The sequence below is a fragment of the Hevea brasiliensis genome, chromosome 11 (genome assembly GCF_030052815.1).
Source record: "Hevea brasiliensis isolate MT/VB/25A 57/8 chromosome 11, ASM3005281v1, whole genome shotgun sequence".
In the NCBI taxonomy this organism is placed as follows: domain Eukaryota; kingdom Viridiplantae; phylum Streptophyta; class Magnoliopsida; order Malpighiales; family Euphorbiaceae; genus Hevea; species Hevea brasiliensis.
In genome coordinates this window covers 15,130,276-15,202,364 of record NC_079503.1, presented here as the reverse complement: position 1 = coordinate 15,202,364, position 72,089 = coordinate 15,130,276, and the positions used below count along the sequence as shown (strand labels likewise).

Here is a 72,089-nt window from a genome sequence, read left to right as displayed (position 1 = left end):
TTTAAATATTAATTATAAATAAGCTGAATTTTCAATTTGAATTTTGACGTGATAAAAATTAGACCTCTTAAATACGCAAATAATTATTTTATTTTTATTTATTTTTACTGAATAATATATTTTAAATTAATATTTTATTTTTCGATTAATATATGATAATATTTATATGAAAAAATTTTAACAAAAATATTATAAAAACTAAAAAAATATTAAAATAAGTAAAAATCACTTAAACTAAACCTAATCCGCTTATTGTAAAACCGAACATATGTTACTTTGTAATTTAATTTATTGATTTCAGTTGAATACTTTTCAAATTAACTTTTTCGATTTGATTTAGTAAAATACAATGAATCCATCCAAACCGACTCATGTATACTCCTAACGTAGAGTACTAGATGCTGCTGCGTCTTTTTTTTTTTTTTTTGAAGGGCTTCAGTTGGGGGGGGCGGGGGGAGGGGGGGGCGGGCTTGTGGAGGAAGTGTTGCATGCTTCTTGATTTCAAGCAATGGAGAGGAAAGAAATTTTAACTTCAAAAATTAATAAGCATAGTCTAAAATCACATGAGAAGCTTGGCCATGTCTACATCAGATCAAGAATCTGATACCTCAAATAAGTCCTCTATAAACAAGACAACCCCAAAACCCTCTTCCCCTTTGCCTTAAACCTCCTTTTTATCTTCAGTGCTTGGTTCTCCTTGGTTTCTCGTCTCTTCGCCTATTGCAATGCTGCCACGATGACCTGCTACAATTCAACAGTCATTTCCTAACTCAAATTTCAAGGAAATTCAGGGCAACAAATTTGAATCATTACCTGTAGGTGTAGGGATTCGATCACTGAAGCCAACTCCATGAGTGGTATTAGCAGTGCCTGATAGCCTCCCTCGGAATTCACGTTGGAATGCTGTGTTAGTGGCCATTCCTGCTTCATTTTCTCCACTGGTCATGTAACTTTCACCACCTGGCCTCACAGTTGGTTTTGGCAAGTATGCCGTCGACCACGATCCTCCATTCGATCCCGCTAAGGCCATTATTACATCCGCCTGAAATAGATTAGGCAGCACATGGTTGTCAAAGGAATGACATGCTTGACTAACCTATTCAGCTATGAATCAAATTAAGTAAATACCTTTTTAGTGAATAAAAAGGAAAAAGTCCTACGTAAGAGTTAAGCCACTGAGTTCTCTTCACCAGAAATTAAAAATACAAACATAAATAGAACACTAAAAAGAATAAGAGAACAAGACAACACAGAAAAGGTGGATGTATCTCAGTAAATAGCTCAGGAGAAAGAGATGTATATCTTGTGTCTATGGATAAGCTTGTGCATGGCAGCTTCATCACGACATTAAAGCTCAAATTTATGCAGGATTTAAATTACAGGAAATAAATCCACACAATGCAAACATTGGTGTCCACAAACATGTCGAAGTATCAGAAACAGGCAGAAATGGGTAGTATAATACAGGAGGATTAGATTCAGGAAAAGTCAATAACAGCGTTTAGGGATGTCTGAAAGTAGTTAGAATTGTAGCAGCTTCTTAGGTTGTTACAGATGGTTACAATAAGCTGTATAAATACAACTAGAAGGCTAGATGTAAGGCATTCAAGAAATATCAAGAAAAATATCTTACTTCGAAAATTACTGTGGAAAGAATAATGGTAAATTTCAACTGCTGGCAAGCAAACTATCGATGACAGGAAAGGAAGCATTAAGAGAGAGAGAAAAACATAGCATTATTTCCTTGCATAACATTTGTTGCAGATAATCATTCAAATAGAGAATACATAAACAAATTAAGATGAACAAGATTCAAAAGAAATACTTGAAGCAATAAAGTTCAGTTTACAACTAAGGAGAGAAACTGCACCTGAAACAGAGATGGTTATGTGAGTGCCACTAGACAATACTAAAGGGAAAATAACGCAAAGTTGAGTTATCAATAATCAACACCCCAAACAGGAAACCATCGGCAGACACTTAAAAGTACCATAAAACTCCAGGTTAAATGACATGGCAAAAAAAAAAATGAAGATACAAAGAATTTATTCACATAAAATATCAAATAACCACAAAATCTAGGTATCACAGTGTAGTTCTTTGTCAATGACCCTTTTTTTATAGATAATCTTCACCATAAGAAACCGAAACTGTCAGTAGTAAGTTGTCTAAATTAACACTCTTACCTCCAGTAAGTAAATAAAGAAATTCTAGTAAAGGTCTATATTGCCCATAGTAAATAAAGAAATTCTAATGAGAAAATTCACCACATTTTCATATGTCCAGCTGTGAAGTCATTCGCAATTGGTTTACTTAACAGACAGGGTAAGTATTGCCTACACCAAGAGCATTACATCAAACCAATGGGTGGGTGCCAAATACCTGGAGTGCTTTATACTTGGCCAATGAATTATTGCCTTGTACTCCAATTGTTAGTTATTCACCCAAACTTGGCACTCATCTATTGGCTTGGTGTAATGCTATTGGTGTAAGCAAGAATTTTCCGGACACAAAACATATAGCTCAAATACAAGAGAATTGATCTAATGAACAGAAAATACTAATGATTAGCACATCTACCATTAATGCATATCGAAAACTACATTAGAAGTAGTGAAAACAACCATATCAAATAGTAGAAACCAACCACAAAGTAGAACAAGCCATTTTCTAGTTTTCAATCCATTTCATTAGTGTTGCTCCATTCAAATCAGTAACATGACTCAAACTGTCTCTTAACTTATTTAGAGCTAAGATAAGGAGTGAGGATCTTTTATTTCTCCTTCAGATTTTAAGGACCTCTGAGAAAGTGAACAAAAGAGTTCACCAAGAGGGCTGAGCAGTGCATGTTTTGCACCTGGGAAAAAACCTGGATCATGATAACTGCTTAAGCAGGTAGAATAAATGTTGAGGCAGTGGGTGTAGAATAGGCTTTGAGGCGTGATGAATCACTATCTTTAAGGTATTAATTGCCCCCACTAGATTGCTGCAAGGTTATGGCAATATACCTCCAGGATACAACAAAGCCTGAAATCTGCAGACAGCAACTCCTGAAGATTTCCCTTAAGAACTCTTTATATGAACTGAATTTAGAGAGACTAGAAGAAAAGAAGAAGAAGTAGAAGTAGTATATATCTGGATTGAAAAAACTCATCCATATTTATAATGAATGAAAAGTCATGGCACCTTTACTAGATAGACACATCTGTCTATCTCCAATAGATACAACTGTTTATGTAATAGACATGTCTGTTTATTAAAAGATACCTATACAAATAGTTGTGACTATTTGTATAGAATAGACATGTCTGTTTATTAACAGATACCTATACAAACAGTTGTGACTGTTTGTATAGAATTGATATGTCTGTCTATTAACAGACACATCTATTTGTTAAGTGCCATAATAGAATAATATATATTGAATTATATATATATATATATATATATATATATATATATATATAATTCTATACATATTTCACTCTTGCCATTCCTTCACTTTCTTATATTTTAACAATATAGAAATTCTTTCTCTCTATACTATCTAACATACAAGCTATTTATAACAATCCCCCACTTAGCTTGTATTGTTAGATCCCATTGTTTCATGCATAATGAAAAGTATCTTTCGATTTAAACTTTTCCTTAGTGTAAGTATTTCAAAGTTCTAAAGAAATCATGGTGGCCTTAGCTTAAACCTAGATTCCTATTAAATAGAACCGGAAATACTACACACACGAATCAATTAGTTCAACTTAAAAAGTTCACCAAAATTTTAGCACGAATATGGCCTTGTGCTACCTCCTGTTTTCATGAACATTTACAAAAGTTATTCTCACTTTTGTTGAAGCGGCACCACTTCCTATGTTCATATAGGTGAAGTTTCCTTTGTAATAATTTTAAACTTCATTAAGAGTATAAACACTCATCCTCATTCCATTAACTTAGTACATTAAGTACTTTAATTACACTATTTACTAATGACTTGTTGTTACCCTTTAAACTTTATTTAGTAATAATACTATAAAGTAGGGTTCCCATCATTAGTAAATTTAATGGAATATTCTAAATCCTAATCAGCACATGTGCTTATGATCATAACTCTCGAGAGCCCTTTTATTAAAGGATTTGCTAGATTATTATAGGATTTAACATAACCATGGTAATAACACCATTAGAGACTAATTGTCTTACATTTTCATGTCTTAAGCTTATATATATATACTTTCAATTGTATATTTTACTATAAGCTTTAACCATCATGATTTGACTATCACAATATAAAGAAATAGATAGCACAGGTTGTGGCCACAACTTAATATCCGATAACAAGTTTCTCAGCCATTCTACTTCTTTACCTACATTCGCCAAAGTTATAAATTCGGATTCTACCGTAGAATAAGTTATACAAGTTTGTTTCTTTGATGCCCAAGAAACAAAACCTCCACCTAAAGTGGACACCCAACCAAAAGTTGACTTATTATCCTTAGTAATACATATCCAATTGGTATTTATAACACTTTAGGATCTCCAACCATATTTGTTTCACTAGTCAACTATATAATCACATGTTTATAACATGAACCCATAAATAATTCACAGTCTAGGTTTGTACCTTATTTGCAAAAATAAATTGCTCCATAACTTGTTTAAAATGAGAGTATCCAACAATAAAGAACCAAGCTAAACTTGCACACACACACAAATGCATACTCATTTGTTCTTTTGTCACTTCTTACAAATGACTTGTAAGGCTCTTATTTTTACTACTCAAAATGTACCAACCTTTTGGCCAATTAGTTCATCTCTTCATGCATGTAACTATTTAGAAGAATTGCATCTTTTTATTTAGTTACATCTTTTGGCCAAGGGACATAACTCTTTGCATAGATACAATTCTTTATATGGTTTTTATACAATTGAAAACTTATCACAGAATAATCTATAGTTTATAATTCTTTTTTTAAATATCCAAAAACCCTTGAAATTTCTTTTCAATATTCCACACTAGGATTATTAGTATATCTTGACAATTTCTACATTGCAAAAGCAATATCAGGAGTAGTGCAATGCATAACATACATTAAGCTACCAATAGCACTAGCACACTCAATTTGAATAATTATTCTACCAAAATTTCCAGTCAATTTGTAATAAACATCATATGGAGTATTTACTTCCCTCAATATAATGAAATTGAAAAAGAGTAAAACCCCCACTATGTTATAGCTGGGTAGTTTTAGGTAGATCCCTCAAGGATAATAACCAAAATATAAATCTAGACAGCAATTTTAAAATTCTCCCAAGAATAAATTAAAGAATAATAATGTTAATTGTTGGTAAAAATGAAGAGAAGAGACAAAAAAGAAAAGTTAATAGATTTTTTGTTCCAAAACTACTATTTATAAAGCATTTGCATCTCTTCAAACATATACAATAGTTCACTTTGTATCTATTAGAATAATTGCATCTGTTCACTTACACCTTTTAGAATAAAATATAATCGTTTGCTTTGTATCTCTTAGAACAATTACATCTGTTCACTTATACCTTTTACAACAGATACAACCGTTTACTTTGTATCTCTTATAACAATTACATCTGTTCACTTATGCCTTTTTGAACATATACAACCGTTCATTTATACCTCTTAGAACAGATACAACCATTTATTTATACCTCTTAGAACAGATACAACCATTCACTTTGTATCTCTTAGCATAATTATATTTATTCACTTATACCTCTTAGAACATATACAATTGTTCACTTATACCTCTTAGAACAGATACAACTGTTCACTTATACATCTTAGAATAGATACAACTATTCACCTATACCTCTTAGAACAGATACAACCATTCATTTATACCTCTTAGAATAGATACAACCATTCACTTTGTATCTCTTAGCATAATTATATTTATTCACTTATACCTCTTATAACATATACAACTGTTCACTTATACCTCTTAGAACAATTACAACTGTTCACTTATACATCTTAAAATAGATACAACTATTCACTTATATCTCTTAGAACAGATACACCTATTCACTTTGTATCTTTTAGAACAATTATATTTGTTCATTTACACCTTTTAAAATAGATATAGCTATCGGTAATGAATAGTTCATTTTGATGCCTTTTAATGAACATACATAACTCTTTCAAAACGAGATAAATTTTATTATCACTAATATTTTTAACAATATCCCCACCTAGTTAGTGATAAACACAATTAATATGAATTAGGATTTATGCATATAAAAGTGTTTTTCGACTTATGCACATAAATCTTATTACCTTCTTTATCACATTCACCATGAGCTTTAGCATCATAATATAACCTTATATTTCTTCAGACATATTATCAAGTATTTAGAATTCAAAATATTTCATAATGAGAAATTTATCCATACCTTTTTTTTTCTGTATTATATTCGAATTCTAACGAATTCCAAATTTCTTTTGGAGACTTGACAGAGGTAAACAAATCTTATAGCCTATCTGATGAGTTGTTGAGAATATGACCTCTGCATGGCAATTCATCTTCTTTTCCTGATCTGCTTTTACCTTCTCAGTGAACATAATTTGTTCCTTAAAATGATCAAGTTTCATGAACTCTTGATTCATCACGGAAACAGCCTTAGACTCTATTGCGATTAATACCTTAAAATTGTTGAGGCAGTGGGTGTAGAATAGGCTTTGAGGCGTGATGAATCACTATCTTTAAGGTATTAATTGCCCCCACTAGATTGCTGCAAGGTTATGGCAATATACCTCCAGGATACAACAAAGCCTGAAATCTGCAGACAGCAACTCCTGAAGATTTCCCTTAAGAACTCTTTATATGAACTGAATTTAGAGAGACTAGAAGAAAAGAAGAAGAAGTAGAAGTAGTATATATCTGGATTGAAAAAACTCATCCATATTTATAATGAATGAAAAGTTATGGCACCTTTACTAGATAGACACATCTGTCTATCTCCAATAGATACAACTGTTTATGTAATAGACGTGTCTGTTTATTAAAAGATACCTATACAAATAGTTGTGACTATTTGTATAGAATAGACATGTCTGTTTATTAACAGATACCTATACAAACAGTTGTGACTGTTTGTATAGAATTGATATGTCTGTCTATTAATGACACATCTATTTGTTAAGTGCCATAATAGAATAATATATATTGAATTATATATATATATATATATATATATATATATATATATATATATATATATAATTCTATACATATTTCACTCTTGCCATTCCTTCACTTTCTTATATTTTAACAATATAGAAATTCTTTCTCTCTATACTATCTAACATACAAGCTATTTATAACAATAAATGCTCCTAGAGCACACATAAGGGTCATCCTGATGGCCTCAAGAAAGTAACTACACAGCCATATGGCAGCACCAAAGGCAAATTTCTAAAAGACTGGAAATTATTAAGGTCAAGCAAAGGAAACATTTGTCACTCAATTTGATTCCAGGCAATGACTCAAGTATGGCTGAAGGCCTACAGCAATAAATGGATGGATGGCATGAAGAACTAGGTAGTGCATCTTCGTAAGAAACTGTTGCCTGCTTAGCAATGGAACCACACCCACCCATCCCCTTGCCCGCCGCCCACAACCCACCACCAACCCCCCCCCCCCCCCCCAACCAAAACCCCCAAACAATATGTTTGGCACATATCAAGCAATCTCTTGAACATGAACACATAAATCTTTTTTTAGAAATACTACATTTCATCTATTCTCTTATGAGATGTAACCATCAAGACCTGAAAGCCAGAACCCACTCTTAATCTTTGCATGCTGTGGCAATGCCTACTGATTTGCAAATAATTACACCTTCAATAAACACAAGCTCTGAATCATTTAAGCATGCTAGAGGAAGCTTTAACAAAGAAGCACAGCTAGGAGAGTTGTTATTGTTCATTAAAAATAAATAACCCCATGATTACTGTAATCCTAAAATAAAATTTAACAGCAACTCAAGGGTGGGAGAAACTTGCACTTAATTTTAAGCCCATTTAGCAATATGAGGCAGCTTTGTACTTAACTCCGCCTAAGTCGTTTGTACTTAGCGGTCCCAAGCCAGATAAAGGAGGAGGGTTACGGTGACAACCAGCGTAAAAATTTCGTCACATCTTATGATATGGATTCAAATGATATAAGCATTAGGGCGTCCTCTACTTACAACGCGCTACATCGGAACCAGGGTCTAGTGAAAAATATGTAAGGGCGTAAGGCATTCACCGAAAACAATGCGCCATGCCATGCCGGTACTCGGGTGTGGTGTTAAATGAGCAAGGGTTCCCATATCATAGACAGTGTGGCTAAAGAAGTTAGTCATAGGACAGATAGTAGAACAGATAGTGGACCAGAACACAAGATAGGCATAGAGAACAATAGAAGATATCATAAAAGGAGATCAATTAGGAAAGAACAGGATAGGAGGAGAATTAGGGTTGGCACTTGGAATGTTGGATCACTTACAGGAAAATTAATGGAGCTTGTAGATACCTTAGAAAGGAAAAAGGTGAATATTACTTGCATTCAGGAGACTAAAGCCCTGTTTGGCATTGAGTTTCAGAACCTGAAACTGTTTTTCTGAATAAAAGCACCATTTTAGATCTTTGTTGAAAAGCGGTTTGAAAAAGCTAGTTTGTTATTTTAATGTTCTTATGACTAAAAGATCAAATTTAATTTTTAATTATTTTTAGCACTCTCTAACTAATATATTTAAAAATTGATTTTCTCAACAGATTTCAATACTAATGTAAAACAGGCCATAAATGGATAGGAGAGAAAAGTAAGGAAGCGTGATTTCTGGGAAAGGAGATGAACAGGACATGAAAGATCTTGCAATAGCTGTGAAAAGAGTAGAAGATAGAATTGTACTAGTAAAGCTAGTACTAGAAGGAAAAACAATAAATATAGTTAGTGCTTATGCCTCATAAATAGGACTAGATAGTGAGAGTAAACAAAGATTTTGGAAAGATTTGGATAATCTAATGCAAAGCATACCAAATGAAGAGAATGTTTTCATCGGTGGAGATTTGAACGGACATGTGATAGGCAATGTTATGAGAATGTTAATAGAGGTTTTGGTTTTGTCAGTCGAAATTAGGAGGAAAAAAGTATCCTGGATTTTGCTATGACATACAACCTAATACTAGCAAATACCTACCTTATAAAAAGAGAGTCACATTTAATGACTTTTAAAAGTGAGCAACATAGAATCCAAATTGACTTCCTCTTAACCAGGAAGATAAATAGAGCTCTATGCAAAGATTGCAAGGTCATTCCAGGAGCGGTTTCAACAAGCCAACATCGGTTAGTGATATTGGATGTCAAGTTTAAGAACAATTTAAGTAAGGTTAGAAGAAATAGTGTAGCTTGAACAAAGCGGTGAGAGTTGAAAGAAGTAAAGCAAATGAAGTTCAAAAATAAGCTTCTCGAGTCTGAAGCATGGAAGCTAGATGTGGAGGCCAATGGTACGTGGATACAGATAGCATCTAAGATTAGAGAAGTAGCTAGAAAAGTACTTCGAGAGTCTAGAGGACATGGACCACCCTCAAAAGAGATATGGTGATGTAATGAGGAAGTACAAAAAACAGTGAAGAGAAAGAGGGAATGATATAAGAAATTATCTAAGTGTGATAATAATGAGACATATGAACAGTACAAGATAGCAAAGAAAGAGGCAAAAAAAGCAGTTAGTCAAGTAAGAGCACAGGCCTTTGAAAAGTTGTACAAGAAACTTGAAACTAAAGAATAAGAGAAAGATATTTATAGATTAGCAAGGAGGAGAGAAGAAATGTCAAAATCTCAATCAAGTTAGGCACATTAAAGATAAAGAAGGAAAAGTGTTAGTGAAAGATGAGGACATTAAAGAAAGATAAAGAAATTATTTTGATGATCTTTTTACCAATAGTCAAAATGGTAATAGTGTGAATATAGACTAAACAGAGCAATAAAAAAGAATGTAAATTATACTAGAAGGATAAGATCTTTAGAAGTAAAGGAAGCACTCAAGAGAATGAAAGTAGGTAAAGCTGTGGGCAGATGGAATACCAATTGAAGTGTAAAAGTATTTGGGAAATATGGGAGTGGCATAGTTAACTAAATTATTTAATAAGATTTTAAACTCAAAGAAAATACCTGATGAATAGAGGAGTATTTTAGTATTCATTTTTTAAAATAAGGAAGACGTACAAAGTTGTTCAAACTATAAGAGAATTAAACTTATGAGCCATACTATAAAGCTGTGGGAGAGAGTTGTGGAACATCGACTACGTCATGACACTTCTATCTCTCCTAATCAATTTGGCTTCATGTCTAGTTGTTCAACTATGGAAGCGATATTTCTCATTAGAAGCTTGATGGAGAAATATTGAGATGTGAAGAAAGATCTACACATGGTTTTTATCGATTTAGAGAAGACTTATAATAGTGTTCCAAGAGATGTCTTATGGAAAGTGTTAGAACAAAAGAGGGTATCTATTAGGTACATACAAGTGTTGAAAGATATGCATGGAGCAACTACTATTGTGCGCATGAGTTGGGGGTGGGGGGACACGAGAGTGTCCTATATCAATTGAATTACACCAAGATTCAGCTGTAAGCCCTTACCTTCTTACATTAGTTTTAGATGAATTGACGAAATATATACAAAAGAGTATCCCTTGGCGCATGATATTTACAGATGATATGGTTCTGATACATAAGACGCAAAAATGAGTCGATAGAAAGTTAGAGCTTTGGAGAAGTACTCTAGAGTCAAAGGGCTTTAAGTTAAGTAGAACGAAGATAGAATACATGCATTGCAAGTTCAGTGAAGGCCAAATTGGTGATAAGAAAGAAGTTAGTTTGGATGGAGTGGTATTGTCTCAAAGTAATCACTTTAAATATCTCGGATCAGTCTTTCAAGTAGATTGGGGATGTGTCGAGGATGTTAGTCATAAGATTAAAGCCGGATGGTTGAAGTGGCTACATGCCACGAGAGTTTTATGTGATCGCAAGATTGCCAATAAGCTAAAAGGAAAATTTTAACGTACAGTCATACGACCGGCCATGTTATATGGTAGTGAGTGTTGGGCACTAAAGGAGTCATATGTGTCTAAGATAAGAGTTGCGGAGATGAGAATGTTAAGGTGGATGAGTGGCCATACTAGACTAGATAAAGTCCGTAACGAGAGTATTAGAGAAAATGTAGGAGTGGTGCCAATTGAGGATAAGTTGAGAAAATAGAGATTGAGGTAGTTTGATTATATGAAGCGTAGATATACGGAGGCTCCAGTTAGACAGGTAGAGCACATTAGGTTAGATGATAGAAAGAAAAGAAGAGGTAGACGTAAACTGACCTGGAGAAGAGTAGGACAACATGACCTAGAAGCATTACACATTTCCGAGAATTTAACCCAAAATCGTTTAAAGTGGAGAAAGAGAATCCATGTAGCCGATCCCAAATTTTTTGGATAAAAGCTTAGTTGAGTTGAGTTGAGACAGCTTTGTTCTTGAAAATTATGCCAGCTTGTCTATACTCAACCTCAAAAACAATAGTCCAGTGATATCAGCCTTTAGATGATTTAGCAACAGTCAGGCAGTATACTTAACACACACAAACAAATTAAACATGCCACATTCAAAAGTGAGCCTCCAAGAAGATAGCCATATAAACGACATAACAATGATGGTTGTGTGCTTCCACCGAAATTATCAATCTTGTCTATGAACTAAAAGCTGCATATTTGCAGAATGCATTAGTGAAAGCAAGCACAACAGCAAAATGATTGCATAATAACAAAAACACATTTTTCTCATCCAACACCAAGTCTAGAGGTTGCATTCAGTTATAACTAAGATGGACATATTAAGCTCAGGGCCTCAGGCAGCCAAGGTAATGTTAAGCATTCAGATTTTTCTCAAGATGGTTTGATCACAAAAGCATTGAAAGCCAGCATAGGTATTCCTCGGGCAAGCAATGCAAGTTTTTTCATAGAAGAGGCAGTAGCAACCATTACAATTAAACAGAGTTACATTTAATGTTAGAGAGGAGGGAAAGAGAGAGAGAGAGAGAGAAGCAAACCTTGTTGGGGTGGACATCATCAAAAACATGAGCTTGACCACCATAAAATATAGTCATTTGACGACTAGCAGATGTTAAACCCTGTCGACTGTCACATTAATAGATCATAATATAGCATTAAATTTCCTTTTAGAAATTAAAACCTTCAAGTATAACATAAGAAAATAGTAAGACAATGGATCATATCATTAAATTTACCCAGGAGGAGTTGAAGATTCTGGCTCTGAAATATGTGTCCCAGACTTAGCTTTGCTGCCACTTGGCAGCACCCCTGATGAAGTTTTCTCAGACATGACACTGCCAGCATTGATGGAACTCAAAATTCCAGGGCCTTTAATTCCAGTTCTAGATCCTTCATCAGCAGCTGATTGAGAAATGATTGATGGACCAGCATTGACGTCCCTGAATTTATTTGCAGGTACTTGATGCATAAAGGGGACAAACTGACCTGCACGAGGAGGATATTGTATGGCTGCTCCCACGGGAATAGACCTATCCCATTTGGAAACATTGGCATCAAGTCTACCGCCAGCAGAAGATTGCAGTATAAGAGATGCAGAAGTTGGTCTCATTGGTTGCATATTATAGAAAACTTCATCATCATTGGACCTTCTAGGTCGCTCTCCTCCACCTCCATTCTTGAGCATCTGAATTTGAATGGGAATTAGTAAACATGAATAACAAAATCCACGTAAGGGTTTTCGACATTAAAAACGAAGGAGAACCACATAATCACAGCTTACCTTCATCAAATGCTGGCTTTCAAGCGAGTCATGGCCCATCTGCGGAAAACCATCCCTAGTAGATCCCGTGAAGGCAGAATCCGAATTACTTCGCTTACTTCCTGCTAATCTGTTGCTTATCTCAGGACCAGAGATATCACTCCTTGGACCATAAAATGGAATCCCTTCTAGATGATTTCCAGCCTGCCTTTCTATTGAAATTAATGAGAAATCAAACTCCAATGCCAATGGATAGAATCTCCAAACAAGAAAACACAAGTACTCTCTAAGGATGGCTTTTCAACAATATAATCAAAAGAAAGCCTCAAGATCAGTAAGTAATGTGCGCTAATTGAGGCCATAATGGAAAGAGCCCATAAGAAGAAAAGAGCAAGGTCATAGAACTAAGAGCATTGCATAACCAAAATGCAAAAGGGACTAAGTAGCAAACATGATGCTTTTCCCAACACTAATATGAATAAAATTAGTAAATATTTTACGTTGAATCAAATTCAAATACTGTATCATCAAGTTATGACAAGCAATTTTCAAAAGGAAAAGAGTAAAATGCACATTTTAACCGTCTTTATTCTTCAATAGGAAACAACATTAATTAAAGAAAACCATAGAACACCACATTAGCAAAACCCATCAACTGAAGCAAATTAATTATAGGAAAAAAGAAAAAAGAAACCACAGAAGGTGGCAAGTCAGTGCAAATTGAGCTTGCCGATTAGGATGAGTAACTTAATAAAACAAAGAATGGAGAAATAATGAGAACCTACAAAAGCTACCAACCCCATTACTGACCTCACCAAAACTAACCCACAACAGAAGATACCAGCTACACTACTTGAAAGAGTCTTTCTACATCACCAGGTGAAAATCACAACTACGCACACACAAAGACAGTTCGCCTATCTCGAAACAAAATTCGGAATTACCCAGTAAAATAAGAAAACGAAGGGAATAAAGAAAGTCATCCCTACATGAAGATGAACTATTGAGTTGGAAAAAAAGGGTTTCCATTTCACTAGATGAAGATCAAAACACACTTAAAACTTGTAAAAGAAGGGATCAAACAAAAGCAAACGAATAACATCAACAAAACCCAAAAATAGTAGATTTGAAGAAGAGAAAGAAGACATTAAACATACCAGAGGCAAGATCAGAGGCGGTGGAAAGAGGACCACGGGCACCACCAGAAGAGGCAGCCCCAGCAGAGATAGAAGCAGAGGGAGACGCATCAGCGTTCTTAGGGGCATCGGTGTTAGCCGGCTTCATGCCGAGGAAGTCATGAAACATTGCCTTGACTTGGTGGTGATGGTGCTGGGTGTTAGTAGAGTTAAGAAGACTGATACCGGCGCTAATATTAAGAGTAGTGTTGGCATTGTAAGCTTTGCTTTGTTGAGCCATTATCAGAAGTGGGGGCATTTCTTCATCTTCACCATATCACGCTTCTGCTGCTTCATATCTGCTCCCTTTCTCCTTTACCCACTTCAGCGAATATAGAGTGAGCTGAGTGACAGAGAAAGGGAAAAGAAAAGAGAGCACGATTTACAGAAAAGAAAAAAGAGAGAGAGAGAGCATTAAAAGGCAAAAGGATCTTTCCTCCTTATTTCTTTGAATTAAGATGGGGCTTTTGCGCGTTTTGAGTGCTGGGTTGTTTTGTCCTAAAGGGTATAAATGTTGTGTCTCTGTATCTGTGATTTCTTTTCTTAACTAGGTTTTTTTTTTTTTTTTAATGAATGCATGTTTATTTTTTTTAATTAATGATTTCTTATTAAAATTACAATTTTTATTTATAATGTAATTATTTTAAATTTATTATTTAATTAAAATATAAAAATTCAATTTATAAAGTATCATTTGTGCCGATGAAAGTATTTTTAAAAATAAAAATATTATTAAATATATTTAAATTTATGAAAAATTAATAAATAGACATAACTATTATTGTTTGTTTTTTGAACATGAAAAAATATTTTTTGAATATGACGGTTATTACCCCATTAGGCTTAAGGCTCATGATTATCAATTGATGTTCTTGTTTAGTTTAATATCATAAAAAAATAATATACCATCAAATTTGAAATGATATCTAACGAGACAAATCATTAGACATAACTATTATCATTCATAAATGACTAATAGATGAAATATAAATAATAAAAAAAAAATTTACCTAAATCCAGTCTATTATAGATCCAAGATACAAGATATATAGCAGGATTCTATTAAATAAATGATAAATCAAGTCTATACAAGAATTTTCTAAATAATAGATTCAAGTTTTTTTAGAGTTTGTTCGAGAATACTAGCTTTCTAGTAGCAATTAGCTATTCCAATAACGGTAAATCGTTAGATGTTATTATAAATGATGAGTTGTTTATATAGTAATTTAAAGTAGAAGTATTCGATAAAAATAGTTGTTAGATTAGTTGTTAATGTAAAAATAATAGTATTATCTTTTTTTACTCTAATCAAAATATTAAATACTATTTAAAAGCTATGAGTAGTAATATTTTATGATTTACGCATTTAATTTCTAAATACTAATATAAATATTTAAGGTCAAAACACTAAATATTATCATAAAAATTATTATCAAACAAAGCTCAATAAGAGAACTAAAAAAGTAAAGACTCAAATCTGAATTTACCAAATAAGTAATATGTGGGTGAAATCATATTAGGCAATATCAGAGTTGAGTTGAGCTTAAATATTATGATACTTATCTTTCAAAAAATATATATTATGATACTTGATTTAAATTCACTTGAATTTATCTCAGTTGTAATTTTATATTAACAACAAATTTTATCTTTTTTCTTTATTAGTGATAGACTCAAGTTCTAAGTATTTTGAATCTTCTATTAAATTATGTTAAAAAAAAATGAATTTGATTATATCAATATTAAAACATATAATTATATTTTACATATACATAAAACACATCCACTTATCCTAGCAATGCAATAATAAATAGTTTATGTAAGATATCTTACTAAAATAAAAAAAAATCACCAAACTCTTTTTTTATAATTAATTTTAATTAAAATTTCATTTTTTTCTCACATTTTTTAACATTTAGAATACTAAAAATATGAGCCTATGAAAAATATTATTCTAATAAAAAAAAATCAAATTATTCTTTTTTAAAAAAATTGCTTTGTATTTCCTAAACTTTAATCATTTTACTGAAATATGAAAATACACATAAATATATATATATTAGTTTAATATTATAATTAAATAATAAAAAAATATTTTTATATAAAAAATATTTTTTATATTTAATTTATTTTTTATAAAAAAATAAATTTAAAATTAAAATTTTTATAGTATTAGACGATTCTACTACTAATTAATCTCATTTAAAAAAATTTTATATAAAAAATGTGTGAGGAAAAGGTAAAAACGCTAATCTCATTTAAAAAATGTTTAAGAAAAAGGTCAAAAGGAAACGCGTGGAGGGTATTAAGCAGGGAGGTGTGAGAGTACTGGCCACTAAAGAGAAGATAGAAGAAGCACTGATCCTCATCACGTTCAAGTGCGTCTGTCGACTGACAACAGCACCGCTCCGCTGCACTCCACCACCGTCATTTTTCTCGCCGCCTTTTTCCCACATTGGCCTTCGTGCAAATCACCTCCTTTCTTATTACCAATTTTGTCCTTCACTTCCTTCAACATTTACCACTTCAACCTCTCTCCCATCGACTTAAACTATGAAATGCAATTTGAATCCAATTTTGAAGACTTAAATGTTTTGGTAATTTTCATCGTAGGGATAAATTAAGATAATTAATTTCTTTTCAATTAATTTTCATATTTGAATGAAAAATAAATTATTTTTAATTTAAAATATTTTTAAATTTAAATAAATAAAAATTAGATATAATTTTATAATAATTTAATTATTTTTTTATAAATAATTTATTTTAAAAAAAATCATTGTCTTTATTTGTGATATCTCTTTCCTCACATATATTTATTAATTTTACACAATTTTTTAATTTAGGATGATTTTAATACCAATTGTAACATCTCAATCTCAACATACGCAGATAACTTTTTAAACTCAAATCATTAGGCTTAAATAATTAACTTAAATTATTTTAATCATTAAGGTTTAAAGTATATAAACCCTAAATTTTAATTAACTTAAAAAGTAAGGGTTAGAATGTAATGGAAAGATTAAAATATATATATTTAAAAAAATAAAAATTATTTAATTTAAAATTTTGATGATATAATTGTAAATTTCATTTAACGTAAAAAAAAAAATTTAATAATTTAGCTAAAAGAAAATTTATTAATTGTCTAAAAGAATTAATTATAGCAGGCACCTCAATAAGAAAACTTATATTTGAATAGAGTGTATGGAATTTTTTAAAAATAGGGTAAAGTGATGGAATGTAAAATATTAAACCAATTTGAAGAGTTATAAAAATTAGGGGTGTTCGGTTTCAGTTCAGTTCAGAATTTGTCTAGGAGCGGGAACCAAACTAAAATTCGAAATTTCGGTATGGTTCCAGTTTGATTATTCATTGTCTTAGGTTTCAGTTCGGTTTCTCGATTCTTCGACTCCGATTCAGTTCAGTACGATTCCAGTTCGGTTCTCGATTTTTACAATAATTTTATATAATTATTTCCTTAAAAAGTCATACTTGAATTATTATTTAAGTTTTGAATTGAGTTATTAATACATAATATATCTTTTAGCTATATCTAAATTATATAATATTTAATTATAATGTGCATATATAACTTAGGATTAAATATATTATATAATATAATAGTACATCATATAATATATATTTTAACTATTTATTAATCATATAATATTTAACTGTAAGATACAAATATAATTAAAAATTAATATATATATATGTATATTAATATAAGATAATAATATATTTATAATTAAGAATAATAAGGTAATTTAATGTATTTATAACTAAAAATTATTAAGAAAATATAGAAAAATGGAATATAATATTAAGTTATATTTAGTTCATAAATATATATACATACATTAGTATATATAATTATATTGAAAGTATATAATATATCTTAAAAAATATATAGAAAATCATTTATATAAATTCAATTTTCGGTTCGGTATAGTTTTGGTACTGTTCTGGTTTGGTTCTTAGTGAATAACTATAATCGAAAAAAAATATGATAATAAATTCAGTTCAGTATAGCTTCCATCGGTTCCGTACGGTTTTTCGATTCGATATGGTTCCTTCAAGAATCGTGCACAGCCCTAGTAAAAATAAAATTTTTGGAGGTTTTAAAATTTTAAAAAATTTTATTTTCTTAAAAAAAAAAATTCTATAAACAAATCCACCATTTTAAAAAATCGTATCTTATATTTAAAAACTTCCATCTAAATATACAATAAGATGTAAGGAGTGGAAAAGCTATAAATTTGGGTTAGGTTTGGTAGAGCATAATATAATGTATTGTAATCAATTATGTAATGTAATATATTTGTCATTATATTTTTATATTTAATTATAAAATAAAAATATAAATGATATAATTTAATGATAATTTTGATTTTAATATTTAATTTATTTATAATATTAATAATAAATGATAGCAATTACAGTAATTGATAATCAAATAATATTGTTACTTAAGTGGTGATAGGGGTGGCGACAATTGTGATGGTGGTAATACGAGGTGGTGATATTGATAATGGCTAAGTGGTGACAGAGGTGTCAGTGACTAAGTGATAATAATTGTGATAGTAATAATAATGTAATAACAAAATGATTATTATAGTGATAGTAAATAAAAAAAATCAAAATAAATAATAATGACTATAATTATTTTTATATATAACAATCATTACGTTACTTTAAATATAATTAATTATTTTAATATATAATTATCATTTCATTACATAAAAATTTTTTATGTTAGCAAATAATATAATTATATAAATAATATAATTATAATTATATTATAATTTTAATTATATTATATTAAATATGAGCTTGGGTCTTTCTTCTATTCATTCTAAAATTATTTATCTTCGTAATAACAAGAAAATGAGAACTAATTTCTGTTGCATATTCCCTCAATTATACACTATAACGTGACTGAGATATAGTGGCAGATTCGTAATTTAGGTGAAAAACATGGGCCTTGAGTAGAAGCCAAATCCCAGTGGACAATGATGAATGGGGGTGGTTCGCGGATGCGGATGTGGGCGCCCACAGTATCATGCAGGTAACGTATTACGACATTATTGGATGATAATAAAAACATTAATGATAGTGAAAAATGAACAAAGCAAAGCCATCATTAGTCAATAGTCACTGTCGTGCATAGAATCTCTCTGAATCATTTCTTTTGTTCTTATTCAAACTTATAATTAAATTTTTTTTGAAAAATTAAGTGCATTTATTAATTGAAATGATTTGATGATTTTCATGCTTCATAGATTTACTAATCATTTAAAAGTCACCCGATACAAATTTGCAAGAAAAAAAAAAGTTTAATTTAACTCTTATATTTATTAAAAAATTTTATTTTAATTTATTATCAAAATTATTTTAAAAGATTTAATTTAAATTTAAAATTTTAAAATTTTAAAATTTATGAGTAATTTTTTTATTTTAAATAAAAAAATTAAGAGTTTAATTTTTTAATTTTTAATTAAATTTCTTAATTTATTGGTTAAATTTAAAAATTTAAAGTTTAATTTCTTTAATTTTTTAATTTTTAAATTAAATTGAGTTTAAATTAAAAATTTTAAACTAAATTAGATAAAAATTTAAAAATAAACTAAATTAAACTTTTTTAATAAGTACAAAAGTGTAATTCACGTTAAAGAAAAAAAAAAATTCAATACAAATTTGATATAATTTTACAATTAAAGATTATTAATATACTTTTTTTTAATTTTATAATTTTTTTGAAGGAAGTTACGTGCTTGATATATTGAAAATTTGAACAAATTTCTATAAAAAAATATATTTAAAAAAATTATATAATAATATTGATACACAAAAATTGAGTAACATTTTAATTATTATTTAAAATTATACTTGAAAAGTTGAAAATTAAAGTTATGGAACTAAAAAATTTATTATTTAATTACCTTCAATTAAAATTTAAATTTACAATACCAATACTTTTAAAACAATTTCAATAAAATTTTATCATAAATTTAGTGGTCTCAGATGTAATTACATTCGAATTTATCATAAATTTAATGATTATAAATATAATTATAATTGAGAATTGAGTTAAAATTAATGAATAATTATTAATAATGATCAGTATAAATGTTTCGATATTTTTATTCTGTAAGTGAGGTCAAGTATTTATTCTTTATAAATTAAAAAAATACCCATTAAAAACGTTTAACAGTAAAAAAATTAATGATAAAATCCAAATTTAAGACCCCTTAAGTTGGATGAATCCGCTTACCATCTGGAGCAACCTCTTATACTCGTATGGTCAGCCCACATTTCAATGATGACGATTTATCCAACTATAGAGTGTACTATATGTAATGCAACTTCATTTTTTAAACTTAGGCGAAGCAAAACTTGATTTTTAATTAAAAAATATATTGAATTGAATTAATTTAATTCAATTTTTTTAGTTTAAATTATTCTATTTGATTAGTATTTTGATAAAGTTCATTTTTTATTTGATTTAATTATTGTTCTTACGCTATATTGTTTAGAAATTCTTTATATGTAAATAACTAATCATTTTGCTATTATTTTATTTTAATAATATAATTTAATATATATTTCTTTATATTTTATAATTTTATAATCATATTATAAAATTTTATTAATGATAACATTTAATTAATTGCAATTTAATTTCAAGTATTAATATATAAATTTTTAAGAATCAATATAATTTTTTATTTGATAATATATAATTTAATTTGAAATCTTGAAATAAGTTCATTCATAAATTATTCTCTATTTTCTTTAAATTAGTTGTCATATGCTAATAAAAAATAAACAAATTTATATATATAATGTGGCGATTTTTATATTATTATTGTTATTATTATTAAAATTCTTAAATTTTAAATGTAAGAATTTTCTTAACAAGATAAATGTTTAAATTTCGTAAATTATTTTTTAATGAATAATTATTTAATTATATATCTTAATATAATTTTTAAAAAATAATTCACTATTTTTTAATCTAATTGAAAATTTAATTAAAAATATTATTTTCTTGATAATTATTTTTTAGTATAAGATAAAATTTTAACATTTCAAATTAAAAAATATTTAAATAAAAAGTTGATTTTTATTTCAAGTATTAGTGTATAAATTTTTAATAGTAATTTATATAATTTTGTATTTGATACTATATCATTAATTTTAAATATCGAAATAAGTTAATTAAAAAGATTATTTTCTAATTTTTTTTTTAAATTAGTTTTCATATACCAATAAAATATCAAACAAAGTAGAAAAAGAAAATGCATATATCATATGGCGTTTTTTAAATTATTATTATTAAATATAAGTAAAAAAAAATAGATGTTTAAATTTTATAAATAAATGTTTAGTGAATAGGTATATAAATATATATATATATAAAATTTAAAAAAAAATAATTTACCCTTTTCTAATCTAACAAAAAATTTAATGAAAAAATATTATATTTTTTATAATTATTTTTTAAATAAAATTTTATTTGTTAAAATTTAAAAATATTTAAATAAAAATTAATTTTTAATATGATAAGATAATTTATTTTAATAAAAATATAAAAATAAAAATTATGTCATATGACGATTTTTTAAGCCTTCTTATTATGTTTGGCAGCATACTTCTATAAAGCAGGCTTGTTTATATATATATATATATATATATATATATATATATATATTCAAATTTTAATGTTGAGATTTGAGAACTGTTATTTTTTATTGTGTATATTGCTTTTGTATATGGTGGCTTTTTTCTGTATTGATCTATGGATGTGTTTTCTTTTTGGCTTTTGATCTGTAATTTTTTTTTTTTTAACTGGATATTGACATTGGTAATTTTTTTACCTATGAATTTTTCATTAGTATCACCAATGGATGTTGAAACTCGTTCATAAATCAGTAAAAAATTATACAAAAAAGAAAAATCAAATATTACAATTCATTGACAATTTAAAAAAAAATAAAAAAATATTTTCAATTAAAATAATAAAATTTTATTATCTTAAGATTAATTATTTTTCTTCAAAAATAATTTATTATTGTACATATATCTTTATTTTATGACTAATAACTATTATAAATACATTATAATGAGAGGAAAAAGTGGTGTTTGAAAAATAAAAAAAAAAAATAAAGAAGAGCACAGAAATGAGGGAAAATTATACTAATAGAAATGGAAAATATAAAATAAAAATTAAAAGGGAGAAAAAAATTAAAATTAATAAAATGATAGATAAGAGAAGTAAATATGAGAAAGGAGAAAAGATAAATGATGAGAGAAGAAAATGAGAAAAAAAAATAAAAAAAAAATTATTAGAGAAGAGAAAAGAAATGAGAGAAGTAAATTGATTCACATAAAAAATATAAAAATACTTAATATATAGCATTTGAATTACTGATTATCAAATAAGAACTTATCAATTCATCCAATTAGATGCAAATCAAATAATATAATTTCTTGAATTATTTAATTAACATAAAATTGATAAATATAATTTATAGTTAATATTTAATATTAAACATAATTATGAAGAGAGAGAAGATTTATTTTCATGAGATAATAATTAATATTTTAAAAATTAAACCACGCCAACTATTAATTTAATTTTGTCTCGTATATATTTTTCTTACACACTTGAAATATTCCTATGTGGACCATGTTTATGTTTGATTTTGTCAAGCCCTATCATTAAATTATATTAATCGTTGTACGATATTCTACCCCAACATTTATTACTGCTGCATACTCGAATTCAACTTGACATTGTCCGTTATCTTCGCCAAGGGTCCCTCCCAATTTGGGTTGGGTCCATTTTATTATTGATTTTATTTTGTCAAATTCCTTTGTTAAAATTAAAAAATCTTATATTATAAATTATATATATATATATATAAAAAAATTAACGCTTTCTCTCAGTTTTTCCATTGCTTGGTTTCCTTTGGTTTCAGACGAGTTTCCTGCCTTTCGTGGCCTTCCTCTCCCCTCAGAATAGGGAAGGCCCTCCCTTGATTGGATTATGGGTAAAACTTCTTCCCATCTTTGGGTGTAGATGTGTACATGCTTTTCTTTTGTGTTGTTTACAGATCTGTGGGTTTTCTCTTGAAAGTTCCTATAACAATCTTTTTTTTTTTCTTACAATAAAATATTATAATTAATATATTATTTTATTAATATTTTATGTTAAATTAATATTTTTCATGATGGTATTTTTTTAAAGGAATATTATTTACATGTATTATTATTATTATTAAAAAATTAAATTGAATTTTATTTTATACAATTTTAGTGGGTACTATTATTTTAAGTATAGTATTATCATTATTTAGAAAATGTTATTTCATATACTTTTACTAGAACTTAATTTAATTATATTACCCAGTACTCTTGGACCTACTTGAATGAACCTAAAACCTTTAAGCACTAAAAAGGTAATTAAAAGTAAAAAATAATAAAAAAACATTTTTTGAAAAATTTAGCAAACCCCACCCCCCCTCTCTTTCTCTTCTCCCCGCTTCCCGAACCCCTCACTCCTTTCTTTCCTTTCTTTCCTAGAAACCGGCTAGGGGCAACGCCAGCCAGTCACCTCCACCCACCGGTAACTATGAAGGAATCAGAACGGCGACTATAGGGATCCTAACGCACGTGCACACAACAACGTTTTTCCAAGCGTGATTTTGGTAGTTTTTTGCAATGGATAGAGGCAATTTGGGTGGTGTTGGAATCCTCGTGAGAAGAGCTTTCTTTTGAGACCAACCTCGAGTAAAAGGTGGCCAAATGAAGAAGTTATGCAGGAGAGAAGTTTTGGATTTTTCGATCTTTCTAGCTAGATCCTAGCTAACCAGCGACCGAAGTGGACGATTGGGCCTGGAAATCTTCATTTACTCTTCGCAAGCTTTGATTTAACACCAACCACACCTCGATTGGAGGTCGAACAGAAAAGATACTCATTTGATGGCTAAACTAAATCGACCAATATCAAGCAATTGAAGTAGAGTTTTGATGAATTGTCTACAGATCTGTCACCAGTAGCTCATGGGCATTCCGAATATGCACTCGGATTGACAATAGCTCCCCGACACTAGGGATCGAGTTTTAAGCCTGATCCGAATGCTCAGCAGTCTGTTCCAAAATATAGTCAATATTATAGTCGATCCTAGTATTTTCAGACGTTTCGAACGCATTCCAAGCAATAAAATTGGCAAAGGTAATCCCAAACTCAAGTTGTATAATTTTTACCTTAGTTAAGCTAATTTGTAAAATATTCCTAGCATGTTGAGAATAGCTAAAACAATTTATGTGGACTTTAAGATAATAAGAAGGACCCCTAGGAATATTTTTGAAATTTTTGGATGGCATTTTGATAATTTTTGGACTGTAAATGAGTTAGAGACCCGAGTTGGAGTTTGGACAATTGGGCTTAGATTAGGTTCTTGTAGGCCCTAGATAGGCATGTGATGTTGTTGTTGTGGGCCTAAAGCCCTATGTGTTGTTTTTTGCTGAGTTTTCTTGTAGAAAATTAGGTCCAGTTATAGGGAAGACTCTGTCAAAATTTCGACAAGACCTTAGAATTTATTCTTACTTCTATAAATTAAATTAATTGATTAGTTATGTCAGTATATTGATAGAGGTCAATGTGTCTATATAGGTAATCAAGCTAGTCGTCTTCTCATTCTAGCCGGACCAGCTACAGTCAAGTCAACCAGTCTGTGAGTTAGATATTGATTTTTTTGTAATTTCAATATTAATTATATGTCAGGTATGCTCATGTATTTTATAAATATTCAATTATGCATATGACTAATAATATATATATTAGGGGCATTCTAGTTGCTACATATTTAAATATTATTATTTGTCTGTGATTATCACCCTGAGGATAATTTAGAGTTATGTGTGTTATATATACATAGTTTATGATGGATGTGGATTTAATGGATAGTCGTGGCTTGAGCTGGTCTTACTGGGACCCAATTTTTATGGATATGGAAAGTCGGGGGAAGGCACGGCTTTGAGTTGATCTCGTTGGCCCCTACACATGGATTTAAGCAAAAGTCCAGCTTGAGTTAAGCTCATTAGTAGGATTTGGACTAAGAAAGCTGTATAGAGGATTAGCTCTCATATTTATGTATTGACGTGATACAATGTGTGCGTGTGTAGCTCCAAATTATCTTCTTATGTGAATATTGAATGAACTATTTGTTTTATGTGATAGATATGCATTTCATGGTAGGTTTGTACTAATTTTAGGTACTTATAGAAATTGCATCTATAATTAATATCTAAACTCTTTTAGTCGAATGCCCATTCTTGTTCAAATATTTTTTTTCCCAGGTTGTAAGAGGAGCAAGTTTATTTTCGGGTTCAACTTGTATTTGTTTCCACAGGTTATGGTTTTTTTATATATTAGTTTCATAGTTTTTATTAATTATCTATTTATCTGTTTGTTTAATTATTAGAACTCCTTTTGTGACACTAGTGTATATATATATTGTAATAATTAATGAAAATTAACTATATTTTATTTTATTTTGTTTTGCATGTTGGGCCTTTATTTTGGTGTGATCATAGACTTGAGAACAATAAGGCTTATTACAGGCTTTTTGGACTTTATGTTAGCATAAGTCTTAGTGTCGGTCCGGCTCATAAAGTTGGGCCATGACAGTTCCTGTGAGGTATCTGTTTGTGTTTGGTTGAGGATGGCCCTGATAAGGGCAATGGTTTTGAGGTCTATTTGGTCCTAAGGTTAGCATCCGATTAAGGGTTAAAAAAACTGTAGGTAGTAGGTCTCGGTTGTTATCTAGCTCCCCTTTTGAAAGTCTAGCTCTGTCATCCTCTTTTTGGAGAAAATTTGTGCTGGTGATTTAGCTTGGAGAAAGGCTTATTGCTTCCTCAAGCAATGGGGGAGGTGATGCCTGGGTTATTAAAGTGCCTCTCTCTAGGGCTTTTGAATCTTGCCAAGCTTTTGCTCTGTCCTCTGCTATGGCTAGGGCTTTGGTTTTTGTTGCTTTCTTTTGTGGTGTGTAGTTGGTAGCTGTGGTTGTGCTCATGGGATATACCTTTTGGTTGGTAGTGGTGCATGTACAGCAGGGCTAGTTGCGAGTCTCTAAAAATTTCTTTGGGAAGACTTCTAGAGAATCCTAGGGTTTCTTATGAATATAGTTTTCCTTATTTGGTTTATTTGTATCTCTTGCCTTGGCTTTATCAAACCCTACCTTTTGTATTTCTCTTTTAAAATGAATAAAATTTCTATTTTAGTTAAAAAAATAATTATTTAGTATCTCACATAATATCTTATTAATTTTACATTTTAATTTTAATGTGGTCCATTATTTTAACACGTATCATAAATGCTCTACACTCTAATTTTAACATGTTGCATTTTGCGAAGTCATTCTACGTCTATCATATTTGCCCTACACTTCAATCTCAATATGCTCATTTTTATCACATATCATATTAGCTTATTATTATTATTATTATTATTATTATTATTATTATTATTATTATTATTATTATTATTATTATTATTATTATTATTATTACACACAGAATATTACATGAATAGAGTGGATACAAGTGAAGGGGTGAAGGAGCCTCCCCTCCCTCTTTTTGGAAAAAAAAAAAATTATATATACCTAAAATTAAGATAGCAAATATATTACTCTTGACCCCTTCATTTTTCTAAAATAATAATTAGATATATTGTAACCATATCACATAATAAAAAAAAAAAAAAAATAATAATAATAAATTTTGCAGAGTTGAGATATTGTTATGCTAAAAGAATATTTTAAAGTGAATAAAATAATAATAATTAAATATTATAAGGCAAAGTATCTATTTAGAATATTTTAAAATAAAAAAAATAAAAATTGAAATATAAAAAAGGAAAAAAAAAAAAAGAAACAATGAGAAAAATAATCAAGCTAAAATGATATGTACTTTTATTATCACCCTTGATTTCGACATAATTAAAGAATGAAATTGCTTGTTTGCTAAGATAAAAGCTTTTTGGTCTGTCTTCATATACTTGATTTGCCTCTTGACCCGATTCTTAGATCTCATAATTTGCTTCTTAGTAAAATTAAAAATGAATTTCTCTCTAATTGCTTGGTGCTATAAATTTAAAAAAAAAAATTACTAAAAAATTTACTATACATCTACTTATAGATGATTTTTATGAATTGAAAGCGACATACTCTTTTTTGATATCTTACATATAATAGTAAAGATAGGTTGCATAAGAACTATTTAATGTCATGCTATCTAATGCTGAGTACGGGTTAAAATTTGGCAATTTTTTTGGGTTGTAAATCATTTTAATCTCATGGTACTTTGAGTTGGGCAACAAGCTAATAAGTTTGACATGCCTTAGTGTGCTTTATTAGATGCTAGTCTCATATTTTGAGAGGAGCCTCCGAGCTTCTTATATTTGTATTCTTGTACTAGATTTTTCACTCAACATTTTAGGTCCTAAATTAATTGTATGGGGTGAGTTTGCTAACCTAAGCACAGTATATATGGACATTCTTTGTTTTTTTTTTTTAGTTATTTAAAATGAATAAAATATATCATTTATAAAAAAAAATGAATGTTGATTATTATTTAATAAAAGTGCAATTTATAAATTTTTATTAATTATAATAATTATGTGAATATTTAAATTCTGACCCCTTTAATATTTAATTTTATATCTATCCCTATTTATGGATGTGGTTAATTAAACATAAACATACAATCATACTATAAAGTTAATGACGAGATTTGAACTTAAAATCTCTTAGACTGATTGAACCTCTCTAATATTAGATTAATACTTTTTCACTTCAATTTTAATTTTTTTATTATTTTTATTATTTCTCATATTATATTTAACTATACAATCCAATTTCAATGCATCTTTCTATTTTTTTTTTGTCTCTCCATGTTTAGTAGGTGTCAAGAGGGGTATTAACACTATCTCTAATAGTTAGATGTTCAGTTTTTTAAAATTTAGTTCACATTTTAAAATTGTAGTATGTGGTGTGATGAAGGAGACTGAATAGTGACTGCTTCTGTTTCTTGCTGAATGCTGTTGGAAAACAGCTCCTTCAAACACAGGCAAAGCAGAAACAAGAATTACATTTATCCCCCTTTTTTTTTTTTTTTGGATTAAGGGAAATAGAGAGAAGAAAAAAGAAAAAAAAAATGGATTTCTCTAATTTCTCTTGTTTGGACAATAAATAAGGGGAGGGAAAGAAGGAGAAAGGGGAAGAAATCTAATTTTTTAAATTTTCTTATTTCTCTCCAAATATTTTCCTCTAAATTGGAGGAAAATGAGGAAAAAAAATGAGAATAATGATTAAAATTATTTAAATGTCCTTATTTTATAATTAAACATAAAAAAAATCAAGGCAAAATAATTATTTCTCTAATTTTTTAAGAGAGAAATTGTATTTTTCTCCCATATTAATAATCAAAGGAAATTATATTATATTTTATTTTATTTTTATTTCTTCTATTTAATTTCTCCTCATTTCCCATTCCAATTAAGGAAAGGGTATATCACATTCAACTTGTGCATGAGTATTCCTCTTCCATCTGGCAAATTCTATTTCAGATAAATGAATCAGTTCTTAAAAATTGAGAAACAATGCCTCCCCGTAGAATGTCTTCAAACTCCAGTCTATGAATTCTACAAAGCAAATGAATTAACATGGTGGCATTGGCTAAGTCCATATCAAATCCTCAAGCTTTCATTTCCTTGCTAATCTTGACAGCCAAGTCCAATCTCTCTTGCTCTCACAATCTTTAATAAAAGATGACAAGCGAGCCTATTCTTAGTGGATCTAGATTTAATCATCTTGAAATAAAGATTCATTCCCTCTTAATCTTCCCAAATTTCGAAAAATGGCTATATATATGCACACCAATAGATAGATATTCATTGCCAGAAAAGGCTCAACTTACTAGCACCTACAAGATCTTTGTCCCTATAGTAGCCCTTCACCGAAAAATTGTAAGCGGAGGTAATGGCAAAAATGACCTTTTGCTTTGTGGCTACCTTAGCATAAGGGTAATTTTTGTAGCCCATCCATGAATTTTACTTTATATTTTACTTTCATCATTTAATTTTAATTTATTATTAAAAAATTTCTAAATTTAAATTTTATTTCACAAAAAATCCCTTTAACCTGCAATAGTAGATTTTCAGATTAAAAAATCACTAATGCTACAATTTGACGTTTATAAATGCAGTTTCAGTACTTTTCGATTAAAGTAAATACTTACTATTTTCAGGAAATAAATAGTTAAGATGACGTTGATAATTTGTAACAAGTTCAGATGATGATTAAAATGGTCTATTTTTTTTAGTGTGAGAGAAAAAGAGGTAAAAAAGTAATTTCATTATTTTTTTTTAACGTGAAAACTTATTATAGACTATAACAGATTATCGTAATTTTCATGAAATAAAATTAAAATTCATAAATTTTTTAGTAATAATTTAAAATAAGAGATGAAAATGAAATATAAAGTAAAATTTAGGAGCCAACTATAAAAATGATCATAGCATAAATAATATCAGCAAATTTTAAAAGTAAAAAAAAAAAAAAAAATGGATAGAGAGATTGTCTTGATAGCAATTAGTAACGTCATTGTCCATTTGAAACTGTTTTACATTGTCGCCCTAATTATAAATATTTTTAAATATTCTCACGTGGTCTATACAATTTTATACAATAAGAAGTCAACATATCCTAAAATCCAGGCTATAATATTAGATTCTTTAGAGAAATTATATAATAAAATAGTGATTGATATAATATATTCAAAATAGAATCACAATCCAATAGTTAGTTGACATGTATATATATATATATATATATATAAAAGTGAGTCTCAAAAATTTATAATCACCTTGTTTTTTTTTTTAATTATAATCATATTTATATATATATATCTAAGTATTATTTATTTACCATTTTATGTCAAATGCTAACATGAAATCGTAATGATAATCTATAATTTCTTGATTCTTTGACTCTCCATTGAAACAACTTTGTAGAATCCTTGGGAGCTGGATCATTTCCATCCATATGCCTCCAAAATTCTTTCTCCATCACAAACAACTGAAATTGAAATTCTCAGATAAAATAATTTATTCCGATGAATCGAACGGTGACAGATTCGGAATTGCTTGATGTCATTTTCATAATCAGCCCAAGAAAATCAGGAATGAAACCAGACAAACTTAAAGACAAAGAGCACAAGAATAAATAGAATATTCAAGACCCAAGAAAACCAAAGAATTTCAAAGAAATACAGATTCACAGACATGGCTTTAATGCCATGTCAATTTTGTTAGGAACAAAGCTTAAATTTGCCTCTATATATATTTTTTGGGATATTCAAATAATTTCAAAATTATCTTTTGTCCCAATTAATCTACAACTTTCTAATTAAGCCTTTTTTTTTTTTGTTGCCGAAATTGATTTTGCAGCACCAAGTAGATTTATGAAGACAATATTTTTACAGAAAACTGATTGAATTTGCACATTATTGTTAAGAACTAAGCACATGGATGGGATCCTATATTTAATTCAGAGTCAAGCTTCAATGTTCAAATGGCCCAAAAGGTACAGAAGTAGCTATGCTAGTACTGCCTCTGATACAATAGAGGACTACCCATGCTTTTACTTTATCTTTCCACTACTCCGACAGGGACAAAAACACAGAAATGACGATAGAGAAGTGACCAATTTAGCAAACCCACAAAGTCTGGCAAACGCTAAGTAACTAACAACATTTAAATTTCAATCTATTTGTCTTTTATGGACCAAAATGTTAGTGTTTTTGATGGGTTGCAATGTATGAAGTCACTCAAAGCACAGGCAGACACAAAAGTTTCCCAGGAGGAGCTTTGTGCTTTTCCCCCTGAATCTGATGATTTTTGAATTGCTTTTGGAATCTCAAGATTTGAATTCTCTGTGAGATCAGGAATTGCAAAATCATTTTATGGCCCATAAAGGGCTGCTTTTAAATCAAGGCAAAGGAAGATCCCATAATTCTTTTTTTGAGAGAACCAAATGTTTTGTATATATTTATATTATCCAATTTGTAGCCCCTAAGCTTTTTAGAATTTGTATATTAAGCTTCTATTATTTAATTGTTTACTTTTGAGTCCAGAAATTAAAAGCATTGAAGACTTATAAAAATTGCATAATAATATATATTATTTTCTCAATGTATAAATAATTGAGGTTAGAGAAAATTGATTTTTTTTTAAATGGGTTTTTTTAATTGCAGTTAAATATATATATATTTTTTATTGTTGTTCTAATTGAATCCTCTTAATTTCCCTACAAGGATAGGAGTGTTGTGTTCATTGTCAAATCTTGCTTTGCTCTATTTTGAACAAATCCCCACTAATAATTGAGCAAGAAAGATTAGGTGTTGAAGGTGATATGAGAGGAGACAAAGGCCAAGGAGGGACCATCACCATGTCCTTTGCAGTTTGGCTCTACTGAATTTGGCATCCATTTCTTTCTTTATAAGTATAAACTTCATTTCTTTCTTTATAAACAAAAACTTACTTCTTTAAATCAATCTTCTTCATCATTTGAGATTGATTATTGTTTGATTAGATGGACTCCCATTATTTAATTAGATCTTTTGGGACCCCTTTTTCAATTATTTTCTTTTCTCTTTCTATTTTTTTAAATTAAGATTTCATTTATTTCACGAAAAATAACTTATATATGAAAAATATTTTTTTCATGAAAATATAATTTTAGAATCATTAACTTAAAACTCATCAATAACGTGAGAAGGTAAATTCTACAATACACCAACAATATATGTTTTTCACTCACATTAATGTAAGATTCACTTTCCATTATTTATGGATGACCCATATTTACATTAGTGTAAAGAACATTAAAATTTAGCTTACAAAAAAATAATTTATATATAAAATATATTTTTTTATAAAAAATATTTTTCGTATGTATTTTTTATGAAAATATTTTTAATTATTTAATTACTATATTAAACTAATAGTACGTAGCTATATCATATAAGTATAAATTTTTACATTTTAAAAAATTTATCAAAATATAAAAAATAAAAAATAACTTTCTTTTTTTAAATATTTATTTTTTCTTTTATTAAAAAATATTTTGTGTTAATTTAATTTTTTAATATTTCAAATACTAAAAAAAATATATATATATTTTTTAAATAAACGGAGCCTTAACTTAAATTTTATCATTCTGGGCACCACAGGCGCCTCTTGGGCTCAAACAGAGGCTCCATAAAGTAAAAAGGTTTAGGGTCCACTCACGTGTGTTAAACGCATAAATTTGTGGGTCCACCTTCTTGCCGCCTCCGAATGGGCCGGGGGTGGACTTGTGAGTTGTTAGGTTTCTCGCATTCCGTAAAGCCTCGGCATGGAGCAAGTAAAGTTTTCATTAATTAAATAATAATAAAATTACTATTTAATTCCTATTTTTTAATAAATTTAAGTATTTAATTTCACCTTTTAATTTTTTTTAAAAGTATGTTTAGAAATTGGGATTGAATTGAATTTTAGGTAAGTTTTTCGTTTTATTTTTTATATTTTAATTACAATTCATTTTATTTTAATACTTTAAATTTTAATTTTAATTTTATATAAATGTTGTTATGAAAAGTTATACTTAACTTATTATTTAAAATTTCAAGTTATCACAATATACTATATAATATATCATTAAGCTATTTTTTGGTTATATAAAATTTAATTATAAGATACATATATAATCAAGGATTAAATATATTATATAATATAATAATTATAATACAAACTAATATATTAATTTTGATATATATTACAATTTTAATTGTATATAAATAAACATATAATTATACTAAAAGAATATATATATATACATATATATATATATATTTAAAATTATTTATTTGACTTGGTTTTTGATTCGATAAAAATGAAGGATAGTTCTGGTTTGATTTTTAATTAGAAAAAATTAAAATTGAATAAAAATATTAAAATAAATTTAATTTGATACGATTCTAATTTATTAGGTACAATTTTATTCAATTCAAAACACTTAAAAATATGCAAATTTTTATTAATCTGGTTATTTTACTCGTGCATTATGTGAATTATTTTTTATTTTTTTAATAATATAAGTTAATATTTAATTTTTTATATTTATATTTTTAAAATTGTGCCAAAATTTTATTAATTTTAAAATTTTGAAATAATTATGTTAAGTACAAAGTAAAAGAAAATAAAATTACTTTATTAAAAAAATGAGGTGTTTTAATAAATTTTTACAATTTATGTCATGATATTTTTATAAATTAATATTATCTTTTTTTGTAAAATAATTAATTATAAAAAATTATTAACCTAATGAAAAAAGTAGAATTTCTTCGCATAAAAAAAAGCTTAAATTTTAATTGAAATAATAGGTTTTAAATGTGAATGTTAGATAGCCATACTTTTATCTATTGTCATCTTTAATTAATATTTTTAATTTTATTAAAAATATTATATGTATTTTTTTATATGAAATTTTTTTATTAAATTAATAAATTTTTTGTAATTAATAATTTTGTAAAAAATAGTATTAATTTAAAAAATTTAATAAAACAAAATTAAAAATTTTGTTAAATTATTTATTTTTTATAATAAAATAATTTTACTTTCATATAAAACCAAATAACTATAAAGGACACTGTTTCCAAACTATAGTTTCTTTTTGGATTAAGTATTTTTATCTGACATTGCTTGTCTGTGGATTAACTTTGGGAGAGTCTTTTAAAATAGAAAATACAATAGCATTTCAGGAGGAGAGCAATTTAAGAAAAAGAAGAAAGAAATGAAAAAAAAAAGAGAAAATTGTGAAATCAAAACAACAGGATGGGAATTTTCAACCTCAAAAAGAAAATAAATGAAAAAAAAAAATTAAATGACTTGCTAAATTATGAATTGCACTTTCTGTATGTCACTATTCAAGTAGATTATTAGTACAAAATTTTACAAAGAGTAATGATGCTGCCTTGTATAATATAATCATTTCTCACACTTGTGTTTGATGTTTCTGATAAAATTATTGTTAGAAAAATTATTTTTTTAGATATAATTATTAAAAAATAATTTTAAAATTAAATTTAATAAAATTTAGTGATAAAAGAATTAAAATAATAAAATAATTTTTTAAATACTAAATCTACCATTAAACTTTTTCTTTTTTTTTTAATTTTTATTAATTTAATACTCTACATTAGTTAATAATTATAATTCAAACCATTAATTACAATTTGTATCACTTTTTAACAAAGAAAAATGTAAAATATTAATTTAATAAAAATTAAATTCATGTATAAAAATACAAAAGGATTTTTTTTTTATATATATTTTTTTATAATGTGGGTAGATATAGTAATTTTATTTAGTGGCTGGGCCAGCCTGGATTTTTGTCATTTTCCTTATATTTAGCATACTGATGTTAAGAAGTAAGAGCCACATTCTTTGTATTTGAATAGTTGAAAATTATATTAATTTAATGATGCTGAAATTAAACTTAAATAAATTAAAAAATAATTAAACACAGAAACTGAAAATGAATATACATAAAAAAAAAATATTTAAAACACAACATTTGTATTGCAGGGGCTGTTTAAAAAAGTCGTATCTGGAAGCAGCGGAAACCGATGGTGGACATAACAAAATTTTTGGGAGTTCAAACTGTGCTTCCATCCCGCCCAGGCTCCGCTTATATCAATAGTTCAACACGCACGCTCTCTCTCTCTGTCTCTTTCAAAACCACCTAAAAGCGCTCTCTCTCTCTCTCCCTCACACCCTCTCTCTGTACTGTCTGTAGAGCTCTCTAGACTGTCACTGATAAGTCCCAGGAGCTTCCAAGAACACAGTAAGCTCATCTAGCTCTCTCGCTCTCTCCTTCTTTCCCTTCTTCTTCTTCTTCTTATGTATTCCTTTTTGGTTTTTGAGCTTTTCAATGTGTATGGATTATTTCTTATTGCTGTTGGATGAAACAGACCCGCTGATTCTGTTGGAACTTTGATATGTTTGGAGTTTCTCTCTTGATAGATCTGTGACCGAGGCTCTTTTTCCATACATTTCTTTCGTTTCTCTATTTGCTTTTTCCTTTTCTTTTGTTAGCTGCTTTGGAATTTTATGAATTTGTGAGTGCATTGTGTTTTTTCGTTGTGAGTTTGATGTTTTTCTCTGTTTATAGCTCGTTCCTGGAGGAATTTTGGTTAATTGAGGGTCGTAGCGTTTTGGGTTTGCTCATTTTGAGGTTCATTTCAGTTCTGATTTTGAGTTTAAAGCTTTTGGTCCATTTACTGCTAAGAATGATTATTTGCTATATGTCGGGTTTGCATTTTTTGTTATTAGTGACTAGATGTCTAAACAAATCCTGGATCTTACTTGAAAGACGTGAAAATTTTTAATGCTTGCTTCATTGTTGCAAAAAATGCATAAATGGGAAAAATTATCTTCATCTGGTTCTTACAGCTAACAGATAGAGGTTCAGGTACTAAAATTATACAAATGTATTGTTCTCCATTTGGCTTTGCCCCTTACCTAGCAAGAAACTGGGATGTTGCACATGTTCTCACCATTGTTGTTGAGAACGGATGCTAAAAATAGTTTCAAAGATGGAGGAGTTTGAGGGGTTGACATATGTGGTTTACCGTTTACCCATGGCATAAGTTGAGAGGAATAGTAGAAAAGATTAAGGATATTGTCATTTTATGTACCTGTATGAAGCTTTTGGTAGGGAAACAAAAGCAGAAGAAGAACAACAAAAAAGGGGCAAGGATATAAATTTAGAAGACTTTAAGGCTGTGTTTAGATACCTGAATTTTAGATATGAGCTACTTTGCTAAGATGTTCTGTCAATTAAGATATGAGTTGGTAGTTCATTAATGATAAGAAGCAACAGGGAAGCTCATGTTTGTCTAAAACTTTGGCACTTTATGTTATCTTTCAATATCTTCTGTAAATTTTAAATGGATCTAGTTTGCCATTGCACTGTGGAATTTGAAACAGTAGTGTTTCAAGTAATAAGTGCACCCAAACATGAATAAATAGCCTGTTTGTTCAAGGAGTTATCACTTCGGATTTCTGATTAATGGCTACAAGGAAGAGAAGATTGAGGATGTATTGCATAGTTTCTTTAAGTTGGAGATCAGCCTCGATTTGTCATGTGATTGAAACATAACTTTTCAACAAAGGGTTGAATTAAAAACTTGTTATAAAAAAATTTGTCAATTTTCCATTCAAGAGATATGATTGCCTATGATTTAGGCCCATAATTTATTGAACTTGTTGAAAAGGGATTTGTGTAGTTGATTGATGTGCTTAACTTTTATCATTTTTACTTGTGTTGTCTATTTTTCTCAAGAGAAATAAAATGCTTGTTTAATTTGGTGATTTTCTTAAATTATATAGTTCGTTTAACAACTGATTATTCTAGCTTGGATTTATGCTTTATTTCTCATCTAATACTGAACTTCGGTTATTATTGCAGGTTCAATGAAGAGGTATTCAATTTAGAATCATGCAGTGCTCTTCCTGAAGGCAAGCAAATATGAATATAGAAAATAAAGTTGCTGCCAAAGTTGAAGAGCCCAGTACTCGAATGACTCGTGCACGGGCTAAAGCCTTGGAGACTTTACTTCCTGCCTCAAAACCGTCTTTCAAAAAGGACCAGAAGTGTGTTCTTAGAGCCAATACCAAAAGAACAGCATCAGATGATAACAAAGCTTCTGTTACTGTGATTTCTGGCCTTCAGTGCAAGAGAAGGGCAGTGCTTAAAGATGTGACTAATTTAACTCGTGAGAATTCTTATGCAAATTGCATCAATGGAACTAAAGATCAGGTAAAGTATGTAGTTTTTTATTTGGTAATCCTAAATTCCTAATTCTTATTTCAAGGTCTAGTATGTTGCACTGATATTCATCAAGAAGATTTACTTCTATCTAATGTTACCAATTGTTATTTACTAGTTGCAAATTTTGGTTAAATGAACTAAGGTTCCTGTCTGTTGATATTGCTTGTTCACAGACTAGCAAGCAGGCAAGAAAATGCCCCACAAAGAAGAATGCAGAGGTAGCTGCTGATATCTCTATGGAAATTGCAGAGGGTGAAGAGGATGTAAAAGCTAAGTTAGCTGAAGAATTGTCAAAAATAAGAATGGTGGAAGCACGGGAGATCACTTTACCAACAAAGACAGAAGGAAAACAGCAAAGAACGTACCGTGGTGCAAGAGAAGGTGTTGTAGCAGATCCAGTGCTTCCAATGCTGGCTCTCACAAAACCTGCTGGACTCCGAATCCCTCAAAAGAAAGGTATCTGTTCCATTATGATTTTAATATGAATATTGCTCTGAATCATGTACCAAAATTAAATTAATCAGCTGATGATTGCATCTTTTCTTATTTAGTCATGAGGAAAACGTGAGTAGTTTCAACACAACTGAGCTAAATTTGTTTTGTTGGTTGGCATGGTTGGTGTGTCACTGTCAGTAGAATAGCATTAGGTTTTCGGAAGAAAATTACATATCAGTGGAACTATATTGCCTATTGCATTGTTCTGTTCATAATTTACTACTAAAGGGCAGTGCCTTTCAATTGGATATATGCAGAAGAAAAATGGTTTTGCAAGAAGCTGGACCCCTCAAGTGGTTCAGGCATAGTGGACATTGATTCAAATCTAAAAGATCCTCAAGTCTGTGGCATGTATGCCCCTGAAATATATAACAACATACGGGCTAAAGAGGTTGGTCCTGAAATTGTTACTCTGGTAGATGCTGTAATAATTTTTCATTCCTTAATTATTGTACATTCTTAAATGTAAAAAACAACTGTTTTACATCTCAAACACATTGTTATTATTTCCTTAACCCTTTATTTTAATTGCTACTTTTACACCTTCATCTTTGTGAAGTATTAACTTCTGACTACAACTTAGCATAATTTTGTTCAGTAGGATTCTTGCAAAATCTATTATCTAATTGCCATTGTCCTCCAATTTTCCTTTCCCTCCATGGTAATGGTAAAATGCAGCGCAACAACACTATTATTAGTTTGCTACTTCAGTTTGAAAGTGGAATTTACTCTTAGCAGGATGCATAGGAAGACAGAACTGGTGATTTAATAACTTACTGTGTCACCCAACAAATATGTTGCTAACTTTATGGCATTTCTACTTCTACAGCTTGACCATAGACCTTTGACCAATTACATGGAAAAAATGCAGCATGATATCACTCCAAGCATGCGAGGAATTTTGATTGATTGGCTTGTGGAGGTCAGTATATCCAGAAAGCCATTTGAGGCACATGCCTTAAAACAGGCATAACAATTTTGTTTTAACTAAATGGTAAATACATTGAAATAAGTTCACAATCTTTGTCCATTAAATAAAAGGGAAGGAACTCTTTTGTCTAATCCAAGAAGCTATCATTAACTTGTTAATTGCACTTTCATCCAATCTTTCTTAGTTAAGTTGTATTATAGCGTACCAACTTTGTTGCATCAATCACAATTCAAAACAATTTTATTTGATGTTTTTCTTTATTTTCTTTTGCATTCTCCTATCCCTTTAATCAATGTTGGCTATTTTCAAACTTGACAATTATTTTCTTGAGCTAAAGGATAGCCCAAAGTTCTGTGCATAGGGCCATCCATAGAGAACGCTTGGAATCTTTCTTCGCATTCTTACTGATTTGGATACCATTTCAGTAAGAAGGTCTAAAGCACATTTGTCTGTTTTCATGCATATTTTTGGGATTTCTTTTCATTATATTTTGTTATTGACATAAAACTCCTTATTTTGATGATAGGTTGATTTGTTTCATTTTTATAACACATTGACCAAAAATTAGGGATTTTTGTTATATATGAAGCTCTAGACTATTTAGGAATACGTTGATCTTTTCTCATTAAAGTGTGAACTAAATATTTGGTCTTTGTTTATTGTTATTAGATGCAAAATTGATTGAAAACTAATGATTTATATGTTCTCTTTCAGGTTTCTGAAGAGTATAGACTTGTTCCAGATACACTTTACCTTACAGTTAATCTCATTGATAGATTCCTCTCTGAAAATTATATTGAGAAACAAAGGCTCCAATTGCTTGGCGTTACTTGCATGCTAATTGCTTCGTAAGTTTCATGGTGGTTCTGAATTTAGTGAAATGAAATGTGCTGGTTTTCTTCAAGTTTTGAGGTCACATTACAGTTGGTATAAGTCTAATGATGATAACAAAATGATGATCAATGGTGATGGAAACCCTTGACGTAATTAACACAGTATGGCAAAAAATTCATTAGGTGCTGAATTGTACTTTAAAAAATTCTTGACATATATTTGGCTACTAGATGATGCTAAATTTGATGCACTAGACATGTTTACATCTCCCTCTTTATTTCTGCAATTTTTTTGTAGAGTGTGGAGGTTAATATGTTGAAAACATTTTGGTACAAGTCCTCGTTTGATAGTATAGAAGGTCATATTTCAAAAGTAACAAAAAGAAGTAGTCTGGGAGGACAGGGGCTCAAATCCCAACACCATCCATCCCCTTCAAAATTTTTGTGATGTACACAAAAATACATCAAGGGTTCATATAATCAATGGCAAATACATTAAGACTTAATTGTTATTGTTGTATACAGAAACACAATTACTACTATTGTTGTTGATAGTTTTATGTTTTACTAATTGTATCTATTATTTGGTTCTTAAAAATCATGGTTGTAGAAAGTATGAAGAAATTTGTGCACCAAGAGTTGAAGAATTTTGCTTCATCACTGACAATACTTACACAAGAAGAGAGGTAAATGTATAGGCTACATGACAACTTTACATATAAGACAGAACATTATGTGCTCTATTATTGACCTTTTTTAAAATTGATTACTTGTGTGTTTTCATTCTTCCTTTTGTGTTTTCTTAGACCACATGAATTGTTTGAGTCTTTCATGCCCGAGTATGGAAGTATGATAAGTTAGTAGTAGAAAGAGAGAGGAGAAAGGAGAGAATTATAATGGCCTGGATGGAAATAGTATCAAAAGATTTATAATTTTTTGATATTGAATCAAAATTGAGCAGAAGCGCAGACCTTTGAAAAGTTATATGAGAAACTTGGAACTAAAGAAGGAGAGAAAAATATTTATAGATTAGCAAGGAGAAGAGAAAAGAAATGTCAAGATCTTAGTCAAGTTAGGTGTATTAAGTATAAAGAAAAAAAAGTGTTGATGAAAGATGAGGACATTAAAAAAAGATAGAGAAATTATTTTGATTATCTCTTTAATAATAGTCAAAATGGTAATAGGGTGAATATAAACTACAGAGCAATAGAAAAGAATGTGAATTATACTAGAAGAATTAGATATTTAGAAGTAAAGGAAGCACTTAAGAGAATGAAAGTGGGTAAAGCTTGTGGACCCGATAGAATACCAATTGAAGTGTGAAAGTGTTTGGGAGATTGGGACTGGCATGGTTAACTAAATTATTTAATAAGATTCTAAGCTCAAAGAAAATGCCTGATGAACGGAGGAGTATTTTAATATCTATTTTTAAAAATAAGAGAGATATACAGAGTTGCTCAAACTATAGGGGAATTAAACTCATGAGCCATACTATAAAGTTGTGGGAGAGAGTTGTGAAACATCGACTATGTCATGATACTTCTATCTCTCTCAATCAATTTGGCTTAATGCTCGGTCGTTCAACTATAGAAGTGATTTTTTTTTCATTAGAAGCTTGATGGAGAAATATAGAGATGTGAAAAAAGATCTACATATGGTTTTTATCGATTTGGAGAAGGCTTATGATAGTATTCCAAGAGATATCTTATGGAGAGTGTTAGAACAAAAGATGGTATCTATTAAGTATATACAAGTGCTGAAAGATATGTATGAAAGAGCAATTACTATTGTACGCACAGTGGGAGGGGACACAAGAGATTTTTCTATCTCAGTTGGATTACACCAAGGTTCAGATATAAGCCTTTATCTTTTTACATTAATTTTAGATGAATTGACGTAACATATACAAGAGAGTATCCCTTGGTGCATGATTTTTGCTGATGATATAGTTCTGATAGATGAGACGCTAGAAGGAGTCAATAGAAAGTTAGAGCTTTGGAGAAGAACTCTAGAGTCAAAGGTCTTTTAAGTTAAGTAGAACGAAGACAGAATACATGTATTGTAAGTTCAGTGAAGGCCGAACTAGTGATAGGAAAGGGGTTAGTTTGGATGGAATGGTACTGTTCCAAAGTAATCACTTTAAATGTCTTGGCTTAGTCTTTCAAGTAGATGGGAGATGTGAGGAGGATGTTAGTCATAAGATTAAAGCCGGATGGTTGAAGTGGAGACGTGTAACGGAAGTTTTATGTGATCGCAAGATTCTCAATAAGTTGAAAGGAAAATTTTACTGTACAGCTATACGACCGGCCATATTATATGGTAGTGAGTGTTGGGCACTGAAGGAGTTGTATGTATCTAAGATAAGAGTTGCGGATATGAGAATGTTAAGGTGGATGAGTGGCCATACTAAATTAGATAAAGTCCGTAATGAGAGTATTAGAGAAAAGGTAGGAGTGGTGCCAATTGAGTATAAGTTGAGAGAAGGGAGATTGAGGTGGTTTGGTCATGTGAAACGTAGACATACGGAGGTTCTAGTTAGATAAGTAGAGCACATTAGGTTAGAGGATAGAAAAAAAAGGAGTAGACCTAAACTGACTTGAAGGAGAGTAGTACAATATGACCTAGAAGCATTACACATTTTTGAGGATTTATCCCAACACAGTTTAGAGTGGAGAAAGAGAATTCATATAACCGACCCCAAATTTTTGAGATAAAGGCTTAGTTGAATTGATTATTGATACAAAATTGGTTTTAAACAAAGCTAAATGACAAAAAAGATCTATGTAGCTGATTTTAATTAGTTTAAGATTAAAGCTTAGTTATTGTTGTTATTGTTATTGGCTTTGAGACAAATCATATTGTAGCATTTGAGCTGCTGACCTCAAATAACCAAGGTTAAAATTATTCATGTTTTGGGTACTAAGATGAAATTTTTTGATAAATTGTCTTTGTCACTTGCCACAAAGCAAAATAGAACTTGCAAAGTTCCTGTTGTATTTTTGGAGGCCAAGGTCTTAGACAAATTTGTGAACTCGAAGTTACCTTTCTTACAATCCTTAGTGTATAGAAGAATTCAAAGTACCATTGAGCATACATCATGTGGCATACTTAAAATCTATGCTAGATACGTTTTCCAATAGTAAATTTAGTGGCATGCTGATATATCAATATTTTTGCAGGTATTGAAAATGGAGAGTCACGTTCTGAATTTCTTGTACTTCCAAATCTCTGTTCCCACCACAAAAACATTTCTGAGGTAAAATATTCTCCACTACTATTGGAAATGTCTCATCTGATGGTTAAGTTGCTTATCTTTCTGAATCTAATGATTGGTTTCAGGAGATTCATTCAAGCAGCACAAGCATCTTTGAAGGTATTTTGAATAGAAACTGTTGTTTGTAATATAACTACTCGAAAATTAAGCAAAATAAAATTGAGCTGATTCTTAATTCTCGTCTGATATAGGTTCCTTGTATTGAACTGGAGTTCCTGGCAAATTATTTGGCAGAGCTTACTCTTGTTGAATATGACTTCCAAAAGTTTCTACCTTCTCTTATAGCTGCATCTTCAGTGTTCCTTGCTCGGTGGACTCTCGATCAGTCAGACCACCCATGGGTCTGACTTCTTTAATTCCATTTTAGTTTTTATTTTATTTTCTCCTTATTTCTTTCATTGTCTGAAGACAATAGCCCGAACATATCTTGCAGGGTCCAACTCTAGAGCACTATACAAGTTACAGCCCATCAGAACTGAAAACTACAGTACTTGCACTTGAAGATTTGCAGCTGAACACTAATGGTTGCTCCCTAAATGCTATACGTGAAAAGTATAGACAAGAGAAGGTAATTAATTACTACACCCAAGCATATATAGTTTGCTTATTTTATTCCATCTCAACTGGTAACTCATTCAGGGATTTTTTTTATTTTAATTTAGTTCATCCTGAACTCAAAAGATAAGATATATGGTGAGACTCACGTATTTGTATCTTGAATCAATAGTGAACTCGGTCTAGATAAGAATCTCCCCTCATTCAGATAGTCTTGCTGCATATAAGATTTGCCTTAAAAAATCATGGTTGCTAGCTCTCTAAACTTGCAAGAAAGCAAGACATCTTTTTGAGATTCCTATTTGTATATGAATCAAATAAAATATGAGCATTATTACTTTTCTGATACATGGGGAGCTGACGGTAGACTAGATCAACTATTAGGTCAGGTTGGGCCCACTCAGGCCTGAACCTCTTAGGCTAGAGCCTAAGCCCATCTGGATCAAGTCCAGCCCAATATATAGCGGAGTTTAGCATGTCCAAAATGTGCCCATTTTCATTAATTGTTATTATCATGACACAGTTCAAGTGCGTGGCAAGCTTGACGTCTCCAAAACGAGTTTTATCACTCTTCTGAAGATGAAGAATAGTTGGCCTGCTTTAACATGTGCAGTACTTACATTGAGGGTCATCCTGACTTTAAATCACAAACATTTTCTTTTCCAATCAAAAGTTTCCCATTTTTGATTCTGTAATATCTGTCTTTCATTGTTGTAACATGTAATAATGTGCTGGTGCTTCCAGACCACCAAAGTCCCTGTAACCACTAGTTGCAAGTGTAACACACTTACCTATTCTCTTGTAACCAAGTAAGTTCTTTCTCAAACATAGACAATTTCCTATTCTCTTGGAAGTTTTAACAGTAGCCATTACTCACTAGGTTGCAACTAGGCACTGGGAAGGAGATCACTTTTGTATGTAAACCTTGTGAATTATACAGTGAGAAAAATAAATACTTGTGTGTCTTATATATTGAGCAGTTGTCTTGCAGTGTAATGTTTCTTCTTTTTCAATACAACTCATAAAGATTGGAAAGAACTAAAATATGCGTTTTGCCTTCCAATTTATATTTCAATCTTGTCATAGAAATTTGTTGCATATTCATATTAGATTTATTAAGGTTTCAGGTTGGATTTGTATGAATGAATGGAAAATTCTGTCATATATCATTCGAAAGACTGCATTATAATTGTAATGAATCACAAAATTATAGATTACATATTCAGACAATTAAATTAGAGATAGCTCCACTCTCTTTGTAACTAAAAGTAGAAAAAATTAGCCAAATTATCTTTTAATTAGTAAATAAACTTTTATTTATTTTGAAACTTGACAAAAATTAATAACTCAATCTCTATTTTTTAAAATTGAATTAATTAGTCCTTAACATTTGATTTCATTAACACTTTAGTCCTCCGTTTACTTTTTTATACATTTTTTTCATTAGCCAAAGCATTTAAATTTTAAAACATTGTCAAATTTCACAAATATTCTCAATTAATAAAAACACTTTTCCAAGAAAAAATTATGAAATTTTTTTCCAAGTTCTTCCATAAAACATTTTCAAAGAAAATTTTGTTTATTTCAAGAAAAATTGTTAACCCCTTTTAAAATATGCATGCACAATGATGAAATTTCTAAATATTAAACCTTTTGTTTTTTTACAATAAGTTTTTTTTTTTCGAAAAATAGGAATTTTGACTTTATTTCTTCAAAATAAATTTTTGTAAACATATTTTTCTTTCAAAAAATTATTTTCTTGAAATGCATTTTTTTAGAATTTTAGAAATTTTTTTAAAAAAGTTTTTAAAAAATGAAATTACTTGCTAATTTTATTAAATCTCAAAAATTTAGTGGTAACTTAATTTGTAGTAATGTCTTTTCATATATATTTAATAGTAAGAAATTGTACTTTTTAGATGAAATGACTAAATTATTGATGTGGTGCAAACCAAAAAGAATATTTTTGACGCAAAAAATATGTATTTAATTTATAAAGAATAATTTATTTAAATTTCAAAATATAACGATTGACTCATTAATATTATTGAATCATATCCTTTAAAATATATCAATTTTTTAATGAAAATAGGTAATTGCATAAAACATTGGGGAATTTTTACATCAACAAAAGAAATATAGGGAACATCACCCCTAAGTAGACCTAGTTACCAGGCTAGTTTTGATTCGAACAAGTCTGGAACTTTCGATTCCTGTTCACTCAAAAGGGTGAATCATAACTAGAACTGCAAACTCCTCAAAGTTTCAGTTTTGATTCTAGTCTTGATTTAATATGGTCTAGTTTAAATCTAATGGTTCAATTATTTTAGATTTTTTATTTCTTTAAATGGAAAAAAAAATTTAGTTCGGCTCGGGACCATACCAGAAATTCCAATTCATTTATGGGTCGAGTCAATCCTCAAGTTTTTACAATTCTGGTTTCAACTAACGTTTAACCTAGTCTACTTCTAAGTATCAATTCTAAGTATCAAGTTAGCAGCAAGAGAATGAGCATGAATAACCGACTTATGGGTTGACGACTATATTGTCTACTCACATAGCAAAAGGTGACAAATATAGAGACCTCATTTAAGATTGCAACTGTTAAGGAATTGCATAACTCACCTACCTGAATTCGAATTCAGTAAACATTCTCGTTCATCCTAAATTAAATTATTATTATTTAAAAAATATTAAAATTAGTTTAATTCTATATTTTAATTAATAATTTATATAAAATATTTTTATTAATAATTTATATTCTAAAAATTTATTAATTTTATAAAATATTTAAATTATATTTTTTAAAAATAAAATATATAAAATTTTATAAATATTATTATAAAAAACATATACTTTATAATCAATTAATTATTTATATAGGTGAATTCGAGTAATGAATACTCAAAATGTAAATTCTGAACCCGATATATGTATTACTTTTTAAATTGAACTCATCCCAAAAATGATTATATACCATCCAAATCTATCTTATTAGGGTTTAGATAGATTGGGTATCCACAAATATCCAACCTGTTGTCATCTATAACCTCATCTAAATTGTATCATCCAAAGCAATACCCAGTGGATCTAAGCAAATCTCTGTTCATCGTTGTATGGTGACAACCTTCTGCAAATATGACTCCAGCAACCATTATCATGAGCAAACTAAGTGCAAAAACATATCGCTATTCAGCAATGTAAATGGTAAAAGAGCCTTGTACATGTCTGCAAGTCGAGACTACAGTCATGTAGAATCACTGTTAACTAAAGCTGATGCATCAACATTAACTTTGAGTTTAGTACCCCACTGAGGTAACCAAGAGTGGTGATGTGAATTGCTCTGAGCACTCATCTTAACCTGCATAGCATGCATGCTTGAATGAAAAAGCATCGCAAAATTTCACCACTTGTGGAGGCTTGGAACCATGACAAAAACTAACTAGTTTCTATCTCTCAAAAATTAACGCAAAGCATCAGAATTGTTAGAGTCAAGTCCACCGCGTCCAATCCCTTATAATTATATAATAGCTGATATCACCCACTAAAAAAAAAAAAAAAAAAATTCAATTTTGCAATTGATTTTTACAACCAACTGAAAATCGATTACTATTAACAATAAATTTTATAACTAATTTGTGATTTTAATTTTTTTTAATAAAATAATTAATTTTTAAAAATTTAGCAATCGATTCAAGAATCGGTTGCTAAATCGTTCGCTATTAGTAATCGATTTATAATTGTTAGTAATCAATTTATAATTGATTATTAAAATCAGCTGTTATTAGCAACCAATTATAAATTGGTTACTATAATCGATATTAAAAGAACTTTAAATATACAATTAAGAATGATTTTAAAATCAATTGCAAAAATAGTTGCTACCGATTTAGGAAATTGATTTCTAAATTAAAGAATTATTTTAATTGGCTTCAAAATTAGCAATCAATTTGTAATCGATTGCTAAAACGGTTATTATTTGTAATTAATTCCTTATCGGTTGCTAAAAGCAACCGATTTTTGTAATCAATTACAAATCAGTTGCTAAATTTTTCCTCCAAAAAATTTTTGCTCAATTTTTTTTTATTTTATTTTTTATTCGTAACTGATTTGCAAATTAGTTGCTAAGAGTAATCATTTTGCAAATTGGTTGCTTTTACCGTTTTGCGAATCAGTTGCTAAAAGCAACCAGTTTGCAAATCAGTTGCTAAGAGCAATCGTTTTGCGAATCAGTTACTAATAGCAACCGATCTTTGCAACTGATTATTTCTCCTTGAAAATTTCCGCCCATTGTTTTTTGTTTCTTTTTTTAATTTGCAATCGATTTGTGAATCGGTTGTTAACAATAATCAACTTTTGAAACTGATTTTTTCTCCTTAAAAATTTTCGTCCTTTTTTTTCTTTTCTAATTTGCAATCGACTTGCGAATCGGTTGTGAATAATCATCGATTTTTACAATTGATTAAAATCAGGTGCCATTAGCAACTGATTTTTTCTCCAAAAAATTTTAGCTTTTTTTTTAAAAAATTTTGATTTGCAATTGATTTGTAGATCGGTTGTTAATACTAACTGATTTTGGCAACTGATTGAAATCAGTTGCTATTGGTAACTAATTTTATAATCAATTGATAATCGGTTGCAAAATTTTTTCTTTAAAAAATTTTAGCCTAATTTTTTAAAGAAATTAACAATTGACAATCGATTGCTAAAATTGGTTGATTATTCACTTTTATAAACTACTACTCTTTTTTTTTTTCTATTACTCTTTTTTTTTTCTCTATTTCTTCTCTTTTTCCTCATTTTTTTTGTCACTTTTTTCATACTCATCTATTTTATTTATCATAATTTTCTTTATAACACATTTTTTTCGTCATCTTTTTTTTTCTCATCTATTTTCTTCATCTTTTTCTTTTTCATATATTTTTCTTTATCATTATCTTTTTCTTTCTCATCTATTTTCTTTATTATCTTTTCTTTCTCATCTTTTTTCTTCTTCATTATTTTTTTCTTTCTCATCTTTTTTATCACTATCTTTTTATTTCTCATATATTTTCTGCATCTTTTTCATTGTCATTTTTTCCTTCTTCATCATCTTTTTCTTTTTCATCTTTTTTATTTAATTTATTTTTTTTGACATAAAATAAAAATTTTTCTACAAATATATTTTTTGTTAGTAATTATTTATAATATTAATTTTTAGTAATTTTTTGTTATAATATTATATGGTAATTTTTTTAGTAATTTGTTTTATAAATATCTTTTTATATTTTATTTTTTGTTAATATTGTTTTATAATATTTTTATTTTTTAGTAGTAATTTTTCATTAATAATATATTATTTTATTAATTTTTGAAAATTTTATTTATTTGAATATTTTATTTGATATTTGAAATTTTATTTTTTTATAATTTTTTTAAATTTAGCAACCAACTTTTCGATTTTCAAATTAGTTGCAAATAACAACCGATTTTCAAATTAGTTGCAAAATTACAAAATTAAAGATATTAAATTTTTTACAACTGATTATGTTTCAGTTGCTAGCAGCAATCGATAGTTTTTTACAAAAAAATTTATTTTTTTAAAGTTTATTTAATTTAGTAACTAATTTAGTTATTGATTATTATTTGCAACTAGCCTTATTGCAATCAACTGAATTGATTGTGAAATTGGTTATTAAATCGATTAGCAACCGATTTGGTCGGTTGCTAATCTTTTTTTTTTTTTGGTAGTAACTCCATGGACGTAGTGGAAATGAAGCATTTTATTCTTAAACCCAAAGGTGACATCAACCAAAGACTATGAGCAATCCCTAAAAATATGCAATTGTGATTCCACCCTAAAGCCACATTGTGGCACACAATTAAAGAAGAATATCATCACCACCTCTTTAAATCTCCAGAAACTTCTCCTGTCACAAAGAAATTATGGACAAGTGTAAATTTAGAAGAATTCATGGAAGAACTCTACATTGCCATTCAAGAAGCTTTAAGGAAGTTCAACATCACCACTTTCACTTATGACCAATATTAATTCGATCATTGCTATTAAGCTAGCGTAAATAGGTGTTGCAAGTGTTGTGTAGGTGCAAGTGAAAGTGAGGTGAGTTAAAAGTGTGAGAGTGCAATCAAGGGTGAGTGTGTTGTGTGCATAAGTGAGTGCAAAGAGAGAGAGAGGGAAAGTCTTGTGTGCATGAAAGAATTGGTATGAGTGAAAGAAAGTCGGAGTTGAACAGAAAACTCAAGTGCTGCAAAAGAAGACTCCTTCAAACACAGCTAGGCTTTGGAAGGCATTGGTCTGGGACCAAGTTTTTTAAACATTTGATAGTCACGATTGTGTCAAGTTCTCAAGGAGTGGTTGTCAATCATCGATCTGAGATTGAAGGAGATTCTACTCATGGGCAGTCTAGAATTGTAGAGCTTGTTTGTCTAAGATCAAACTTGGTTAACTAACTGGAACAAATAACCAAGTCACTATGGTGGACATGTCAACTTCAGTGAGTAGTCTAGAAAAACTCGATAATAATAACAATAATTATAGCACTTTTATGCAATTCTATCTGCATTGTATGCAGTTCTACCTGCTTAGTCAAGATTTATAGGAGATTGTTGGAGGTGCTGAAATATCATCCCCAACAAATTCCGAAGACCTCAAGAAATGGAAGGTCAGGACTAGTAAAGTTATGTAAGCTTTGTCAATCTTAGTAGAGGATGAATTGTTGCTACACATCAAGGATGCAAAAACTCCCAAGGAGGCATTGGACACTCTTACTAAATTATTTGTTTGGACGAATGATGCAAAACTACAATAACTTGAGAACGAGCTATTATCAATCTCACAACAAAACATGAAGATAAGTGAGTATTTCACTAAAGTTAAATCTCTATGTCAAGAAATTTCAAAACTGGATCCTCAAAATCAAATTATAGAGACATGAGGAGAATCATAATCATTGGGTTGCTTCCAAATTTAATGTCCTTGTCACAGCAAACTATGGATGGCTATAGAGTCAAATTTGAATGAGTTAGAAAATATATTAGGTAATCAAGAGGCTTTAAATAAATAAATGTCTAAAGCATTGGTTAAAGAAAATGAAAAAGCAATTTTAATAATAAAAGGAGTAAGGATAATGATTCAAATTTACTAGATAAAAAACTAGAGAAGGATAAATGCAAAAGGGATGGCAAAAAATCAACTAGAAAGGAGTTGGCAAGAAGGGAAAGCCCACCAGAACCAGTACAACCTTGATCAATTAAAGGATAGGACAAATAGTTGTAAAAATAATCAGTGTTATGTTTGTGGAAAAAGAGGCCATTATACTTGAAATTGTTAGTATAAAAGAGCAGAAAGGAATGTTGGGACGACTATATAGCCTAAAGTTGAAATTGAAGGTTAATGGGATCTTCAAGCTTTTTGTGTCGTTGTACAACCAGGCGATGTCGGTAAGTTCACATCTGACATCCCCATTCATAGATCAGTTAAAAGAGATTATAGAATTCAATAGTGTAAAATTATAGGAGGAGATTGCACTCACTGCCACAAGTGAGGAAAAATGGAACTTATAAGCATCCGTCCCTACTACAAAGTTAATTAACCAACGATGTGATAGTAAGGAAGAATGGGAGTTGATGGCAATAAACTTCTTTGAAGAAGTTCCATTGAAAGAAGAAATCAACTTTGATGAAGGAAGAATTTATTAGTTGAATCCAAGTCCAAGCATTGATGAGGTAACTTTAAACTTGGTCATGGAAGAAGATAAGGAATTCAATTCTATAGTGACATGAATTGCAGATATATAATCATGCAAAAGAGAATAAAGTATTGGTAGAAAGATTTGAGAAGAAAATGCAAGAAGTGCAGCCTATTCCAAACTTAATGGAGGAGCTTTCATGGTCTACAAGTAAAGAAGAAATAAGAGATGGAACTTATTTCGAAATATTGGCTGGCAAAAAAAATGGAAGGGTAAGCTAAAGTGGAAGAAGTGGTAATGGCACAAGAAGAAAAAAGAAGTCTAAGTTGGGAAAACAAGTTAAAATCAAAGGGTATTGTTAGGGATTCAAATAAACATACAAGATATGAAGGATATAAGAAGATATTTTGAAATATTGGCCGACAAAAAGAAAAAGAAGATCCATTGCAATACATAAGGGTACAAGACAACTATATGAAAGTTGAAGACTATTGTGATCAGGATAGTCATGAAGTTCCAAAGCAAGACAAGAAAGAAAGTGGAATTATAGAGAGTCAGTGCTGAGGGTGAGTATTGAAGAATATCATCACCGCCTCTCTAAATCTCTAGAAACTTTTTAATGTCGTAAAGAAATTCTGAACAAGTATAAATCTAGAAGAATCTAGGGAAGAACTCTAAACTACCATTCAAGAAGCTTCAAGGAAGTTCAACATCACTGACTTCACTTATGGCCAATATTAATTTGGTCATCGCCATTAAGCTAGTATAAATAGTTGTTGTGAGTGTTGTGTAGGTGCAAATGAAACTGAGGCGAGCTAAGAGTGAGAGTGCAATCAAGGGTGAGCATGCTGGTGCATAAATAAGTGCAAAGAGAGAAAGTGCTGTGTATATAGGACTATAGGAGTATTGGTGTAAGTGATAGAAAATAAAAAGTGTGTTGCGAGTTTAAAGCTATAAAATTACAATTTAGTCCCTCTTAATAAAATTTTCATTCATAAAAGTCTATCATTCTTTTCATCCTCTAATTTTTTTTACAATTAACACTATAATACCTTTGGTAGATATGTATTTTAGCTCTCCAACAAGAAATGCCATAAATATACTAATACTTTCGGAGGCATTGGCATCAATCAAGTCTTGCGCTAATTAAAAGAGAGGACAATGAATGAAGCTAAGGCCATGGGAGTAACGTATAATAATCATGTAGCTAGAGGCAGAGTGACACTTCATTGAGGAGTCAAGAGTAATACATCAACACCCTATAAAAAAAAATTTCAGTTTAGCAACATATTTTTTCGTTGTTAATTCATTTTAGCAATGGAAAATTTTCATTTCTAATATTCTCATTGCTAATCAGAAAGCAACGGAATTAAATTGTTAGTAATTAGCAACAACTTAGCTATGAATTAGCCGTTGCTTAGCAACGTATTTACAACATTTGTTGCTAAACCAGCAAAGATTACAATCCATTGCTAAATTTAATAATATATTTTAAATCCACTGCTAACTTAAAAATAATACCAAGGCTCTGTTTGTTTTACGAAAAATATTTTTTTGAAAATTATTTTTCATATTTTTTGGTATTTGGGAGCACTCAGGAGAATTAATCAATGAAAAATATTTTTCTAATTAAAGAAAAATTAAGTCATTTTTAAGGAAAATGACTTTCATTTTTCAAAATAGAAATCATTTTTCATTTTCTAAATTTTAAAAATATTATTAAAATGTGAACGCACTTATACATATACGAAATAAATAAATAAATATCATTAATTTAACATTACAACCAAACAATGAAAAATATTTTCATGAAAAATATTTTTCATGTGCAAGTAATTTTCTGTGAAATAAACGAAACCTAAATTTTGAATAAATTAATAAATTACCAATAAAAAATAATTACGTGCAACTCAAACATTAATGGAAAAATACTATTAAAAAATAATTTAGTAATAAAAATTACTACTTAAAATTATGATTAATATGCATCATACATATATTATCATAAATAATTTTATAATAAAATAATACTAATAAAATATTAATAAAAAATAAAATAATGTTAAAAGTACAATAAAATATTTTTTAAAAAATAAATTATATCCCTAAAAATTATTAAAAATGACTAATAAAAAATAAATTGGTTAAAAATTACAAATTTATAACTAATAAAAATATTGTTTTTTCATTACCATTAATACAATAAATTACAACTAAAATTACAACATATTAATAAATAGTAAAATGAAAGAATATATAGAGACAAGGAAAAAGATGAAGAAGAATTAAAATGAAGGAAAAGAGAAGAAAGAGTAAAATGATAGAAAAGGACAATGAAAAAAATATATATTAATAAAAAACAAAATATATGAGAAAAAGATGGGAAACAAAATTTAAAAAAAAAAAAAGACAAATATATGTAAAGCTGCATGAAGTCCCTCGGCACATTTTTTGTTGCACACTTGCACTTGCCACAATGATCAGTATTATTTGCAACACTAACCCAACTTCCATGGCAGCAAAGCTCTCCAAATCTGCACTTGTTATCATTGTTCGCAGACTTCATTACATATGTTTTGAGCAATGATATTACAATGTGCCCCTCTCTGTGGCACAATGGCTAAGAATCTAGTTCTTGACCTGAGATTGGGTAGTCTGTGACCAATGGGGAAAATTGTTGAAGATAAAAAAAAGTGCTGGGAGGTGGCGTGGCTTTTGAGCTTGAGAGTGGATGGGGAGGATGATAAACAGAAACTAAATTTTTATTATTTAGTCTTATTTTACGTACGACTATTTTATAATTAAAATGAACATTTTAGATGAATTTTAATTTTCATGATGCAAATATAAATAGCGTTTAGTAAAATTTCACTTTTTTGCTAATGATAACTAATTTCAAGGTACCATTTTGTCATAAATTTAAGTTTAAGACCCATTTAAAAATGCATGCATGAAATCACATGATATTTTGTTGCAACTCTCTCTATATATATATATGAAAATGAAAAAAATGATAAAAAGATGAGGAAGAAAGGAAGAGAAAAGGGAAGAAAGTGTAACGAGAGACAAGAAAAATGAAAAAAAAAAAATGATTGAAAGTGAGGAAAGAAAAGGATTAGAGATTATATACGCAAACTAGTAACAAATTAACAATTGACTGTAAAATCTGTTGCTAATTAAAAAATATAATGCTTTCCCTCCATGAGTTAGAAATGAGTTCAAAAACTTTATTGCTAATTAAAAAAATGTGGGCTTTTGAAAAAATTTGGCAATCAAACTCTACTACTAAATTTAGCAACGAAATCAAAATTCATTGCTAATTGAACAAAAGTGTCTATATTTTAACAATGGAATTGAAAATATTTAGCTAATTTATCAATGAAATGAAAATCCATTGCTAAATTTAGCAACAGACTCAAAATCCATTGTTGATCTAAGAAAAATCTCTATAATTTAAGAATGGATTAAAAATTTATCACTATTTAATCAACGAAATTAAATTCCATTGCCATATTTAGTAAGGATTCAAAATATATTATTAATCAAATAAAAGTCTTTAGGACTTATTAACTAAATTAGAAATTCGTTGCTAATTTACCAATAGGATGAAAATTCATTACTAAATGTAGCAACGGACTCAATATTTGTTGATAATTGAAAAATCCGTTACTATATTTAACTACAGAATCAAAATCCATTGCCAAAATTAGCAATGAATTTTTAGTTTCATTGACAATAGAAAAGTCTCCACTACGTAGCAATAGCTTTTTCAATCCATTGCAAATCCATTATTAATCCGAAATATAATATAAAATATATAAGTATATGAATTTTTTACTAGTTCAAAAAAAATTACAACAAATTTTCTATAATAAATACTACATAATTATGATTTTTAATTATTATATAACTTTAAAATATAAACTCTATTATTTAAAGGAATAAATTGTAATATCTCTAATTTTTTAAAAATTACATCGAAACAAAATTCTTTAGGAATTTTTTTTTGTAAGTTCCATAATTTTTCGACAACTAATGAATTATTGGTAAAGTTTTTATTCACAAATTTATTTGGGGAAATTTATCACCCAATTAGAGTTATGGGTATGAATAAGAGATTGAGTTATCCATATTGTTACTATTGGAGAATAGTTTTTTACTATTAAATTAGTAATATATATATATATATATATATATATATATATATTCTCAAGAGGTTGACATTGGCATTATTTTCTATAGGATTGCCACGTGACTAATACGTAGCATTCTCCTCTTCTTTGGACTTAGGTTATTTAGATTAGGTACGAGATCTATGTCTTATATATGAACCATGGACCGGATACTCATTTTACTATTTAATGAATTTATATCTTTGACAAAAAAAAAAAAATCATTGTTATTAATAATTATGGGTATTAAAGTGTAAAATTAAAGTTGTTAATAGAATGATAAGGTTAAATCTGTGTATGATCGTAAACTGAAAAATGAAGTTGAAAGTTTAATTGATAAAAATTAAGTATAATTAAAATATTTTTTTTAAGTTAAATAAAATTGTTAAAATTAAAAGTTATGGATATATATATATATAAAGTAGAAAGGTATTTTAAAAAGTCTGACACATAATATTTTCTTTCATAATATTATTATGTGGCTAATAAATGACATTTTCTTTCACATTATTACCAAGTGATATTCTTTATTATATATAAATTATAAATTACTTAATAATTATCCTATTAATATTATAATAAGTAGCAATTATTATAAGGAAACTTGAAATATATTAACGTATATTAATTATATATATTTATACCTATATTATATATAGATAGATTTTAATTATTTCTAGTATGAAATCTTTATTAAAAAGTTTGAGAGATAAAAGTAATAAAAATAAAATTTAAAATAATTAATAAAAAATTTAAAATATTATATTATATTTATATATTAAAATTAAAATACTTAAAATTGTTAATAACCACGTGTAATAGCATGGGCAATTATTGTTTTTATTTATATATTGAAAGTTTGGTGGAGAATTTGAAAGGAAAGAAAGAAGGAAAAAATGAGAGAGAATTCTTTAACAGTAAGGGCTATGGATGATCAAATTTCCTCACCGTGTTTCTTGGCTCGAAAGTTTCCATTTGACACCAACTTTGTTCGATTGTAATAGTCAAATGAAGAAGATCATCAACAACCAGTATCACTGTAAATCCACGTTTGTATTTGACATAAAATGAGAAACAAATAATAACTAAAAATGTAAGTAATAACGATTATTATTTTTTTTTAAATTACAACGTAATTATAGATTTTGGGATCCACCCATGTATATAGATTTCCTCATTGAAACTCATATATATATATATATATATATATATATATATATATATATATATATATATCCACTCACTATTAAATTGCCATTTCATGTAAAAAATTCTATATAGAATCACTACTTTATTATATAATTTCATTGACAAATGAACAAAACTTTTCGAGTGATCATATTTTACAATAAGAGTCGATTTTGGAGAAATTGATTGCATATTAAGAAATCAATGCATCGCAAGCTTTTCAAAGGTATGCTTGGATTGAGAAAACGTCTCTGGAGATTGTTATTATAAAGATTTATTTTATTATAAATATTTATTTTATTATAAAATATTGTTATTTAAAATTTATACTATCCGAACAAAATCAAGTCAATTAGTCAAACCATTCAGCATAACAGTCAAAATGTTAAATACTCGATCAAAGAGTCAAAACCGAGTGAAACACTGATTAACATCTTAAATGGGGCAGTTTCAATTCGAACGAAAGATAAACCGGTCTTGGCCCAAATCGGACAACAATATGATTGCTCGTCCAATTGGCCAAGCAAAATGTAATACCCCTTACCCGGTCTAGAGTGTAGCAGAGTAAGGTGTGCTATATTCTGTACCGGAGCACCTTATCATCTTATCTTGTCTTATCCATTATTAATCTTGTATTCTTTTTTTTTTTTTTTCCAAATTGGAAAACGAATAGAGTTTCCCCTGTTTTATTAGCATTTGGCGTATTTTACTATTCACCTGATAAAAATTACCTGTTTATAATTTTTATCATATCAATATTTTAATATCTCAAGTACATATCCATTTCATATCATCAATCACTCCTATAACATTTCTTCTAAAAAACATTTCATTTCATTAACAAAATTCATGTACATAGTTTATATTTTATTATACAAGCCCAAAATATGATTACAAGCTTTCTTATATACAATAAACAAAATGAATATACAACTGGTAACTATGGGCCCTACTAATACACATTGCTGAGGTGACTCCACTTTAGTGCAGATCTACTCAAAATCTCAATCTGGACTCTACTGGTCAGTCTCTCCAGTACCAACGCGTGGAAAACCAACACACTAAGTGATATGCATAGTGGTGCATTTAATAAAGTAAAATAAGCTACATAAATAGAAATACATGTTTTAGATATGAAATGTAGTAAATAAATGCATTTTTATAAATTTTAAGCTATTTGTATTTTATTGTGCTTTAAGAGTAATTTGGCTCTTTTAGGTCTTCTCCATTCAATTATCTCATATTAAATCTTTTTGGGCTAAATAATAATTTATCTCCATTCATTTATTAAGCTAAATAAATAGTAATGCATGTTTCATGGGTGGAGAACCATAAAATAATGTACTTTTATACTTTTGAGTCTTTGCATATTTTGTTACTCTGTAGGAGCATATTATGTGTTTGGGATTTTTATCATGAAATTGTTTAATATTAAAGCTTATTAAATCATATCAGTGCCTAAGTAACCTATAACTGACTGTTAAGACTAGATACACGAGAGTATACTTGTTAGATACCCTGTGTGCCTACAAAGTATACATCATGTCATGTCAGGCATAAGACTAGCAGGCAAGCATAAAGCCAGATAAATAATCATATCAGACAGATATTGTCTATCAATGATCATCCATATAGGCAGTATTGCAATCTATGGTCCCTAATTGGTATACCAGTTGATCCAACCTATACACATAAGTCTAGGCATACACTGGGCAAATTAGTAATTTTAAGCACTTATAGTTTCATTATTTCATGTTATGCACTATTTATGTTTCATAGCAGTTTCATGTTACTTGTAATGGGAAACATAAGTCCCAAGTACATATTTGCATCCCTTATGTGTTCATTAACCCATGTAGGGTAAATAACATTTACACCTTAAAATATTTTGTAAAAGATTTCATGAATCTAGGATTGGTGTCTTAACTTCACTTAACAAATTGGTCAAGTTGTACACCCTGTTTGGCCACACTTCCTTCAAGAAAGTTGTTCCTCTATGTCTTATCTTTATTTTTTCCTTTTTGAATTATGTCATTTGCAACTTTAGAACTCAAGTTATGGTCAATTTTCCAAGACTGGTCCATTGACTCATTACTATTCTAGAACCAGGCAGATTCTGGAATCCCAATTTTGTCCAACCATTTGGAAATGTTACAGTCATATTTAGGCCTAATGTCTTTCATATGAGTTGTTCTCCTATGTCTTAGGGTCACACGAGTTTAAGAATCACTAAGTTTTAGGTTGTGTAGGGTGAGTTATGGCCAATTAATTGACCTAGACTCATGAACTCTATACATTCAGGATTTCAAGTTCAGGTCAGTGTTTACAATTCCCATTTTAGGGTCCTTACACTCAAAATTTGGGTAAAGTTCCTAAACCAAAGTTGGAGTCCTGTTTCTTAAGTTTCCAAAACAGTTTGTCTTATCCTAATTGGAGTTTTCTAGTGAGAGTTATGATTTAATTACTGTCCGGAGGTCAAATAGCATTTTGGTTCAAGTTCAGGAAATCCAGGATTGAAAGTACTGATTTGTCCTAGCAAATTGTCCAAGTTTCATTAGGTTTTGGATTTTGATCAAAACAACAAAATTGTAGTTCTAGGTCTTATAGAGGTTTTGGCTTTAGATTCACTACATTTGCAATTTTGTGGCCTAAGTTATGGCATTTTTTTAAAAACTGGTCGAGTATGATCAATGTCCAAAATTTCATGTCAGGTTCTGGTTCTGGTTAGATTTGCTGACCCAAATTAGACTAGCGAATTGGTTGGGTTAGCGACAGAATTTGGCTCTAAGTTCTTCATATGAAATGTTCTCCTATGTCTAAGCTTTTCATAGTTCAAAAATCAGCTCAATTGGAGCTTCCTACAGTGAGTTATGCCCATTTGAACACTTACTGTTCATTTAGTCATTTTTTCAGGTCTAGCATTTGGTTACCCAGATTCAAGCCAATTTTAGATCAAATTAGGTTCAGTTTCTGGATAGAGATGGTCTCTTCATGAAAAATGTGACATTATGTCCTAAGTTTCATCTTCAGTTGATCTCACACCAATTGGAGCAATGTAGCTCTACTTATGCTTATTTAAACACACTGGACTCATAGGTCTAGAATTCCCTGTACAAAAATTGCACTTCCAAATCTTTAATTCCTCCCAACTACCAACTTCAAATCACATTCAATACACTTCAAATAGTCCATAATTAACCTCAACAATGTAAATTTCATACCATAACACAAAATTCCCAAATTTGATCCAAAACCCTAACTACACAAGTACATCTCATGCCACACATGCAAATTCAACATATCTTTCATAGGTATAACATTTCCTAGGCTAAAATCGATCATTAACTCCATTAAACATATCAAGGTCCTCACCTACTCAAGCTGTCCGAAATCCAAGATCATCCATTCAAACATGTTACTTCAATTTTCCATGAAATTTTATCTCAATACAACATGATTTTAAGAATTGAAGAAGAAAGGTGGTTAGAAATTGGACTAACCTTGACTTGACCAACTTTGATCTTGCCAAATCTTCAATTCTCTTGCTTTCTTTTACTTCTAATCTCTTCCCCAAGGTGTAAGTTCAAGTTTTAGTGAAGGGAACTTTGAATTTCATGGTGGAATGGCATGGAAAATCAAGCTTTGGAAGTTTGAAAATAGTGGAAGCTTTTGCCTATGGTGTTTCGGCCAAGGAGTTTCCAAGGAAGAAGATGGCTTTTTCTTCTTTTAATGCCATTTTGTCCTTATATAATTATAATTATCCCTAAGCAAAATTATAGTAATTAATTAAAATTAATTTAATTTTAACTTTTATAATAATTCCATGTATGTCCCTTTTTGTTAATTTGCATATAACTTCATATTTTAATTCCATTTTCAAAATTTTGATGTAACTCATTTTAGTAGACATTTAGGTCAAAAGTCAACTCTGGGTATCAAATGATCAAAATGTCCATCATCGAGTTACAGTCAATCTTTTTTTATAATACTGATTAAGTCTATAACCCGATGATACTTTGATTTTTTTTATAATACTTTTTTCATTTTATTTTCATCTTATTTTTGGTCCTTAGACTGGCTTTGAATATTACTATTCACTGATAGAATATGGCACTATTCAGAGCACAAAAGTATGGGACGTTACAATTTTTGAAGGAGCGGAAGCATGAAAAACATAAGTTTATACCATTGAATTCAAAAATTTTCACCTAGTTCACTTATGGCAGCCCTTGAACAGCTTCTAAAGCTTTTTCTATGAATTAGAAAATCAAGTTTTGCCTTTTGAGAGATTAAAGATGTAAACAGAATACTAGAAATGATTTCTAGTATTTTTAATTCAAGAGATTGTTTGCTAATCTCTTGAAATAGATGAGAGATGAAGAAGAAGTGAAGGAAGAGGAGCCTTTGGGTGGCAGCACAAAGAGGAGCTGCAGCTTATTTTATTTTTCTTTTCATAACAACACTTAAATAGCTAGGTCACCACTTAAAACCCTTACCACATGTCACCTTCTGATTGGTTCTAAGTTTAATTGACCCAGTCACATTGTGCCAAGTGTCAAACCTATATTTAATCTTAATTTTAATCATCTTACATGATTAAAAGACATTTGGCAAGCTTATGTGTAGTGCCATGTGTCACCATCTCATGGTACCACATGTCACCCTGTGAAATGACCAAAATGCCCCTGTGTCTTAATTTTGAGTTCTCAACCCAAAATAATTATTTCTCTTCTTCTAATCAATTTATATTAAATATAAATCAATTAATTAATCTTTATTAATTAATTTCTCATTAATTAAATTCATATTTAAATACTTTAAATATAAATTTAACTTATACTATACATCCAATAATCTAAATTTGGTTTCAAGTCATGCTAGGGACTTTGCAATCAAACTGCAAATCAAACCTATTTAATTAATCAATTAAACTCTTTAATTAATTAATTAAATCATATTTAATTTGGTGATTACTTGTGTATGCGTATGACACACTAGGCTCATCACTAATTGGCAATGAGATATGATATCAACTCTTAATATCATCAGAACTCTTTCTTACCATATATGATTTCTCTAAATCATTTTATGCACCTCATAGACCATGGTTAACACCTAGCATAGCATGCCATGGCCACTCAATTAGTAATAAGGTTTACCTTAAATGAACCTATAATCATATATTACCATGCACTAGAATCTCTGTTATAAAATCCCAACTCAAGCTGGAGTCATGGTTTATGTCAAACCCCATTTGTTATTAATATTATGTTCTCTTTTAATACCAGTTCTTGATTAAAAAGATTTTTCTCATCAGAAACTCTTTTTTGATTAAATCTATCTGTCCTGGCCAGGAACTTGAAACATTAAGAACAATTAAATAAACATAGGATTTTATCCCTATTTACTTAGAGGAACAGATTCCATCTTGATCAACACCTACCTCCATATATAACTAGTAGGAGCTAACACATGCCCATATACCCATACATAGTACAAGTATGAAAGCAGTATCAAACTCAAACCACCTATATACAAGATAACTATGCTATCTTAGGTCTAAAGATTATATGCACTGATATAATTTATGATAATACATTGACAAGAGTAAACTCCATGTGCTTGTCATAAGTGTCACTGGTTCGACCTACTTATCATGTATAAGTGCCTATCATTTTTGTCATATGGCATGAGACTCACCATTCCATCTCATTTATATATCATATAAATAACTTGGGAATAAACATGAGTACAATCTTTCTGGATAAGTCATGTTCTTATTGTGAAGTATCCTCGATTGTGAACCTATTTATGATACTTTGTACTAGAGATACTGTCACTCATATTCTTAACAACTTAAGAATAGAATTTCTAATAAAATATCAATGGACCTTTTCTATTACACATAAATATATTATGTAAACGAAAAAGTGAAAAATGCCTTTTATTAATAAAAATATGTACAAGATACATACTAAATGATATGCTCTAAGGCATACTACTAACAATCTCCCACTAGCACTAGAGCCATTTATTACAATATCTTAGACCCATCTTCTCAAGATATCTAGCTGAGTCTGTGACATAGGCTTAGTGAATGGATTAGTTGAATTTTCAGCTGATGCTATTTTCTGCATGGCTGCATCGCCTCGTCTAACTATTTCTCTGATAATGTGGTAGCGCCTTTCTATGTGTTTGGATTTTTGGTGAGACTGGGGTTCCTTAGCCTGTATGACTGCTCCATTGTTGTCACAGTGTAGTGGAACTGCTGACTCAATGGAAGGAGCTACTGCAAGTTCTGTCACGAACTTCTTTATCCATACAGCTTCCTTTGCAGCATCTGATACAGCAATATACTCAGCCTTGGTAGTGGAATCTGCAGTTGTGCTCTATTTGGAACTCTTCCAACTGAATGCACCTCCATTACAAATGAACACATACCCAGAGGTAGACTTTCTATCATTGATATCTGATTGGAAATCAGAATCAGTATAACCATCCAGTTGCAAGTCTCCACCTCCATAGATCAAGAATAAATCCTTAGTTATTCTCAAGTACTTAAGGTTATTTTTGACAGCTATCCAGTGTTCCAAACCTGGATTGGATTGATACATGCTAGTCAAACTAACAGCATATGCGATATCCAGCCTAGTACACAACATTGCATACATTAAACTTCCAATAGCCGAAGCATATGGAATCCTGACCATTTTATCTCTTTCTTCAGGTGTCTTTGGAGACATCTCTTTAGAAAGATGGATACCATGTCTCATTGATAATAATCCTCTCTTGGAATCAAGCATGTTAAACCTCTTTAACACCTTTTCCAAGTGTAGAATTTGGGATAAACCAATTATTCTTTTCGCTCTATCTCTATAGATGCGAATCCCAAGAATATAGGTTGCCTCCCCTAAGTCTTTCATGGAGAATGTATTTGACAACCATACTTTTACAGTTGTCAACATATCTGTGTCATTATCCATCAACAATATGTCATCCACATATAAGACAAGAAAAATGATAGCACTGTCACTAACCTTCTTATATACACATGGCTCATCCTCATTTTTGATAAAACCAAATGATTTAATGGCTTCATCAAAATGGATGTTTCAATTCCTCGAAGCTTATTTCAACCCATAAATGGATCGCTTTAGCTTGCATACCTTAGAACCATCTTGGGATTCAAAACCCCTAGGTTGTTCCATGAAAATGTTTTCTTCAATGTACCCATTGAGAAAAGCTGTTTTGACTTCCACTTGCCAAATCTCATAATCATAGTATGCAGCTATTGCTAATAGAATCCTAGTTGATTTAAGCATGGCAACAGGCGAGAAAGTCTCCTCATAGTCGATTCCTTGCCTTTGGCGAAACCCTTTCGCTACTAGCCTTGCCTTATAGGTCTCTACCTTTCGATCAGAACCAATTTTCTTCTTGAAAACCCATTTGTTCCCTATAGGTACAATTCCTTCAAGTGGGTCAACAAGATCCCAAACTTGATTCTTATACATGGAATCAATCTCAAATTTCATAGCATCAATCGATTTTGAAGAGTCTATATCTGATATAGCTTCTTCATAGGTAAGTGGATCATCTCTATGATCTACTTCTTCATGAGTAGACAACTCTTGTTCTTCTTCATGAAGGAGACCTTATCTCACTGGTGGGTGAGATACCCTGGTTGTTCTATGAGGAATAGCTGTAAATGTTTCATCAATGGGTGTAGGTTGACTAGATGGATCTATATCCATCTGATCTGTTGGTTAGTCAGAATTCTCCAATTCTAACTCTATTTGCCTTCCTTTGCCTCCTTTTTGAACAAACTGTTGTTCAAGAAACGTGGCATCTCTACTTACCACAACCTTTTGTGAAGTAGGCAAATAAAAATAATATCCAAAACTATCTTTTGGATATCCAACAAATCGACCATTTTCTAATCTGGTTTCCAATTTATCTGTGTTTAGTTTTTTGATATAAGATGGACAACCCCAAATCTTAACATGCTTAAGACTTGGTTTTCTTCCATGCCATATCTCATAAGGTGTGGAAGAAACTGATTTTGATGGAATCCTATTCAGAATATACAAAGCTGATTCTAATGCAAATCCCCAAAAGGAGATTGGCATATCAGTATAGCTCATCATACTACGTACCATATCCAATAGGGCACGATTTATCCTTTCAGATACACCATTAAGCTGTGGTGTTCCTGGAGGAGTCAGCTGGGAAACAATGCTGTATTCTCTCAAGTATTCATCAAATTCAGTACTCAAATATTCACCTCCACGATCTAATCGAAGAGCTTTAATACTCTTTCCTGTTTGATTTTCTACTTCAGATTTAAATTCTTTGAACTTTTCAAAGGATTCATGTTTGTATTTCATCAAATACAAATACACAAACCTTGATTTATCATCAGTAAAGGTAATAAAGTAATGAACCGCCTCTAGCCATTTCCTTAAATGGACCACATACATCACTATGTATTAGCTCCAAAATATTTTCAGCCCTTAGCCCTTGTCCAACAAAGGGTGATCTAGTCATTTTGCCCTGAAGGCAAGATTCATAAGTTGGAGTAGGCTCACAGCCCAATGAGAATAGAATCCCCATTTTCTGCAGTTTTGCAATCCTATCTTCTGCAACATAACATAACCTTAAGTGCCAAATATATTTTGAACTTGAGTTGATTTTCACCATGGCATTGCATTCATTCAGATCACTTGCATTTATTTTGTATTTGTCATTATTATCCAAATAATAAAGACCATCATTCATATAACCCAAACTAACATATTTATTTCCAAAATAAATATTGCAAACATCATCTGTGAATTGAAATTCATAGCCATTTCTAGTTAAGCTAGATATAGAAATGATGTTCTTAAAAACATCAGGTACATATAAAATATTATCCAAACACAAAACATGTCCAAACATGTAAAAAGATTTAGATCCTATGGCTAAAGCTTTAACAGTTGAGCCATTGCCAATCTGGACTCTAACATCTTGAGAACACAAGCTGCTACTATTTGCTAGTTCCTGCATATCATGAGAAATGTGAGAACTGGCACCAGTATCTAAAACCAAAGCTGTAGATGAACTATGAGTATCATCAGAATCTAAATAACAAGATATGGACATACCTTCCGAAGGTCTATCCTTCTTGTCCTTCAGAGAAGCAAGATACTCTAGGCAGTTTCTCTTCCAGTGCCCATCCTTCTGGCAATGGAAACGCTTTCCTTTGCCTCCATCAGCTTTAGTCTTCCCTTTCTATTTAGCTATTTTCTTGGAAGGACCAGGAATCTAAGGTTTCTTTTTCTTATTGCCCTTCTTTTTGTTGGACTTTCCAGCAGAAGAAGATGCAATCAAAGCTACCTCTTTTCCTTTATTGCCCAGCATATTCTTTTGAGCAATAACCAACATGTTGAGTAAACCAGCCAAGGTGTATTCCTATTTAGTCATATGAAAATTTGTCACAAAATTCCCAAAAGACTCAGGAAGGGACTGAAGTATCAAATCCGTCTATAGTTGGAAATCCATGTTAAAGTCAAGATGTTCCAGCTGCTCAATTAGCTGAATCATCTTGTGGACATGATCCCCAACATTCTGTCCCTCAGACATCCTCATGTGGAATAGTTGTCTAGATATCTCATACCTAGCATTCCTACTGTGCTCACCATACAACTCTTATAGGTGAAGGAGGATCTCACTCGCACTCTGCTTGTTCTCATGCTACTTCTGTAACTCATTACTCATGGAAGCAAGCATGTAACACTTAGCTCTCATATCATGCTCCTTCCACTTGTCCAAAGTTTCATGTTCCTCTTGAGTGGCCTCTGGAGGTAAGGGACCAAGAACATTTGAGTCTAGAACATATCCTATATGTTCAAGGTTCAGGACAAGTTTCAAATTTCTTAGCCAATCAGAGAGATTAGGTCCTGTCCACTTATTGTGATCAAGTATGCTTGCAAGGATATTAGATGGTGGTGGTTGTTCTGTGCTCATTATTATCAGAAAATTAACTGCAGAAAATAACTAGATTAATTAGTAAATGTATCATGTAATTAACTAAAATGATTATGGTCTTTTAATCAAATTGGTCTTCCCACTAACTTAGTGAATCCTACACTTCCAAAGTAGAAAATGGAAATCTTAATTGGATGGATTTCTAGTGGGTGATTGAATTCTTATAATTCTATTGATCATCCTCAGGTACATCCATTATTAGAATTACAATAAACTATGTCGACACCATATTTTGGCCGATCCCCCGAAATTAATAAACTTTGAAGCCGATCCCCAACATAGTCCCCTTTGCCAACCGACCACACTTCCGATCTCCCCTCAAAAGGAATTTAATTAATACCAAGTCTCCAGGTCATTTAAAGCCTCACCGATCCCTTAAACCAATTCTTGAGTCCTTTGATCATTTAAAAATATTTTATGATCTTTCTTGTCAAATAAGATTGAACAAACATTAGGCCTTCGTACCACCAGTCTTATGGCCGGTCTCTCATTTAAAAATTTGAGAATGATAAAGGTTTCAACTCGGTTTAAAGATGATCCCGATCTTAAGTGTTCAAAGCCAAATTTCTAATTTTAATTAAGTCCCGTTTCGTAACTGATCTCATGCATATTGTGTTTTCCGATCTCTTATACTTAGATTAATAATCACTTTCAGTTGTCGTTCTAATATGTTCAAACAATCAAGTGCTTATGCAATTTAGAAACTTTCCGATCACAATGAATCATTGAACAAAAGGGGAACTTTCATTTAATTTCAAAATTTATACAAGATCCCCCAGCCTGATCTACATGTTGTTCATTTTCTCTCTCACCTTCAGCCTCCTCCTCGCTATCCTCACCTTCATCCTCGGGAGCCAGGTTGGCCATCCAGGAGAAGTCCTCCTCGGGATAACGCTTCTTGAGCTCGGCCAGGAGATCTCTGTGAGCATTCACGTAAGCACCAGCTACTCCGGTCACCATTTCTTCTTCTTTCGCCTTGAGCTCCTCAGCAAGATGGGCGAGTTGAGCAGCTTCATCGGCCCGGAGCGCTTGCACTTCTTCAAGAACATGATCTCGCTCGGCCAGAACTTGAGCCTGTTCGGCCAGCTTATCCTCATAGAACTTCATTCGCCCCTCAATTTGTGATATGTAGTTCTGAGCGGACGACAGTTGGGATTGGAGAGAAGACACCTCATGACCCATTTTCTCGACTTCCTTACCCAAGCGATGAGCCTTCTCCCAGACCATGTGCTGGTTCACCAAACACTCCACGTTCAGGCTCATAGATCTGGTCAAGATGTCATCAAGGTTATCCGGAGACAGCCTATCCCGATCTTCTCGAAGGCAGATGGAAGACGCCAAGACCTTAGCGAAATCGGGGTTCTCTCAAACCGTGCGATTCTTCTCCAATGAGTGGATCAACACTTGGGCACCGCGGGAGAGAGTCCTTGGGGCAGGCTGGGAAGGACCCCCTTCCGCACTCGAAGCGACTGGAGGGGGCGGAGGTGGCTCTCTTGACGAGGAGGAGACCGAACCACTTCTATGATCGACGGTCCAGAAGGTTGAGACGAGCCTCCTCGAATCTCCCCTGGCTCATGACTGGGTGTCTGCATCTCCTCAGCCCGCTTCATCTCCCGTACTTTCCGGGAGATCTCCCTCTTTCGCTTTCGGCTCTCCTTGGAGGCTTCGTCGCTTGCCATACCTGCACAAAGAAGAGGTCAGTGAGATCGCTAAGGTCCAAAGATCTGAGATATAGAAAATACCGATGCCGAGATCAGAGAGCTGAAGCCCGTAATCTTGACCGGTGACCAGCTGCATAGTCCAATGGTGTAGCTCGACTGTCACTGCATCCAAACAAGAGAACTTCTCTCTGGACGCCTGTTCCTTCAACTCCATCACCATTGCACCCTCTTCCCTATTTAGGGCGATGTGCTTTGTAAGCAAAGGACCCTGATGCAGCCAGCTCCGAGGGAAGCCCTCAAAATCGTTCGGAATTTTGCTCCTCAAGATGAAGAAGCGGTTCTTCCAATTCTTCAACGAGGAAGGCAGGTCGGTAAAGAGCCCACAATGGGGTTTCGCCTGGAAGAACCAATACTCGTCGTCCTTTCGACGAGTTAGCCTGTGCAGTTCAGCGAACACCTTAGCTGTAGCTCGGAGCCCCTTAGCTCGGCATAAGCCTTGGAAGGCTACTAAGATCCGCCACGAGTTCGGGTGAACTTGGGTGATGCACAGTTGGTGATATTTTAAAACTTCTTTAAAGAAGTCGTCAACAGGGAACCACAGCCCGGCTTTTAACTGTTCTTCATACACCATGATCATATCGTTCCCCTCAAAGAAGTGATCTGCTCGAAGGTCGCCATGACACCGGATAAGTTCATACGAATCAAGCCAGATGTTGTACTCCTGGCTGAACGACTGCAGGTCGGTTTCTTGCAAGATAGATGGCAGCTCGTCCATGGGAAGATTTTCCCTCCTCGAAGAAGGCACATGCCTTGATGGTGCTGGTTGTCCCCGAGCTGGAACGGAGACCCTAGGAAGTTCAGGCCGCGCGCTTGGTCCGACCACCTCTACCTCATCGGACGACCACGAGAACTGAATGGAAGGGGGGCTTACTGCTCTCTGACCTTCGGCACCGCTCATTTTCAAAGGAAACAGAGAATTTAAACTAAAAGAAAGATCAAAACCCTTACCGGAGCTTGATCGGTGTCGGAGGAACTTGAGAAAACGAGAGAATTTGGAAGTTGTTCGCGAGAAACTGAAAATGACATAAAGGAGCAACTGGCTAACCCCACCCCTATTTATACTCGTTCGAGCATTTAATGCTCACGATGTTCCAGGTAATGCATCGGATAGCGGGACTCGCCAGCTATTTTGACACGTCTCACGAATATTCCGGAGATTCCATAAAGAGGTCGGTTAACTATAGGGCGGCAGATTAAGGTGTTTTGAATTACGGATCGGATAAGTGTCATTCAAATTAAGAGTCGGATTGGATAAATACTTCAGAGATCGAAAAATAATCAATGCAATAATAATAAAACGACAGTTGTCAAAATAAATTTTATTTCCGAAAAGATCTGATTACATCATTTGGGCGATCTCTGGAGATCGGATTACATTAAAGGTCTAACTACATCATTTGGGCGATCTCTAAAGATCGGATTACATTAAAGGTCTGATTACATCATAAGAGCGATCTTTAGAGACCGGTGGAACATCCTATCTAAAAGGCCTATGTCAAAGCCTAGTCTCGTGGCTGTGTCAAAAGATGTGTTTGACCAGGAGACCGGCTGGGGGGACTATGACTCTCATGAGAATGAGAGAGGTCATCATCAAAGTTACCGCTCGAAACCGAGCCGCTGTCGGAACACCCAGTATGGAGAGGAGCCAGATGAACGCCAAAGAGCAGTCACTGGTGTTGAGGGAAATATTAGCGATCTTCGCCGAAACCGGTTAAATCGATTATATCGGGCGAACGATTCGAGATCGGCACGATCGAGGTCCTCGATCCAGATCGGTTAATTAGTCCAGTTCTCTCACTGTCATCAGATAAGGTCATCATGATTTTTCGATCACCGGGATCGTAAATTTTCAGACAAGGAACAAAGAGGACAATCAGAAAAAGATTAAAAGCGGTCATTTTGTCCTGGATTGTTGCCGGAGCAGCTAGAACAAGGAAAATGAGGAGAATAGAGGAGAAAGTCAAATGATGTAGGGCTTCTCAGTTGAAGGTATATATATATATATAGGAAAATTTGAGCATTTATTGTGAGCAGAAAACGAAGCGGACGCCTCGAGAATTGAGGGAAATAAATGCTTTGACTGGACCGAACCCTATAAAAAGGAAGACTGGTGTGGTAAAGATTGGTAGAAGGGAGACTGGCATGAAAGATAGGAAGAAAGCATGTCAGGAGAGATTGGAAAAGAGGAACTCGGTATGAGAGATTGGAAAAGGATCACGTTGAAAAGACCGGAAAGGTGGGGAGGTCGGAAGACAAAGAGAATAAGACAGCTCCTTCCGATTATCGTCATAATCAGAGCCGAGGTAGTTAAAACGTTGCAGATGAAATCCCAACCGCACGCCCCAGAATCGCCCACATTACTGACATGTGCCAGAGTACGTCAGGATAGCGCTGTACATCCTAATCTCCACCGTTGATCTTACTTGTAAGGACGAGCTCGAAGCCCTCAGATCGAAGAAGAAAACGACAAGATCAACGCCTTTCACTCCTAGCCCTCGGATCGCTCTTGACAAGAAATTTTGGGCCATCAGATTAGAAGAAAGAAAAGGACCAATACTCTGGAAGGGATCCCAGTCGTCCGTTCTGATTCTCTTTAATTCCCGAGCCCTTAGATCATGTCCTTCAAAATCTTAACCCTCCATCTCCTTCAAAACAGATCCTGACCCTCCATGGAGAGCACCCGGTTCCTATAAATACCTGCATGAAAAACTGTTCAGGAGAGGACAAAAAAGAGGGCAGTGACTATAGTGGAAGAACTCTGAAACTTAATTCAGTTTATTACTCTGCTATTTTTTTTAGCGTTCATAAGAAAAACTTTTGAAACCAGTTTTCTAAAGTGTTTTCTTGCAAAAGGGATTCTTGAATACTGAAACTCTCTATTTTCAGTTCGTTCATTATCCTGTGGTGCTCTCATTTTCAGCTCTTTGTTCTCTTTAGTTCCACTCCCATTGTCTAGGCTCAACCTCATTTAAACTCGGGTATTATTTCTACCCGATTGCATTTTAGCGAAGCATCTTTCGTTTCAAGCGGACCTTAACCTTCCGATTACTAACCTGCAGTTCTATTAAGCTTTGTGATTCCATACTTAGTTTAGTAGATTTGGCTCCCTACAGGTGAGTGCTCGTATTGCCATTTTATTAAGTGCTCGTTTTCATTTTACGCATCTCCTTTGTTCTTTTATGCACGTAGTTTTTTTCTTTTCTAAGTTTATATTGCGCTAAAGAATACCAAAAGGTTACTCTCGGGTTTACTTCTTTGTTGATCAGTCCATTCTTTTTGTTAATCTTTGTTATTTCTGAATGCAAGTCTTCTAGTCTCGAGTAATGTATAAGGGGTTGGGTAAAATGTAGGTAACCGTGTCTTAAGGGTCTCTTTAAAAATAATAAAAGGTCCAAACAATAAGTCGGGAAAATAGTAAGGCCGAATCACTAGAATAATGCAAAAGACAATTGAGAAAGACAACACGAGGCAGAGTAAAACTGAACTTTAAGATAGATAAATGGGATAGATCGAGTATCAAAAGGTACTGGTAAGGCGACCACATAGGAAGGTCGGAAAATTCGGTTTGGTATCTCCTGACTAGTTACAAGATACCAATGAGTTAAAAAAAGCCTTATTCCGAGCCCCTGCATCTTTAAATGCCAAAACCCTTAGTTCTAGGATTTCGTGACGGGTAACTGTAATCAAGTTTCTAGAGATCGGAAAAGTCCTTATCCAATCCCTATTAAAATAAAGGAGATCGGAGGAGAGTTCTTATCCGGTTTCCACTTAAAATTTTAATAAATATTTAGAAGGGGATCGGAGGAGAGTTCTTATCCGGCTTCCACTTAAAATTTTAATAAATATTTAAAAGGGGATCGGAGGAGAGTTCTTATGCGGTTCTCACTTAAAAATTTTAATAAATATTTAAAAGGAGATCGGAGGAGAGTTCTTATCCGGTTTCCACTTAAAAATTTTAATAAATATTTAAAAAGGGGATCGGAGGAGAGTTCTTATCCGATTCTCAAGCTTAAAACTTTAATAAATATTTAAAAAAGAGATCGGAGGAGAGTTCTTATCCGATTCTCAAACTTAAAAATTTTATCAAATATTTAAATAGAGATCGGAGGAGAGTTTTTATCCGATTCTCAAGCTTAAAAATTTTAATAAATATTTAAAGGAGATCGGAGGAGAGTTCTTATCCGATTCCCAAATTAAATTTTAACAAATACGTAAGATGATTCCCCCTGAAATAAAATTAACACGC

At 30.8% G+C, this 72,089-nt stretch overlaps 2 protein-coding genes across 5 annotated transcripts; one reads left to right on the top strand and one right to left on the bottom strand.

The window, feature by feature from the left end:
* Window positions 1–511: 511 nt before the first annotated feature.
* On the bottom strand, window positions 512–14,482 carry LOC131168854 (protein TIFY 8-like). Of its 3 annotated transcripts, none has more exons than XM_058129963.1 (6): window positions 13,997–14,482; window positions 12,861–13,051; window positions 12,316–12,764; window positions 12,118–12,205; window positions 814–1,042; window positions 512–744 (listed from the first exon to the last, which is right to left on the bottom strand). In XM_058129963.1, exons 1-6 carry the CDS (start codon window positions 14,271–14,273, stop codon window positions 662–664), a joined length of 1,317 nt encoding a protein of 438 aa, XP_057985946.1. In that variant the 5' UTR covers window positions 14,274–14,482; the 3' UTR covers window positions 512–661. The 3 variants fall into 3 exon arrangements, with proteins under 3 accessions (XP_057985946.1, XP_057985948.1, XP_057985947.1); XM_058129965.1 differs by having other exon boundaries at window positions 512–728; XM_058129964.1 differs by having other exon boundaries at window positions 512–741; window positions 13,997–14,481.
* A 20,342-nt stretch (window positions 14,483–34,824) lies between these two features.
* On the top strand, window positions 34,825–44,020 carry LOC110667538 (cyclin-A2-2). Of its 2 annotated transcripts, none has more exons than XM_021828395.2 (12): window positions 34,825–34,971; window positions 36,598–36,948; window positions 37,134–37,416; window positions 37,713–37,846; window positions 38,285–38,377; window positions 39,101–39,234; window positions 39,830–39,905; window positions 42,399–42,475; window positions 42,559–42,592; window positions 42,685–42,834; window positions 42,927–43,061; window positions 43,572–44,020. In XM_021828395.2, the coding sequence occupies exons 2-12, from the start codon at window positions 36,658–36,660 to the stop codon at window positions 43,623–43,625; spliced, it is 1,461 nt and encodes a 486-aa protein (XP_021684087.2). In that variant the 5' UTR covers window positions 34,825–34,971; window positions 36,598–36,657; the 3' UTR covers window positions 43,626–44,020. The 2 variants fall into 2 exon arrangements, with proteins under 2 accessions (XP_021684087.2, XP_021684088.2); XM_021828396.2 differs by lacking the exon at window positions 34,825–34,971 and adding an exon at window positions 35,038–35,361.
* Window positions 44,021–72,089: the final 28,069 nt, after the last annotated feature.

What these genes read in the sequence shown, in the direction of transcription:
- LOC131168854 (XM_058129963.1), bottom strand. Translation starts at nt 14,273, where the DNA reads ATGCCCCCACTTCTGATAATGGCTCAACAAAGCAAAGCTTACAATGCC. An exon ending in AAAGCCAGCATTTGATGAAG is followed by an intron (nt 12,765 to 12,860) that starts GTAAGCTGTGAT and finishes ATTCAAATTCAG; the next exon opens with ATGCTCAAGAATGGAGGTGG. An exon ending in TCGAATCCCTACACCTACAG is followed by an intron (nt 745 to 813) that starts GTAATGATTCAA and finishes GTTGAATTGTAG; the next exon opens with CAGGTCATCGTGGCAGCATT.
- LOC110667538 (XM_021828395.2), top strand. Translation starts at nt 36,658, where the DNA reads ATGAATATAGAAAATAAAGTTGCTGCCAAAGTTGAAGAGCCCAGTACT. An exon ending in CCGAATCCCTCAAAAGAAAG is followed by an intron (nt 37,417 to 37,712) that starts GTATCTGTTCCA and finishes GGATATATGCAG; the next exon opens with AAGAAAAATGGTTTTGCAAG. An exon ending in ATCAGTCAGACCACCCATGG is followed by an intron (nt 42,835 to 42,926) that starts GTCTGACTTCTT and finishes CATATCTTGCAG; the next exon opens with GGTCCAACTCTAGAGCACTA.